The 62,729-nt window shown below is 45.6% G+C and overlaps 4 protein-coding genes, 1 long non-coding RNA gene and 1 pseudogene across 8 annotated transcripts; 3 read left to right on the forward strand and 3 right to left on the reverse strand.

Annotated features, from left to right (window-relative positions):
* Window positions 1–2,496: 2,496 nt before the first annotated feature.
* On the reverse strand, window positions 2,497–4,232 carry LOC120713032. The gene is made up of 4 exons (XR_005691157.1): window positions 3,806–4,232; window positions 3,493–3,688; window positions 2,874–2,975; window positions 2,497–2,730 (listed from the first exon to the last, which is right to left on the reverse strand). It is a non-coding gene; the product is annotated as an uncharacterized LOC120713032 (long non-coding RNA).
* A 2,569-nt stretch (window positions 4,233–6,801) lies between these two features.
* LOC120713560 lies at window positions 6,802–10,584 on the forward strand (annotated as a pseudogene).
* A 591-nt stretch (window positions 10,585–11,175) lies between these two features.
* Window positions 11,176–14,603, reverse strand: LOC120713033 (probable protein S-acyltransferase 7). 3 transcript variants are annotated; one of them, XM_039998996.1, is made up of 6 exons: window positions 14,119–14,603; window positions 13,206–13,388; window positions 12,622–12,918; window positions 12,216–12,333; window positions 12,100–12,143; window positions 11,176–11,995 (listed from the first exon to the last, which is right to left on the reverse strand). In XM_039998996.1, the coding sequence occupies exons 1-6, from the start codon at window positions 14,212–14,214 to the stop codon at window positions 11,552–11,554; spliced, it is 1,182 nt and encodes a 393-aa protein (XP_039854930.1). In that variant the 5' UTR covers window positions 14,215–14,603; the 3' UTR covers window positions 11,176–11,551. The 3 variants fall into 3 exon arrangements, with proteins under 3 accessions (XP_039854930.1, XP_039854931.1, XP_039854929.1); XM_039998997.1 differs by having other exon boundaries at window positions 12,100–12,333; window positions 13,206–13,274; window positions 13,373–13,388; window positions 14,119–14,290; XM_039998995.1 differs by having other exon boundaries at window positions 12,100–12,333; window positions 14,119–14,601.
* A 4,921-nt stretch (window positions 14,604–19,524) lies between these two features.
* On the forward strand, window positions 19,525–20,448 carry LOC120639270. Its single transcript, XM_039915244.1, has one exon. The coding sequence runs from the start codon at window positions 19,666–19,668 to the stop codon at window positions 20,236–20,238; it is 573 nt and encodes a 190-aa protein (XP_039771178.1). The 5' UTR covers window positions 19,525–19,665; the 3' UTR covers window positions 20,239–20,448.
* Window positions 20,449–21,160: 712 nt separating this feature from the next.
* On the forward strand, window positions 21,161–27,309 carry LOC120713034 (E3 ubiquitin-protein ligase RFI2-like). 2 transcript variants are annotated; one of them, XM_039999000.1, is made up of 7 exons: window positions 21,194–21,491; window positions 22,858–23,021; window positions 23,487–23,545; window positions 25,001–25,026; window positions 25,102–25,278; window positions 25,396–25,468; window positions 26,457–27,309. In XM_039999000.1, exons 1-7 carry the CDS (start codon window positions 21,332–21,334, stop codon window positions 26,971–26,973), a joined length of 1,176 nt encoding a protein of 391 aa, XP_039854934.1. In that variant the 5' UTR covers window positions 21,194–21,331; the 3' UTR covers window positions 26,974–27,309. The 2 variants fall into 2 exon arrangements, with proteins under 2 accessions (XP_039854933.1, XP_039854934.1); XM_039998999.1 differs by having other exon boundaries at window positions 21,161–21,491; window positions 25,102–25,468.
* A 31,276-nt stretch (window positions 27,310–58,585) lies between these two features.
* Window positions 58,586–61,785, reverse strand: LOC120713035 (14-3-3-like protein GF14-C). Its single transcript, XM_039999001.1, has 6 exons — window positions 61,662–61,785; window positions 60,254–60,669; window positions 60,060–60,138; window positions 59,776–59,898; window positions 59,037–59,156; window positions 58,586–58,952 (listed from the first exon to the last, which is right to left on the reverse strand). The coding sequence occupies exons 2-6, from the start codon at window positions 60,580–60,582 to the stop codon at window positions 58,896–58,898; spliced, it is 708 nt and encodes a 235-aa protein (XP_039854935.1). The 5' UTR covers window positions 60,583–60,669; window positions 61,662–61,785; the 3' UTR covers window positions 58,586–58,895.
* Between the last annotated feature and the right edge of the window lie 944 nt (window positions 61,786–62,729).

Genomic DNA, 62,729 nt, shown 5'->3' on the forward strand with positions numbered 1-62,729 from the left:
TTTCAGACCGCCGACTAATAAATTTATATGCGCATCTGGCTTAGGACAGTGTGCTAAGAGAATACAGGGATGTATACTGATTCAGACGGAGCGTCACTATGTCCGGTTTGGGCCTCTCGTGTTATAAGCACTGAGTTTGCAGTAGGGACTACAAGCGGGCGAGGGAGGGAGAGTTTCCCAAGTCTCTATGGGCGAATGTGTGGAAGTGTGAGCGTGTAGTCAAAGAAAGTGTGTAGAGCATGGGTGTTGAACGTGAACCCTTACTCACCACTAGTAGGGTGCACGTGCGACATCGCATGTGTCTGAAGAATAATATTGCAAAAAAAATTATATTAAATTTTAGTTGCAACTTGCAACGAGCATTTTTGAGAAACTATATATGATGAAAACAAACAATGAGGTCTCAATTGTGGTAAAAACAAAAAAAAATATTTGAAATATAAAAAATATATAATTATAAAAATAGGTAAATAGTGTGTATATGATAGTGTATAATGGTGTGTATAAGATAGTGTATAATGGTATGTATAAGTATATGTTCAAAATATGATAACAATACGAACATGACTGCTTTTCTAATAATGTATTGCATTCTATTCGTTGCAAATGAACTGAATAACGCTCCAAATAGCTCTCGCCGAGTAGGAGGCGAAGTTGCGTTCTTCCCTGGGGCCTCGACAGGCGATGTCTGGCCTGCCGCATACTTTCCCACTGCTAGCTGGACATGCCTACCCTGTCCGCACCGCTCACCCTATATTAGCGTCACTACATGCTTCCTACATTGTCGAACGTTGTCACGTCGATGCATGCTGCTCAACGGCCGACGTCAATAGTTATAAGCAACCGGCACCGGGCCATCATGTGCAACGATGCAAATGTAATCAACCATGGTCATGTGCATGTTTATATGCACACGACCAAACAAGACCATCATCATCATCTCCTCTGCAAATCTGCAAATCTGCCTGGCGCAATGCCTTTGTACCTACATACAAGCTCAATACTCATTGATGTCATGCCTATGCAGTAGACATGACTTTTTTTAGCAAAACAATTATGATGTTCGATGTATTCCATTATATTCATATTTTAGAAATCTTGTGATCTTCACTATCTTTGATCCGTAAAATCTATCATCTTTTATTTTAACTACAAAATACAAAATATAATACTTGCCTTATTTATTTGGTAATTTCTCAATTATATCTTGTTGACATCACTCTTGCACAATAATTAATTTCTAATTCCCATTCACTTCCTAATCTATACTATAAGGATCCATGACAATTAAAACATTTCTCACCAAATTTAGCTCTCATACCCACCTCACAAATCACCTTTTTGAGGCCCACGTGTAAGGTGAAAAGTTTGACAGGGGAGGATGGCGGGCCGAAATCGTCGCGCATCCCTATTGAGTCGCGACGTCGCGCACCCCTCCACCGTTTTTTTTCACCACGGGGTTCTCTACCCACCCCCTGCGTACCCGCGATGCTATTGGCGGAGCTTCAATTCTTGCCTTCCGTGATTGCAGCGTCGAGTTCTTCCTTTGATCCCTCCCCTCCCACCACGGCGTTGCTCCCCTTCCTTTCCCTCCTCCCTGCCACCCTGCCTCGCTGCGCCGGCCCTCCTCGCTCCTCCCTCCCCACCGCACACCCCTCCTCCCTCCCCTGCTCGGTCCCCTGCGCGGAGGCGATGGCGAGGCGACGACGGCCATGGCGTGGCGGAGACGCGGTGCGTGGCGGCCCATGGCGAGGCCGTTCCCCTGCTCCGCGCCACCCCTCTCCTGCTCCGGGCGGTGCGGGGTCCGCGGATCTGGGCGGCGGGGGAGGACCGGCGGCGAGCAGGGCCCCCTTCTCGGCGAGGCTTCGACATCCGTGACGGCCTCCCCATCACCGGCGGTAGAAGAGGGGCGCCCCTCCCCTGCTCCGGGCGGTGCGGGTTCCGCAGATCCGGGCGGCGGGGAGGACCGGCGGCGAGCAGGGCCCCCTTCTCGGCGTATCGCTGCGCGGCCTCCTCCGGCGAGGCTTCGGCGTCCGCGACGGCCTCCCCATCACCGGCAGTAGAAGAGGGGTCTTCAAGAATATATATTCTCCCAGTGCTAGTATCATAAAAATATAAATCAAAACTGGCACGTTGTGTAACCCTTGTTCACTGCAGTAGAGTATCAGAAAACCTAATCTACCATATAGAGAATAAATTTGCCATTTTACCATGTACCAATAAATGTCCATATATGTTAAGATTATATTATATGAACAGACATTACATAAATTTGAACAGAGTTTGAATTATTTATTACATGGAAGCACTGGTTTATTATCTTATAGTAAGTAAATTCACTTGAGAACTTTTAAAGTTCAGAAATTATGGTAAATATAAACAGAACCAACAAGTAACTCGACTAATCCAAACTTACATATTGTGGTCCAGCAGCTTGAAAGTATTTAGCAATGTGATAAATGCTGAACTCAACCAATAAAAATTTCCAGTGTTATGTTAGTCTCCAACCCCTGATATTTAAGGGTGATTCATCATTTAAATGGAGTAATGCTAGACAACTCACCTTAGCCTATTAAATGGAGAAGGGATGGAATGCCTTGGCAGCCTGATCATCCATCAGACCAAATCGGGGAGGCAAACACAAAACTTTTCTGTACAAAATATGCCTAAAGATGAGATTACAAGGTTATCTAAACACCAGGCCAAGATTATGCCATTCCAGCTTGTCTCCTGTTAATCGTAGATAACATGTTAAAAGGAAAATAACTATCATACGAAATTAAAAAAATGAATTGCGAAGGTTCACTTCAGAACCACTGAAGTATAAGCTTGGTGACATAAATCAGCAAGGTCAAAGATGGACCAGATTTTACCTATTATCTGCAGGTTTTAATAATTGTTGAACGGATATATAGCTGATCTGCTCAGTAAGAACTCATCAAGTCTTAGCCTCCTCGGGTCCATTGTCCTTCAGCCTGAAAGATATGAGAGGCATCACTCCATGAAATATATATAGGTATGACAAATATATCTTAATGACCACACCAAATGAAAATATCTGTTTTGAAGCTATATAGTAATTAAATGTGAAAGCTGAGCTCACAGTGGCCCCATTTTTCAGATTTTCATATAACTCTATGTCCACACAAGAAATTGTCAAGATTAATTAATAAATAGAAACTTCTAATAACAAAATGACCTAAGAGCAACATGAACCTACAATATATGATTAACTGCATTAGATTCGTATATTTCACAGCTACGTGTGGTAGATTGAAATAATACAAATATTTTTAGCCAGCTGAATCGCAATATTTGTTAATCAGAAATTCACAACTTAAGATAGTGGCCCCAAACCTAGCACTCGTGGTTGAGCTAATAAGGGCCTAGAATATTGAAGGGCAAAGGCACGGCAACAAATCAGATAGTACAGTCAATAAACATAAGATGAACTTCATCATACATAAATTCTTGCCATTAAATCAAAATTACCTGAATGCAGAAGTTTGTGCCGCCAACAATACAGGGAGGCCACGCCCATCCAGTTTTTCCTGTATAAATCTGTGACCAGAGGTGAAGACGTGAGCCATCCCTCAAAATCAAACATAACGGAACATGCAGAGTAGAGGGGGAATCAACGGGATGGGCCATCTCCAATTTCTATCAAGGGCAGATGGCGGCATGATAACTGCACGATTACACACAACATCATCAGAAGGTTAAAAAGTTAGGATCAGAGCACGTCTCGGCGTTCAGCAGGAAAGAAATCGGGGAGGAAGAAACAGATTACGAAGCGGAGGCTTACCCCAGTTCCTGCAGTGCCGTGCCGCCTTCCTGGCCTCCGACGCCGAGCTCTGCATCACCGCATCCGCCGGCCTATATATTCACATTATGATGAATCCACCAAATGGGAGAATTGCTGTTACTTGCAACTGATAGCATGTGTTCGTCAAAACGTCATGAATGTACTCCATGACCTGAAGCATATGACATTGGTACATATATACCCATACACATGTACTAAATGGCCTGAAGCATATGACATTGTTACATATATACTCATACAAATGACCTCATGATCGAACTAAAACCTGAATGCAAAGGAGGTGTGTTCACGATATGCTTACGCACAGGAAATCTGGGATTCGTAATGCAACGTGCCGCAGCCACACGCTAGCAATTGGCAGGTTCCACTTCCTCGCTTCCCTAATTGACAGGTTTGAAGTTCTAATTGATAGAGGTCCTTGCGACCAGCCTTGGCGAGCCGGACCTCCGAGCGCCGTGGCCGATGGCCCCTCTTCTACCGCCGGTGATGGGGAGGCCGTCGCGGATGCCGAAGCCTCATCAAGAAGGGTGCCCTGCTCGCCGCCGGTCCTCCCCAGCCGCCCAGATCCGCGGACCCCGCACCGCCCGGAGCAGGAGAGGGGTGGCTGTGACACCCCGGCCCAGTGCTTAATAGGATTAATAGGATACTCATACCAATAATTTGCAACTTCTTTTCCGGAAGCCGGTCTCCAAAGAACTCCGAGGTTAAGTGTGCTTGGCCCAGAGAAATTTGGGGATGGGTGACCGACCGGGAAGTTCTTCCGGGTGCGCACGAGTGAGGACAAAGTGTGCAGAAAAGACTGGTGTTGGTCTGTGAGGACATTCTATGTCCTAGAAAGCAGCCAGATGTAAACGGGTCCGGCCTCGGGGAGGCGGGACGTTACAGAATGGTATCAGAGCCGACTTCTTTTCCGGAAGCCGGTCTCCAAAGAACTCCGAGGTTAAGCGTGCTTGGCCCGGAGAAATTTGGGGATGGGTGACCGACCGGGAAGTTCTTCCCGGGTGCGCACGAGTGAGCACAAAGTGTGCAGAAAAGACTAGTGTCGTGCGCACAAAGTGTGCAGAAAAGACTAGTGTTGGTCTGTGAGGACAGTCTATGTTGCGCACGAGTGAGGACAAAGTGTGTAGAAAAGACTAGTGTTGGTCTGTGAGGACAGTCTATGCCCTAGAAAGCAGCCAGATGTAAGCGGGCCCGGCCTTGGGGAGGCGGGACGTTACAGTGGCGCGGAGCAGGGGAGCGGCCTCGCCATCTCCGCCGTGCCATGGCCGCCGCCGCCGCCTCGCCATCGCCTCCGCGCAGGGGACCGAGCAGGGGAGGGAGGAGGGGTGTGCGGTGGGGAGGGAGGAGCGAGGAGGGCCAGCGCAGCGAGGCAGGGTGGCAGGGAGGAGGGAAAGGAAAGGGAGCAATGCCGCGGTGGGAGGGGAGGGATCAAAGGAAGAACTCGACGCTGCAATCACGGAAGGCAAGAATTGAAGCTCCGCCAATAGCATCGCGGGTACGCAGGGGGTGGGTAGAGAACCCCGTGGTGGAAAAAACGGCGGAGTGGTGTGCGACGTCGCGACTCAACGGGGATGCACGACGATTTCGGTCTGCCATCCTCCCCTGTCAAACTTTTCACCTTACACGTGGGCCTCAAAAAGGTGATTTGTGAGGTGGGTATGGGGGCTAAACTTGGTGAGAAATGTTTTAATTGTCATGGATCCTTATAGTATAGATAAAAAGAAAAAACATATTAAATCTAATGGGAAGACAGACATGAGAATCCAATCCAATCCATGTTGTCTCTGTATATGTTTTCCATGCAATAAAATAAAAGATAAATATATGCTTCATATATTGTCTTCTAAACTTCTTGGATTAGAAATACGGAAATGCTAGCGCCCGGACATCCGATGGATCGGACGCTCCGTCGCTCCCCCGTAACATAAAAAAGTAGCATATGTAACATATGAAAAAAAATATTACAATGAAAGTCACCGCTTGCAACATTCAAAAATCAAATACATCTTTGCAACCGAATGGAGGAAAAAATTTCCGCCACAATATTTGCACCATGTTTCTTGCAACATTCATCAATAGCAAAGAGGAGAAAGACTGCAACATTCAAAAATCACAATTGCAACATCTTCAAAGAATAATTGCAACATCACTATCTACCATGAGGTATCTATTGCAACATAAAAAAAAACCTCTACTGCAACGTTACAGGACACCGACTGCAACATGACCACCTGTGGCATCTGCAGCGCCTCCGCCCCGCTGCTAGCCGCGCCACCGGCGAGCTCCGCCCCTAAGCGCTGGGAGCTCTGCCTCTAGCCGTCGCGTCGCCGATGGCCCATGCTGCCGCCGCCGCCCAGCCGCGTGAGCTCCGCTGCCGCCCGCGTCTTCTCCGTCGGCCGGTGCGGGGAAGCCATGGGGAGCGGCAGCCCGCGACCGGCCGTGCTGCCAGCGAGCTCCGCCGCTGCGCGCGTCCGGCCGCGCGAGCTCCGCCGCCGCCACGCTTGGCTGCGCGAGCCCCAAGGAAGAGGACATTGGGGTGGGAGAGAGCGCCGACGGCGGCCATGGAGCTGCAGGGTGTAGGGGAGGAAGATGCCGGAGAGGCGAGAGGCGGCGGCCGCTGCCCAGCTATCCTCCGCTGCTGCCGCCGCCGTCCTTGTCTGCCGCAGCGCCCGCGTCGGCCTGCAGAGGCACAGGAAGAAGGCCAGCCGGCATGAGAGTTGAACTGCTGCGGCGGCACGCGCCAGGCCGTCGGGCATCACCGTGGCATCCTCCGTGAGAAACGTGCCTCCACCGTCCGCCGAGAAGCGGAGAGCTGGAGACGAGCAGTGATAAAGAAAAATGAAACGTCAAACGTGCGGAGCAGGAATCTGCACGTGGCCTCCGAAGCGTCCGACGCCCGAGTCCAAGCATTACCGTTACAAATAAGAACATTTAGAGTTTAGCCAAATCAAACTCTGAAATAACGTGAGAACCCAATGGACAAGAGCACTATCATGAACATGGTGGCAGTAAGTGGAGGTCGGGTCGACGAGCAATTTCAACTAGTATCAAAGAGCTCCTTGAGGCTAGAGTTGTGGCATCTGCCATTGCTGGAGCCATCCGAAAAACTATGTAAATACTCCCTTTGCTCATTAAGTGCCGTTGTACTCTCACGTTAACCCATTATTCTAAGAAAAAGTATGTGGATTGGTGCATACAAATTGTATTATTAGATTTTTGTTAAAAAACACATACTATGAAAACCAATTATTTTTGCAAACTTTGGAAACTCCAATCAAGACCACAGAATCTTCATTCGAAGGCTATGGACAGAGATGGGTAGTTTTAGCACTTAAACCCCCCACACTCATCCCATCCTAATTCCACCTTTTGCAAATCACCCCAAATCAACTCACGCACCCCCTAGCCCTGCTAATGGGTTGGAACCCGCACCATACCCAACTCTACCCAAAATTAACATATTTAGATACCCAACCCCACCCAACCCAATTAGTTAATTTCTCAACTCTAACCAACCCGCCCCATTATAAACGGGTAACCCATAAAAACCCATGGGTTCTACTATGCAGAGGAATTTAGTGGTTCTACACTTAATGTGGGGACCACATATATGTCTAGCCACACTACTTTGTACAGAGTATCTGTCAGTCATATTGACTCATCTCTAAAAATTTCAGTCAATTTCGATAAAATTTTATAGTGTGAATGCGAGATTTTAATTCTAGGGTCCGGCTCTTGATGTGGAGCCCACATGTAGTTCTAGCCACGCTGTTTTGCACAGAGTAGCTGCCAGTCGTACTGAGTCATCTCCAACAAATTTCAGTCAATTTCGATAAAATTTTATAGTGTGAACGCGAGGTTTTAATTCCAGGGTCCGGCTCTTCATGTGGGGCTCACAGGTAGTTCTAGCCACACTGCTTTGCACAAAATAGCTGCCAGTCGTACTGAGTCATCTCCAACAAAATTCAGTCAATTTCGATAAAATTTTCTGATATAAACACGTGGTTTTAATTTCAAAGTCCAGCTCTCACGTGGGACCCACATTTATATATAGTTATATTATTTTGTAAAAAATATTTATTTTAACCCGCCTCAACCCGCATTTATATAGAATCCGCCCCGACCCACCCCATTAACTAATACAAACTATTTTAATTCATCCAAACACACTCCATTTCAAAACCCACCCCATAAAACCTATTTCAACCCGACCATTAGCAGTCCTACGCAGCCCCACCCCGCTCGTCGAGTCGCCGCCAGACGTCTCCGGCGTTCGTAGCCGTGGTCTCCGGCGTTCGTAGTGCTCCACCGCCAAGGGTCCCCCGGCGTCTATTCGGCTGGCCACGCCACGCCGCCGCCCACTCGCAGCTTCCGTCCTTGCGTGACGCCGCCGTCCGCCATCCTTGCATCAGGCCGCCGAGGTGCATTCGTGCCCTGGAGGCCGCGCTGCCATGGAGTCCTGATTATACTAGTTTTGGTTTGTTGGCTACCAATACAAGTGGTCCAAGATTATACTAGTTTTAGTTTGTTGGCTAAACATGCTGCATGATCGTCCTCGAATTCGTGGCGGTACTACAAGCACTTTCCCTACGCGCCGTCGCCGCACCTCCTGGGTAAGCTGCGCGCCTACGAGGCCCGCCACCGGAGGTGCGCCCCCGGCACACCGCTGTACGCTAGGTCCGTCGAGCAGCTTTGGTCCGGCCGCATTGCCAACGAGGCCGGCGAGGAGTCGTGCAGGTGCAGCTACATCGTGTGGCTCCCATTCGACGGCCTCGGCAACCGCATGCTCTCCATGGTCAGCGGCTTCCTCTACGCGCTCCTCACCGGCGGCGGGCGTGGTGGCGATTCGTGGGAAGGCGGCGGCGACTTGAATCGACGCGGGCGGACGGGACGGGCTACTCGACAAGGGGGTGGGGCTGCGTGAGTTGATTTGGGGTGATTTGCAAAAGGTGGGATTAGGATGGGATGAATAGGGTTTAAGTGTTAAACTACCTATCTCTGCCCATAGCCATCGGATGAAGATCCTGTGGTCTTGATTGGAGTTTCCAAAGTTTGCACAAAATAGTTGGTTTTCATATCATACACTGCCTTTATTTACAGCTGCGTATGCTATAAAAAATTGATGCGTATATGATGACTTGCATTTGGAGCTAAAAATATACAGGAAAGAAAAAAGGTCATGGCGTATTCACTTGCTTTGGAATACCAATCAAAGTGCTAAAATGTAACAAAATCAAATTGACGAGATCCAAGAGGGATCGGAGGAACAAATTACCATAAATATTAGTCCAAAACACCCTTACACCAAACTAAAAAATAAACTATCATTGCCATTATGAAAAATTAAATCTTAAATATCCTTTAGCTATGTATAAGTTACAAACATATACTCTTAACAAAAAACTAAAGCCAACAACAGTAATTCAATCGAAATAGAAAAATAGGAATAAGTATACACATAATAATATTATTAAAGCTCAACAAAACTAATTGTTACTATGGTAGGCTAGATTTGAATTGTTTTTACGAACACTAAAGCATAGTTTACGATAACGAAAAGGATGATATATGGTAAGAATAGTATAAATTTTTGAAAAATAGTAATGATACAAAGACATAACTTTTTGAATTTTCAAAACTAGCCGCGCAAATGAGCGGGTCACACGCCTAGTTTGTTTTTATTTAGGGCTTAGATCTAAAAATGAATTTAGTTTACAGATCGGATTTCGGAGGGGGTTTCGAATGATTTATCCAAACAAGCCCCTGTGTGAGCAATATTTGCTCTGCTTCAATGACCGACATGAATTGCAGTAACCATTGGAAAGTGCTTCCTTCGTTCAGTGTGAGCAGTAGCTGCTTTGTCTATTATTAATCTGTGAGCAGTAGCTGCTTTGTCTATTATTAATCTGTTTGCTCTATGAAGCTATCTGTTAAATTTGTTGTTCAGAATAGATGCTGCCATCTTTATGGAATCCTCTGTTTCTGGAATTGCAATCAGGTTATTCCTTCCTTCTTCAATTTGCAGTCTGACAATCAGTTTTTGTACTTATGTTTTTTGTGCTGTGATTTGACTGTCCAACTGACTGACGCTCTTTGATTAAAAAAAAAACTGACTGATGTTGTCATTTTTTTCCCTCGATGCAGACATGAAGCGGTTGATCGGTAGGAGGTTCTCTGACCCGTCCGTACAGGCCGATATGGAGCTATGACCGTTCAAGGTCGTGGCTAACCCCGGCGACAAACCGATGATCGTGATCACCGACAAGGGCCAGGAGAAGCAGCTTTCCGCCGAGGAGATCACCTCGATGGTGCTGACCAAGATGAAGGAGATCGCCGAGGCCCACACCGGCGCCACCGTCAGGAACGCCGTGATCACCGTGCCTGCCCATTTCAACGACTCCCAGAGGCAGGCCACCAGAGACGCCGGAGCCATCGCCGGCCTCAACGTGCTGCGCATCGTCAACGAGCCCACCGCCGCGGCCATCTCGTACGGGCTCAACAAGAAGGCCATCGGCACCAGCGAGGAGAAGAACGTGCTCATCTTCGACCTCGGCGCCGGCACCCTCGATGTGTCGCTGCTGACCATCGACGAGGCGGGCGTCGTGGAGGTCAGGGCCACCGCCGGCGACACCCACCTCGGCGGGGTGGACTTCGACGACCGCATGGTCCGCCACTACACCCAGGAGTTCAGGCGCAGGTTCGGCAAGGACATCAGCGGCGACCTGCAGGCGCTGCGGCGCCTGAGGCCAGGGAGCTAGCGAGGCCAGGGAAGGGCGAATTCTCTGGAGCAAACTCTAGTAGCGCCGGCGGGGCACCCGCCGCCGCCTGCGTCGGCACCGATCACCGCTGGTTCTGCCTGCCCAGTTCCGCGCGCGCAATAGCGGCGGCAAGTGGCCGGCGTCCATGGCATCCCGTCGCACGGTGTGCAAGTCCGACGTGGCGCCGCGGTGGATGCAGAAGGCCGTGGCGCGGTGAAGTTGGACGAGCGGGCGGACGGGGCGGCGCCGCGGTGGCCGCCTGCTGGTGTCAGCCTGTCAGATACTCAGGTTTCTTGGAAGGAGGGGTGTGTGGCCGCCGGGCGTGCCCCGTGCTGATATGCTGCGATGAGGTGTGAGGTGATGCATAGCTTGCCGTGGCGACAAAGGTTCGTCGGAGCTTCAGGTTGACGAGAACGCGGCGGCGTCCTACGTGGAGCCGCCGTGGTGAGTGCAGATGTCGAACGGGGGGCGCGGCGACAGTGAGGTGGGCGCCAGAACCTCAGGTTCAGCGGCATGGCATGCTCTGTTTCTTCTGCTTCAAGGTAAAGTGACTTAGCCATTGCAGCAACTTCATCCGTAAGCAAATGCACAGGGTATCGAATCTCGGGAACTATTTGATTGGCAAACAGAAGTGCAGGAAATCTGATAGCCATGTTGATGTTACAAATTACAGCTTCAACAAAATCAGAAGCAACACATGGACCAAGAGTAGTAGAGTACATAGAACTAGCAGTACAAAATCATCCAAACCAAGTGCGGATTCATCATTCCTTCCTATGTCGTTAATGAACATTTATTACTTCTAAATGAAGTCTTGGCTGGAAATTTCAGCCAAAATGAACTAACCAATGCCTGTCAAGTTCATTCTACCATTTTGTCCTACTTCTTTTTCATTTTTCCAAACTTTTGCTGCCTAAGCTGAGGGATTGACAGAATGTTGGAGAGGGGCTTATGGTAACGAAACTTTCTATGGGCCATCATTTGTGCGTCGCTCAATCTTTTTCCTCTCACTCAGCTCACGTTCCATGCCAAACTCTTCTGCAAATGCCTCTATGTCAGATGAAATCTCAGAGCAGCCTTTTCGACCAACAAAATGCGGGGGTTCAGTGCCACATCTCTCCAGACCCATAGCACTGCTGATCTGGCTGTGCAAGTCTTCCAAGTCCTCTGCAGCCACAGCTTGCCTTTTCGTGCCCATCTCAAGGTCCACACTCATCTTGGGCGGACTTAGAACCCGTCCCATACTGAGGGATGATGTGAAGGTTGCAGAATCCTCCTTAACTTTTGCTCTGAAATTGTTTTTTGAGCTGGGGATCCTTGAAAACAAGATGTCGATGAAATTCTGGGCTACTCCAAGGTTGTAAGGATTTGTTTTCCGGTCGTAACGGTATCGGAAGTTCTCGTAAGTAGTCTGCAAAAAGTGTTTTCATGAGATTTCAATATGCCAGCTTGATCAATGCTCATAAACGGCAAAGCAGATTAACTGTTACTCCAGTTACTCAAGAATAGGCTAACCTGATTTGTAGAAATCAAATAGAGGTGGAATGAAGTCAATCCTCCTACAAACCACACAGCAATAAATGTGTATAGAATGAGAAGGCCGGAGATAGGAGACTTCCAAAGGGCCCTACCAATTTTACATTCATGCATGTCCATAATTCTCTTGATATTGACCCAGCAGAATGCAAACACATATATGCAGAGTAGGGTAGTTGAAGACACAAACATGAAGAAGAATCGATAGTTCCTCTGCAAGAAAACAGAATTCAAGGCATGATTAGTCACACCCACAGTTAAAATTAAATTAATATCAGACCTATATCCTGCACAACATTAAAAGAAAACGTTTAACTGCATATATCTCATTCCCTGTTAGACTGGCGAGGGAACTGCTGCCTCAGCAATCTAAAATGGTCTTATATTGTTATCCAAAAAAGTACCTCTACTATATGACCATAAGAATGATTACTTATCACTTCATTTCTTTCACCAGACAACATTATCCGATCCATTTTGTTGACACAACATTATACTTACCTTTCCAATGCACTGACCTACCCATGGACAGTGGTGATCAAAACGTTCTACACAGTTGTTGCAGATTGAGCAATGGGAGCACCTTGGTGGACGATACAGCATACAGGTATGGCAATATTTGACCTTGACCGAAACACCATTGACAAGAACATCCCTTGTAAGTGGTAAACCTGTTGAACCATGTTGACCGCCAGGCCAATCTGGGGATTCACCGATGTCTTCAGGCTCTGGGGGGTGAGCGTTTCGAGGAACAATTCCAGGATCACGCCCAGATGTGAGAAGTAGAACAAGAAGAATCTGAAAAACAAGAACAGTATGCCAGTCATCTTGTCAACCTATTACCAAGTTGCAGACACTACAATCATTCTATTCCAATATCTATATGAGTAATGGCTATGACCATTCTCCTTGATGCAACTACGGTATAACTTAACATGGTAGAAGCAATGCCGAAGATCACTCTCCGTAAAAGATGGCTACAAATTTCCAATGCATAATTTCAAATTAGAAAATCAGAAATATTGAAGAGAGAAAAATATAGATTGGTGTGTAACAAAGTGAGTGTTGATGGCGCCTAAACTTACATATGCCGTAAAGATGACAGCTACAGATGCCACCCAACCTCCAATTTGGCTCTGGAACTCATGACCAAGCTGTGGACAAACGGCGGCAGCAAAGAATATGACTGGGGTTACAATCAAACATACTGTGAGCACGAGTGACCTCACATCTGGCCCAAAGATAAGTCTACCTCCAAGGAAAAACAACTGCAACAACGCACAAAAGAAGAAAAAGAGCATGAGCTTCATTCCGACACATGTTAAGAAGGTAGCACTTTGAAAGTAAAGAATACGGGTTTCTAAAATTAGATCTATCCTTTCAACTATTAAGTTAGTAGCCAGTGCATTTCAACCCATGATAAAGTTGTACATAATAGATTACAGAACAAACTAAGACCATGCTGATGAGCTCTAGAATCTCTTTCTGCAAATAACCAACTTGCAATAGATGTATAATCCATCAAAATTGCAAAATGGACATCCTGCCTCAACTAAAACTTAGATTACATTTTTTATAACTACTCTCAAATTTCAGTTTATCTCTCACTCAGTCTATTTGTGTGGCGTAGCAAATCAAATGTCACTGTCTTTGATGTGCTCCCACACTAGCTGCTTCAGTGAGGATAACAGCACGTTAAAACAGGAACCACTTCTGATACGCCGAAGGGACAATAAAAACACATCAGCAAACACTAATACCACTGGACTAGAATGTTTTCTGTAGCTTTTGGACGCTTACTGCCACTACAATTATTCCAAAAAATAATATCAAGATTTCAACAGCCTAATGTCTCCATATACTAACGCTGGTCAACAGAGAAAGAATTTCCCCCCAAATTCCTTGATCTTACTAAAATCAACATTTGAAAGTAGCCCATGGCCCATCTTAAGGAAAATCGCAGAATCATAAACCAAGCAAAGAGCAAGAAACCCTCACGTTGCTTCCTTTCCACGCCTGGTACACCCGCCGCGGCGGCGCGTCGACCTCCATGATCCGCCGGTTGGAATCCGAGAGCTGCGCCTTCCCCTGCATCCTCCCTTCCACAGCTCGACCCTCCGGCACAGACTCCACAAGGCAAGCTCCCTTTCACGCAAGTAGTTCCATTGCGCTCATGAGCCCCACGAAGAACAAAGATTCCAGAGCCAGCCACTCCGCCGCCCGCAAGAACACGGAGGGCAGGTGGTTCTCGCGGATCCCGGCACGTGAAGCTCGCAGAGTTGGATCAAACGGCGAGGGACGGCGACTCCGCACCTTGAGCGAGTAGGCTCGGCGGCGGCGAGAGGGGAGCTAGGAGGGGATTACTGGGTGGGAGCGGAGAGGATCGATCGGGGGTGAATGGGTGATGCCTCCTTTGGGATCCCGGCGGGGCTCGCTGAGAAGAAAGGAATAATTTTGGAGCTCTGAACAGTCTGAACTGGAGACTGAAGTGTTAAGTGTCACTTTCGTTATTAACCCCTAAGAACCAATTTATTTCAAACAAAGGCCCCTTTCCCTATTTAGGAAAAAGTTACTCCGGTGTACAATTCAAATAAATTCAATTCATTTTCCATCAAACATTGACATATTTTGTCTCCCTAAAAACAAGGGTCTATTGCAATACTGCCCTTGTTTTGAGCTGTAATTGCACATTTGCCCCTATTTTTTTAACTTTGCATGTTTGCCCTTGTTTTTTGAATCTGAAGGTTCCACTTGCCTTGTTATGTGAAGGAGAGTTAACGGTGTTAAGTGCAAGCTGAAAAGACAAAAATGCCCTCAACATTGTTCCGTGAAGGAGAGAAGGGGGGCTTTTAAATAAAAGAAGGAAAGAACAGGGGCCATTGGGCAATTTTGCCCTTCTTCCTCCTCTCTCCCGTGCAACAGAGGAGGGGGGCAGGGCGCCGGCGGCGGCCCTCGCCGGCGGCCCAGGGCGCGGCGGCGGCCGGGGCTAGGGGGGAAATGGATAGGGGGCCACGGGGAATCGATCCCCTCCCTTAATTTGGGTGGAGGCGGCCTGTAGGAGCTGGTGCGATGGCGGCGGGCAGAGGTGAGCGGCGGCGGCCATGGTGGCGGCGCTGCAAGGTTGGGGACGGGGCTAGCGGCGGCGGACGAGCTTGAGGAGGTGGAGGGGGTTCTACCCTTGCCCTCACCTCAGGCGGAGAGGCAGCGAGGTGGCCTGCCCACGGCAGCGAGCGGCGGCTGGCACTGGCGGGCGTGGCGGCGGCGCTGCGGGGCTGAGCAGAGGTGCTGGCGGCAGTGGGCGAGCTCGTGGAGGTGCGGAGGTGCGGTGGAGGCCTACTTATAGGCCGGGGCGAGGTGGGAGGAGGGGAGCGCGGTAGTGGTGGCTGGCCGGTGAGCTCGGCCGCATTAATGTCGTGGGGGCGCGGCGGTGGCCTCCGCCTCGCCGAGCGGCGTCGTGCTGGTGGTGGCGAATGGCGCGGCGGAGGCGGGCAGGGAGCGCGCGCGGCGCCTCGGGCCCGTGCGGCGGAGGCGGGCGGAGACTGGCGCGGAGGCAGGCGGGCGGGGACTCGCGCGTAGGCGAGCCGCTCAGAGAGGGGAGTAATGTGTTTGGGATAAGGGGTAGTATAGTCTTTTCCCTTTTTTTTCTTTTTTGTGAAATTTTTTTGGAACAATTATTGAGGTCCAGCTCACGGTGTTGACAAACAGGGGCAAACGGTGCCTTCAATTTTGAAAACCAGGGGCAAACATGCAAAGTTAAAAAAAACAAGGGCAAACGTGTAATTACATCTCAAAACAAGGGCAGCTATGCAATTGTCCCTAAAAACAATCAACATCTTACTAATGAATATACTAGGGGGAACAAAACACTAGATAAATATTTTTTTGAAAAATGTAACACTAGATCAATAATAAGAGACTAAAATAGAGATTGTCATCTGTCGCTTTTGTCATCATGCATGTTTTTTCTTAGAGCCGATTCATCCCTGCAGGCATGCAACAAAAGATAAAGGTGAAAGGCTGCAAACTTGCTTGCCATCATGAAGACATGAGCTCAGAGCAGCATAAAAAAAAATTAAAGATTTGAGAGGAAAGACAGTTAAGAAGCTTTGGTAACGGTGAAGGGTGTGCCCTGTGCATTTGACACCATCATCCAGTTTTTTCAGTTTAAAGGGATAAATAGGAAGGTTGCCACAGTTTTGTAGAAGGAAGGAGCCAAGCTTTGGTTGACAAGCCCAACACCAATAGACAATGGTACCAAACAGTTCTTCAGATGGAATCGACCTCAGGAGACTTCTTTGTCTTATTCAGTTTATTAGTCTGGTCCCATTGCTAATGAAATACTCCATACTCTGTGTTGGGGCGATATATGATATTTACTCTGTTCGCTGCAACCAGTCAACATTATTTTTTTCTTACACTAAACCAGCACCAACCACCAGCCAGCCAGCAGTATTTTTCTCTCACAACAAATTAGCACCAGCCACAGCATAGCGAACAGAGTGATTGAACATTTGGTGGCGGTGGCAGTGGCACTCAGAGCCTATTTTATACTTGAACTTCCCGTTCCTCGCATTTACAATTTTCTTTAATTTAAACACCCTTTAATTATCCTTGCAAAAAAGAAAACCCCCTTTAATTCAAACTCATGAAGTATGAATGAAACTAAAAACACTCAAAGGAAGAAGAAAAAGGAAAAAAACAGAAGAGTCAAAAGTGTCATCAATCCAAACTCCAAAGTGCTCTCCTCTTTCTCGCAACAAGTGCCGTGTTTATCGGCTAGTGGACTTGTGTGGTTCTATAAAGTACTGCTCGATGGAAAGGACAAAAGAAGAATTTCTGTCGATCCATGATGCCCTTCCAAATCTTTGCCACTTGTTTTTCTTGGGTGGACAAGGGTCCCGTTTGGTTCAACGCTATGCTATGGTAAAATTTTCTATGCATGAAGCAGTAAATGAAGTCAATTTGTAAATTTTTTTAGGAATGGGTGTAACTTTTCGCGACGAATCTAATGACGGTAATTAATAGATAATTGGCTACAGTGATGCTACAGTACTATTCTCTAATCGCGCGGTCAAATGCCTCATTAGATTCTTCAGGGTTCCTAGCGCGGGATTCTGAAGTTAGTTTTGTAAACTGACTTTGTTTGACACTATAATTAGCGATCAAAGTGTCACTATTCACTAGCTCAGCGCAAACCAAACGGGGCCAAATTAAGGTTTTGCAAATGCAACGGGCTGTTGCAATTTGCTCAAGCAATCGAGTAAAAGGGGCCTGCTACTTGCCTAACCTTTTATCTCTTTTTCCCCCACAAGAATTAAATAAACAGGTCTGAGGACCTTCGAAACAATTGTACAATTATTGTTTTTTCTAGTAAAAAGGAATGCTCAATGTATAAATCTACTATTTGCGAGATAAGAAAAAAGTAGATCGTTCTGTTCTTGCGAAAAGAAAGAAGAAGAAGAAGAATTACAACTTAGTAAATGGGGTTTGCAACCACTCTTTCCATCCTTTTCACCTTTTGAAAAGAAAGTATCAGATCTCAAGCTACGAACCTACACAATTCAGAACTCTTTGTTGATTGAGCACAGATCGACAAGTAACTCATGTTCCTTTTTACGTGTGTCGATCTCTCCATTCCTTTCCTTTCCTTTTGCTCTGCAATGGATCCAAATGGAGGATATACATGCACAAGCCCGTTTTTGGGGGCGTGCAAGCCGTGCGACCGCACAGGATCCTCAAATTGGAAGGACCTCCAAAATATTAGGTATACATTAAGTATAATTATGTAGATGCTTTAATTTAGTTGATTATTGGTTCAATTTGTGACAAAACGTGGCTCAAATTACCCCTGAAAGATGAATCATCATAGGTGTATCGCTTGCCACTTCCTTTCACACGACACATCGCACTTGTCGGCTGCTGTCGCTTGATATTCGTGATCCTGCACTAAAGTCTCGTTTGATTTTTTAAGTAGCTGTCACATCAAATATTCAGATATCAATTCGAATGTTCAGATGCCAACTTAATATAAAACTAATTGCATAAGTTGCAATTAGAGCTCTAGACGAATCTATTAGGTATAATTAATGTACGATTAGTGGATGGTTACTATAGCAATTAGTTGTCAAATTATCGACTAATTGGACTTAATAGATTCGTATCGTGATTAAGTCACGAATTATAAAATTAGTTTTGTAATAAGTCTATGTTTAATATTTTTTATTGGTGTTTAAACATGCGATGTGACATAACTTATACTTAAACTAAAAAAAGTAAACGAGGTCTAAGTCACTGGCTCCGGTCCATTGTTTCGCATAGGGCCTCCAGATTTGCCGGTACAGCCCTGTACATGCACATCACTAAGTTAATCCAAGCTGGATTGTCTTCTCGCAAACTGCAGCAGCTAGTAATGAAGGATGGGCAGTAAAAATGTAGAGATCTGACCTAGGACAAATCAATTAAATCTAAATGGACTTATATTTGTGACCTCAGGAAGTAGTAGTAAAACGAGGTATGTGATTGTTGCAAAAGTAAAATACACCGGTGGTCCTCGAACTTGTTCGACTTTATAAGTTGCATCCGAAAACTTGCCAAGCAGTTCCCACGCATCATTGCAGCACACACAGCTTTCTTAGCTTGATTGCAAGCATAGGTCCACAAGCAACTAACACCTCACCCTTTTCTACGATCGACAACGTAGGCAACTGGAGGATAGGATACATGGCCAAGTTAATCCAAAGCCCAAACTAAGCCTTTGTTGCTAATGGAGTTGACGATGCACAATAATTGACCAACCACTCTAATACGACTCCGTGCGCCGCATACAATGCAAATACGCGTGGCGACCCAACCAAAGCGAAGCAGCTGAAAAGAGATAGCAAGCTACAGTAGAAACACACACAAATAAAGCTGGTGTTAGGCATGGGAGGTATAAGCAGCTAGCATGGTAGAGATCGAGACGTAACACAGATGGTCGTCAGCATGAACCAACTCATGTACATGACGCTAAGCTGCAGCAAAGGCATCGATCGATCCAATCCAAGCGTGCGTCGTCTGGAGAGCATTGCACGACACGAACGATTCAGACATTCAGTGATTCAGGTTCCTGTTCTGGTATCTCTGAATCACACGCCACTTTGCTCGGTTTGCCTAACAGACGACTACTCTACTCTGATGGAGAGTTCGTTGGAGACACATACCTGCTCCTGCTTTTGCATGTATCTAAGTTCGTAGCCATTTTGTCTTGCTATTTGGAGCCTAGCTCTTTTGCTTCATTATCAGTATAATCTCCAAGGCTTTTCTTAGTACCCTAATGTAATAGCTCCCTGTCTTTTTCCATCTTCCATATCTATAAAAAGGAGACCACATTTTGAGCACCAAGAATATAATTCGGACAAGGCACACGCATGTCTCTGCAGTGGCAGTCTGATCTCCTACAGATCAAACTCATCGATCGGTGACTTCTTCCTGATTTTCACCACTCTCTGATCTTCTCTATCTGCGTTTCACCAATCCTCATCAGTTCACCGACCGAGACCAGCTGCCATGAAGAGCACTGGCAAGGCGGCTGATTTCCTGAGGAAGGCGGTGGGCGCGCTGCGGGGGAAGGCCGCCGTGCTCCGCGCCCGCCTCCTCTTCCTCGCCTCGCTCCGCCGCAGGACGGCCGTGGTCGCCGGGATATCCCGCCACATCCGCGCGCTCACGCCGCGCCAGGGCCAAGGCCGGGACAAGGCGGCGGCGGCGCAGTGCCAAGCCACGGCCGCCGTCGCGGACGACGAGAACGTCGTCGGCCTCCCCGTCCCCGAGCTGGCTCGCCTGTTCGAACAAGTAGCCGACGAGGACGGCGACGGCGGGTACGCCGAGTGGGCGCTCACGCTGCGCTCGCTGTTCGACGACGACGAGGACAGCGAGCGCCGTGCGGCCGCGGCACCCGCCGTGGACGGGCTCGACGACGTCGGCCAGGAGGAGGAGCCGTCGGTGATCGACGTCATCAGGAGCCGCTTGGAGGGCGACGGCCGGGAGTTCAGGATCGAGGACGAGATCGACCGCGCCGCCGACATGTACATCGCCAGGGTCCGCCGCCGGATCGTGAACGCGGAGACGGCCGGAGATTGCTGAAGCCAGTGGCAGTGGCATCCAGTAGTAGTAGTTCGTTAATTTTCACATGCATGCCTGAGATTTGACCAAGCACATGTACCAGGTTTTCAGTTTGGTTCCTCCTTTTCAGTTGACCTTTGCACTGGAGTAGCTAAATTAGCCGATTCGGCTGAAAGCTGACTGTTGTATAAAAGGGATTAATATTTTGTATGTATAGTACGTTGATGTAAACCTATGTGGTTCCAAGCGAGTATATTAAGAAATACCATACATGGTTGATTCAAATACTTATTTAAAAATAATAGAGGATAGAATTACAATGGATCGTGATATAGATGTAAGAGGTGATCCTAAAGAATCAAATTCGGTAAGACTCTTTGTAAACTTGTCCGTTGAAGAAATAGACTGCATGCATGATAGTTTAATTAATATAGGTGTTTTATAAAAAAATATATTTGGTGCACGTCGTAACACAATAGTGACATTTTATAAGTCTTTTGGCTCAAAAAATATACGATCCTGTTTGATTTTGCTTAGCTTATAATCTAAAGGTGGCCGAGAGAAGTGAAGTTTTTCTCGCTTTACTAGAGAAGGAAAAATAATCGAGGTGTTTGGTGGGATTATTGCTTATTCCCACCAATAAGACGATTATAATCGGAAATAAATAGGGCTTATGTTGATGATACGTGATAATAGAATATAAGCCTTCTCGCTGATTGAATAAGTTCCGTTTATGTATTGTATCTCCAGCGAAAATCTAAAAATAAAACTATCTCTAAAAAAAGTGTCTTCAATAAATAGAACCACACCATTTACACGAATGTCACGCTTAGCATACCCAAATAAGTGACATTTTACATGTTAAATTAAACGGCATAAAAGCCAAATAATCATCAACCATTTTTCTTAATTACCATTTTGCCATCATCAACACCCCTCCTTCCATTCCGTTCGGACACACCGTCCTCGTTTCTCTCTGCCCCCCTACCTTCTTCTCTCCTCCCTCATCTTTCTCTCTCCTCTCCCCTCCCCTCCCGTGCGAGCTCACGCCCCCACCTCACGAGCGCCTCCGTCGCGAGAGAGGCAGCAGGCGGTGCGCCTGGGGGAGGCGTCGATGGATCTGGAGAGGTCGCCGCCGGCGTCGCCGGCGGAGGCGGCCGGTGGCGGAGGCGGGGGCGGGGGCGCGGCGTGCTCCATCTGCCTGGATCTGGTGCTCGCCCTCGGCGGGGGCCGCTCCGTCGCCAAACTGCAATGCGGCCACGAGTTCCACCTAGGTCAGATTCCCTCGCGCCCCTGCTGCGCTGCGGTTTTTGCTCAACCGGATCTGACTGGGATGGTCGCGTTGGTTGGGATACTGCTGATACGGCCGTAGTTTGGCTTAAAAGAGGAATCTTGGCGGGTAGATTTCCAGAATTTCATAGGGTATCACGGTGTGGTTCAGACTTCAGACTTGAATTATGAGATATGCGCATGCACATGCATGTCCGAATGATGAATTCATGACGAGTCCGGTGAGGATGGAGGGGGATTGGGGCGGGGAGTACTAATGCTGGCCTTTCAGAATTGGGGCCCCAGGTCTGAACGGGGGAATTGGTAATTTTAAGCTGGAATTTAGCAGTAATTGCAATAAAGTTCAGGCAACCCCAGGGTTGCCGTAGTTTTCATAAAAAAATAGCAGTAATTTGGGTTTGTTCTCTAGATGTTGCCTTGCGGATTGAGGCGACTTAGCTTAGTTGTTAGGTCTACAGCGGCTTCTGCCCAGTGATAACGTGAAATGTTCGTTGGACAGTTTGTGTTGCAAATATGCCAGCTTCAGGACTTGCTGTTCCAATTCAGTTCATGCCTTTATCATGTTGAGTGCGTCTGGTAAAAATGGTCAAATGGGGCCCTCATTTAATTACCCGGTCACATTTGCTTGTTTGAGATGATGCTTCGATCACCATTATGGCGCTTCACCTTGTTTTTCCATGCATTTGAAACTCCTCTGGTGGCGGTTCTAATCACTACTGGTCATCGAGTCTTTTGCTACTTTCTGATCTGTTGACAGTGTATTCTTTATGTTTCTATTATGTTTTTTTTTTCAATCGACTTCGGCTGTTTCAAAAACTGAATGGTGCTCAGTGATACTTAACATTTTACAGTTTGTGGGTTGGTTCCCTATGCAAATCATTTGATATAAAATTTATATTGTGAAATAAATTCTGAATTTATTATAAACTTTGGTCAAATAATAAAATAACATATTTAGTTCAGGGATTAGAAATCGTAGATTTTAGTTCTCAGTTAAGAAATTATAGGCGCCCAATTCAAGATTTTCTCAGTTTCTTTAACTGGTCGATTAATCGTGTAGTTTAACCAAGATAAGGTATACATAGATAGCACATTGCTACATTTGTAACTGAATGAACCTAATCATCTTCACAATATCAACCACTTCAAATAATGCCTTCGCATTTTGTTGAAAACCTAAATTTAGTTGAATACTGGCATACTGCCAGCATAATTTTATTTTTGCATTAGTTCTATCTCCAAAAATGTTTCTGCCCCTTCATTCCTCTGTGTGCATGTGAATGCATACACCAAATTACATTATGATATCTTACTCAGATAGCTGAACTAAATAAGTTTTTTTTTTGCTAGACTGTATTGGATCTGCATTTAATGCAAAAGGAGCAATGCAATGCCCTAACTGTCGGAAGATTGAGAAAGGTCGCTGGCTTTATGCAAGCGGACACCGCCCTTCTGCCGATATTGATATGGGTGGCTGGCCGACTAGTGACAACTATGATATCACCTCTGACCTTGTAAGTGCTCATCTGAGAGCATTTAGGCCATACAAGTGTTAACATGATTACTTGTTACTTTTGCATCATGAAAAGTCATATATTTTAGTTTGTAATTTGTATATTATAGGCACTAGAGTAAATGTTACCATGCTTCTGTAGTACAATGTTATGGTGGCTTTGGGGCATAGTTTGGCTGTGCAAAATCAACATTTGACTGTAAATTTCCATATAATACTTTATTATTTGTTACAAAATCATAATCATTAGCAAGTGCTTTTAAATATGAACCTAATGGTATCAATTTTGTGTTACATAACTCATATATTAAGGAACTTGGGCAGCCAAACTACACCTTATAAAATGAACGGAAGGAGTATTGAATATGCTATAGAAGATGCAGTTTTCAGTTTTAGTACATCATCTTTGTCAGACATCATTTGACCTCTCTACTATTTCTCATTATCATGTTGGATCTACTCACAGCCATTTGGATTTCAGTGGTGCCCCTTTAGTGGATTCACCCAGCTAGCTTCTGTGTTTGAGTAAGTACTTCTCTTTACCTTGGCTTGGATGGGTTTTGCATCATGCTCTTATTGATTGAGAAGTGAGTATGAGGATTGTGCTCTTCCTTTTAAACCTTAGTACCTATTTTGTCATATGGCATGTCAATTGATATTTAAAAGCACTTGCTCTTAGCTATCAGAAAGCAGCTATGAAAACTGAAAAGCCAAAAAAATGCAAAATGAATTCAATTTCAAACCTATGGCATACTTTCTGAAAGGTATAACCCTTAATTCCTTTGATGCTGCCATCGATAGTTCATGATGACGATTAATGCATTATGTTATCCATATGACATGTCCCATGTCCCTTAGTACCATTTGGAGTTTCCATACACTAAGCATAACATTTATGAATACATTCCATGGTTGGGGCCTTTATATTTGTAAGAGTAAAACTAGACCAACCTATTAGGAACATGCCCTGTTCCGCTAGGCGCTCGCCTAGGCGCGATTCCGCGCGCCTAATCGCGAGTCGAGGGTCAGCGCCTCGCATATGGGGGTAGGCGGACCCATAGGCGTCGGCAGCTCGTCAGCGGCGCCGACGGGGGTGGAGGAGCGTCCGGCGGAGGTCGCCGGTGGGGGAGGAGGAGCTGCGGGCGGCGGCGGGCGCTCACACGGCCACACGGGCTTGTGCGGGCGGCGGCGGGCGTCCGGCGGAGGTCGCCGGTGGGGGAGGAGGAGCTGCGGGCGGCGGCGGGCGCAGGCGGCGGCGGGCGCGGGCGCAGGTGCAGGCGGCGGCGGGCGCGTGCGGGACGGAGAGAGAGGCAGACGCGAGAGGCAGAGATGCGAGCGGCGGCGGGCGTATGCAGTGCGAGAGGCAGAGAGGATGCGGTAGAGAGGGATTAGGGTTTAGTTGGGCCTTTAAATGGGCCTTCAAATGGGCCTTTTTTCTTTCTCCTTTTTTATGACCATTCATCTCTTTTTTTTCTTTTCTTTTAAGTATTTATACACGTATTATTCATCGCCTAGAAAAACGCCTAGCAACGCCTAGGCGCGATTACTCCCGACTAGGCGCTAGGCTAAGGGTCGGCGCCTAGAACCCGCCTAGCGCCTAGCGGAACCATGGGAACATGGCAGCTTCGTATTAAGAAGAAATATGCACCCAAATTTGCCTCAAGAGGACTTGAAATTACGCTGTCTAGGCATATTTGGGCTTTCATTTGTGATGAGTATATATATGCTTTTAGATTCCAGTGAGGCGGTAGCTAAGTCCTATGTTGACTATCAGGATATTTTGTCCGCCCTGCTTTGTGTATTTCCATTCCATTTGTAATGTAATTTGTTTAGGCACTTAGCAGTTAATACTGGATTACTATGTTTTGCTGAAACACTTCATGTTTATTTCCTGGTGATATCATATATGGAACCTCAAGGTTCTTAAAAAACTGTTTCATTTATTCAAGTTCTTAATTTAACTTATATTTTCTTTTGTAGGGAGCGTGAAGCTGAGCCAACTTCTTGTAAGCATTCAACTTAAACTTCAACTCCTTAAGCTTCTTTCTTTTTTACTGCATTGATATTTCCCTTTTATGAAGATCACACAATTGGAGATCACTCAAGTTCTGCAAGCAGTTCACTTGTTTGCCCATATCTTTCCCTGCGTGGTTTTCTTCATCCTGTGCATGTACCTTCTACTTCTAATTCTGGTGCTGAAAGCACTTCATTTCATCGGCATTCAACTGGTTTGGAAGGCCATGCAACTCCAGATTTGAGTAATGCTCAAGTTTTCCATGCTACTGAGTCAAGAAATCATGACAGTGAGCACAGGCATTTGAGTAATCTTCCTGTATCAGGAAGTCCTGATCATTCTATGACTCCATTTGGTATAGGACTACCAAGATATGACACCAGCGGCCAACAGAGATCCAGATCATATGCACGTCATCATCCCCTAATCCATAGGTATGCCAAGTTCATGAATCTGATTCTAAATAGGTTTGTATCATTCAAATATTGGATCCCTATATTCAGGCCGAAGCTAGAAGTTTTTGTTATTTGAGTAGTTGGGATTTTAGTACATGATGCAATCTATATATTCGAAAAGAGAGATTTGTTACTTCTTATGGTGGGATTATACTCCCTCTGTCCCAGATTAGCTACATTTAGACCTTTTCAAAGTCAAACGTTTTCAATTTTGACTACAAATACCAAAATAATCATGGAGGCTAATAACATAAAAATTATGTTAATAAATTTATCGTGAAACCAACTATTATAACATATAACCTTTTCTGTTTGAAATAATTTATTTTTAGTGATATTGTTGGTCAAAGTTGAGAAAGTTTGACTTTGAAAAAAACCTAAGCGTAGCTATATTCTGGGATGGTGGGAGTAGTAGAATTATTGAAATATGTTTTTATAAGGAATTACCGAAATATGTTGTAGTCAGCTGACCCCAACAACTAGATGCAACTCTGCCCCTGCCCATATTTAACTTTCTACATAGACCCCATTTTATGCCCAAAAGTACATATACTCCACCTCAAATAGGTGGTGCCTAATAACTGTGCCTATTTATTGCTGCAATCAGGTCGCTTGCCTCGCACAATTGGCCTTGTAGTGCAGTTTGGTCATTATACATGGGTAATTGGCACTGCTGTAATTAGTTTTCAGTTTGTGGGTGTTGGTGTGCATTTGCACTCTTCATTGTACCATATGCTTTCTTCTTAATGGAATGACACATAGCGTATGACGAAAAAAAACTGCTGCAACCTAATTATCCTGAAGTTCAGTTGCAAGCGCTGAAACCTGAAATTTTGATCTGTTTGATGGTTCCATTGGCTAGTTCGAAAGCTCACTGAAATATTTTAGTGCTACAAATCTTTGTTGATTTTCTTCCGCTTTGTTAAGTACATAATTCCATATCTCTTACAATGTTTAAATACTACAGGCCAACACCTCGCGGTGGAAACAATTTGGTGGCACCCTTAGGGTCAGTTCCAGCTGTTGTGACAGAGACTAGAGGCCATGGTCATGGTGCAAGAGGCCATATGTACCAACAGTCAATGCACTCCTCTATGCAGAGCAGCCCATTCCCTCCTACCACTAGAAGGGTTAGGCCAAGGGCCTTGACAATTACATCTTTCATTGCGGCAGCATCCTCAGCTGAGGTTGGAGGGCCACATGGATTTTCAGCCCCTGGAGCTGTGAACAGGAGCATTCCTGATGCTGAGGGCATCACTAGACCCATCGACCGACCATATCCATGGGGGCGTGAGGGCTTTGCGCCCTTCCCTTGGATCCCTGCTGAAGGTGAGTCTCACTGGTGGGGCACCTTCAATCCTATGCAGAACCCGGCACATGCAAGTTTTACCAGAAGGCCTGCTGGTGAGCGGATGACGCAGAATCACCCAGAGAACGGCTATCAGCCTGTGCCTCCTCCCCAGAGGATGCCGCCGTTCTTGTGATTAGTGAAGGCTATTCTTCAATTATTATGTATAAAATTTATTTGATTCTAGACTTGAGAGAACAGGGGGAAGAAGATCAGCTGCGCTGCACTGTCAAAACTGGTCGGTTGAAGGATCTCTATGATGTTTATGCCGCTGGTATTTTAGCGTTTTCGGTCCAGCAGCACTCAGGCTTTGTTGAGCGCTGTAGTTCGTCCTAACTGATGTGTTGTTGCATTGAGCAGAATTATTTGAAAACATGAGTTAAACTGCATCTTTGGTCGCCATGAGTGAAAAACACCGAGTGCAGCTATGAATACAAGAGAGTGGGGTATTCGTTTGTGCAGTTCATCACAAGTAAATTGCGCATTTCTGAATGATCCATGGCCTACAGAAGATGCTGAAATTTTGTCGATTTGCAGTGGCAGGGAACACACGAATTCCTTGGAATATTTGATATTTAGGAGCACGATGCTGAGACACCTGCAGTCTTTCCTCATTTTGAACGTTAACGAGAATGTGTCTGGACAGATGCTTGTCATACAACAGTCACAACAGTCGTGCTGCGATTGTGATGGACCACGTATCCATCTTTCTTTTTGTAGCAATTTGTGCATGGCGACTGATCAATAGGTGTTCACTCCGATAAATTTATTTGTCCAATGCTAACTTGACTGACAAAACAACAAAATTCTATACATGCTCTCGTCACACTAGGGCCAACACATCAGCATTATCCAGGAATCCTGAACCTTTGTTAACTTGCTTTGTCCGTCCGACCGAGCATTCTACTAGGCAAGTTGTCTCCTCTTCGACATGTGATTTACTGTATAAATTGCCTGCCAATGCAAACGTCTGATCACTCGCTCATCTGCCAACCCGCTCACTGCTGGTAATTAACAATGGAGCCTTCACGAAGGAACAGTAATCTCTCTGCAACCACTGCCGTCATGCTCCTACTCGTGACTCGTCATTGTGGCCGCAGGCATGTTAATTCAAACCGCGTGGTTCTTTAATTATTTTATCTGTCAGCAAGCCAATCAACTACTCCCTCTATTACAAACTGTATGCTGTTTATGTTTCTAGATTAAAAGTGTTTGCTACGCACCTAGATATACTATATGTCTAGATGCATAGTAAAAACTATGAATCTAGAACAATCAAAACGACCTATATTTTGGAATGGCGGATCTAACTTCTCACTCTATCTCTATATATAATCTATGTGCGTGTTGATGCATTATTCAGAGATGGGGTCGGTTGGGGCAACACCCGGCGCTTGCAGCTACATGAGCCGCACCTATCCAGGGTGGTGCATCAACGACCACTCTTGTGACAGTATCTGCAGGCCGAAAGCCAGAATAATATTGGCGGTGCGTGCGACGGCGACACCACTCGCCTCTGCTACTGTGAGACGTGTTAGTCCTGATCTGATCCGGATTGCTGCTGCTGTTGCTGGGCTTTTTAATTAGGGCTCCAATCCGATCAAACAATGATCCCTGCTTGGTCTCCCTACATGTAATAATATATATGATGATGTCTGCCCGATGTCGTAATATGGGTAGCCTACACTTGTGTTGTGACAAATAAAATTGCTGGACTCGTGGATCAGTTTAAAAGAATAAATCTGGTTCCTTCTTGAGCATGTTGTTGGTGCCGGTTCACAGCCAACACACGAACGCGTATGATCGCGCAGCGCGAGGAGGGGCTCGATGCAGCGCCTCTTGCGTAGGGCGGTCAGACCGGTTCGCCGGGGTTGACTAGCGAATCCAACGAACGCTCGTCCGGGAGGGATCCTGTCAGGGCAGGCACACGTAGAGTTGTTGTAGGATCGACAGGCCACCTAGAACGCCTTCAGACGTCGAAGAAGGAAGAACAACATGTTGAGGTTGGAAAAGCTAGAGTAAATAGAAAAGGTAAAGACGATAAAAAGTAGATTGATTTGATAGATTCGATTGTGTTGTATTCCTCAATCAGCCGTGACCCTTTATATTTATATGGTGGGATGAACTTGCCCCGCAAGAAATTCTATTACAGATCTTAAATTTATAAAAATTACTAGTTGTACTCGAACTCTACTTGGATCGGTCAGATCGGTCGGACCCACCGGTCAGACCGGTCGGTCGTGCCAGATTGGTTACAGACACTTCGACCGGTCAGACCGCTTGAGCACCGGTCAGACCGCTTGAGCACCGGTCAGACCGGTCTCTTCCGGTTATTGCCAATTTTAGTCGTCAACATATGCCTCCTGTTTTTTTTATTTGGCAAAATTTGGGTGCCAAAGAACACTCATTTGTACCAAAGGGCGATGATCAATAATACATCGATTATTTTTTTGTGCTAAGGGCGATAAAAATTATCGGCCATGACTTGATTCTTTTCAAGTTGATGATAAAACAATTTGTTTGGGTCTCCAAACTTTCTTTATGGCTACGGGTTTGTTGGCTGAGTCAAGTATCCCAAAATCCAGCACAAATAAAACCAGAAGTTCTAGTTTATAAAACCGGAAGTTTTGGTTCCCGCAACAACGCAACAAGGAGTGCTGCTTCGGATGCATGTTTAGTGCTTAAGTATCTGGCGTAACATGTTTCCGCGTCAACAATTTGATACTTAGCCTAAATAATTTAGGAGCATGATGCTGGAGACACCTGCAGGCTTTCCTAATTTTAACGTTAACGAGAATGCGTTTGGACAGCCTTGTATGCTTTGTCATGCAACAATCGTGCTGCGATTGTGATGGGCCATATATCCATCTTCCTTTTGTAGCATTTGTGCTTTGCGAGTGATCAATAGATGTTCACTCTGGCAACTGCAATGGAGTAGTGGAGGTGGAGGAGCAGCTGGAGTGCGGTGGCGCCACCGTGGCCTGCTAACTGCGGCGGCGCAGTGAATTTTTTTATTTTTATATTATTTTTATATCAATTTATTAAAAATGTGTACTGATTTTTTTTTGCAAATTTGTCACCCAGCCGCCGGTTCATCCGGCGGAAGCGAGATATCGCTGGATGGACCGGCGGTAGGTTGTGTGGGCCACGGCCTGACAACATATCGCCGGTTGAATCGGCGGTAGGAGGCCGGGTCGATGGGCCGTGGTGGGCCGGAAACCTACCACCGGTTGAAACGGCGGTAGCTGCCACTTACCGCCGGCTCATCCGGCGGTAGGTACCTACCGCCGAACCAACCGGCGGTAAGCACCCCCTATTAATGCCCCGGCCGGCTCCTCGAGCGCCGCTGCCTGCGCGCTCGCTCCCCCGCGCCGCCGCCCGCCCGCGTCGCGCCTCGTCCCCAGCTGCAGCGCGGCGGCGTGCGCCCAGCCCCCGCGCGCCGGGGTTTGGCCGGCTGGGGCGGCTCGCCGGCGCTCCCCCGGCCGCCGCACCGAGGCAGCGCTCGCCACCTTGGGTCGCAGGTAAATTTTAAAATTTAGTTTTATTAATAATAGTTGGTAGATTAGCACTAGGAATATTAGTGATTTGGATATAGTTTTAGGTGTAGAAATAGTTTTAATAAATATTAATGATTTGAATATAATTTATTTTAATATAAAATCGTAGAACATAAAATTGAAAATATTAGTTTACATATAAATATTATTTTACATATAAATATTAATGAGTTCAAATAGACATATTAGTCTCATAGAAATATTATTAGTTGATATTATATTACATCGAAAACCTACGAATATATGTCAGTAATAGAAATTCTAGAGAAACAATTAAGATAGATGTAAAAATAGCAGAAATATTTATTAGCGTTGATTAAATTCTAAGGACGAGTAATTATTGTCGTAAATGTTGGCAGTCATGTCAGATGATTTGTATTTTCAAGTGTTCTATGGGTCAGGAGAAATTAGATATGGTCCTGAAGGGGTAGATTTGTCAGAGTTTAGCTCGATCACAAAAAATACCCTGAGCTAGAGAGAGGACTTGGATTTCAATATCCAATTAGCTATTTAAAGCTTTTGCCCTTAATCGAGATGAACATGAGATCTCTGTCATGTCAGTGGTCAGTCGAAGTGAACCAGTGTTTTGGGAGCTATTGCCGATTGAAGGGACGCAAAACTGGAGGAATTATGTCAATATAAGTAGTAGCCGATGCTTACCGATTGTGCTATTTGTTCAAGCATTCGAGAAGATTAGTTTTAGTACTGAAGCGGGTGGGGATCATGAAAGGCAGGGATATATAGTACCGGAAGATACCGAGACGATGCATGAACCTCATGAAGAAGGTGGTGAACTCGAGATTGTAGAAGATTATTACTCCTGGGATTGGACTGACATCCAACATCCAAATAGAGGAATCCATTTGAAATCCAACTAAAATAAGCATCCATCCAACTCAATCCTAATAATTAGTCTGCAACATCCAATCCAATCCAACCCAACTCTACTTAATCCAAATCCATCCATATAATCCAATATCAAGCATGTGGGTTTGTCAAACTTCAGTCTTCATAGTTCATACGGTGTGACGGGCTTGTGATGGGCTGAGGCCGGCCCAACTGCTCAAAGGCCCAAAAAACGAATCGTTATCTTCTTCCTTGGTTTATCCAGAGTTCACGGACGAACAAGCACAACTCCATCCTCCATGGCGCAGCACATCGCAGGTGACTCTGGGGCCGGGGGGTGGGGGAGGGTTCGTCGCCGGCCAGGTATGGCGGCCGGGAGAGCTCCTCACGGCGGCAAGGGAGCGAGGCTCGGCGGCCGGGTGAGTTCCCCACGGCGGCAAGGAGAGCGACGCGCGGTGGCCGTGATAGCTCCGCGCGGCGGCCAGGAGCTCCGCGTGGCGGCCGGGAGCGACGCGCGGCCGCCGGGATTGCTCCGCGCGGCGGCCAAGAGCGACGCGCGGCGGTCAGGATAGCTCCATGCAGCGGCCAGGAGAGCTCCGCGCGGCACCCGGGAGCGACACGCGATGGCCACAAGAGCTCCGCACGGCGATGGGAGAGGGATGCATGGCGTCTCGGAGAGCTCTGCACAGCGGCGGAGGAGCGACGCGCGGGCGGCACAATGGCGGGGGAGAGAGACATATGCGTACATGGTAGTCTGCTCAATCCAATAGGATTTGGATTATTCTCTCTCTTCTCTATCCAATAGAATTCAATCCTAATAGATCTAAAGCAAATGGATATCCATATCCAAGTGGATCCAAATCCAGTTGAATCCAAGAGCAAAAGTCCAATTGGATTTGGATCTAATCCAATCCATTGCCAGGAGATGATACACATGCTGCACACGAACCTCGTCAAGCAACTGGTCAGGCTGATGAAGGAGAAAACATTCCAGAGATAGTTGAAGAGTTTCAGAGAGAGGGTGAGCAACAGCACATTGCAATGAATGATGACTTCTCGGATGATGATCATGATGATGATGATGATTATCATGTCCCACACAACTGGTCCGGGTATGATTTTTCAAAATTAAGTGTAAATGAAGGTGAAGCGGTCCCTTGGGAGTACAGGCAAAATGAGGTATGCATCGGTTCGGTGTATGGTAACAGTGACAATATGAAGGAAGTTATAAAACGTTGGTCGACTTTCTCTTTGCAAAGACAGTTCAAAGTTGTCAAGAGCAGTCCGAGAACATATGACTTGTGTTGTGTGAGAAGCGAATGCCCTTTCAGGGTGTACGCTTCTATGGGCAAGTGGCAGGATTTCTGGGAGGTCAGAAAAGTTGTGGAGCACACATGTCTACTTGAGCAACTAGAACCACATCACCGGAACCTCAGTGCAGGTTTTATAGCTAACTACATGTACCCTTTGATCGTGGACAATCCTAGTTATGAATCTAAGTCAATTATTTGTGCTGTTGAGGAGAAGTTTAAATAAAATTAGCTACAACAAAACTTACAGAGCGAAGCAGAAAGCGCTGGAGATGAGGTGGGGGACGTATGAAGCTTCGTATCACAATATTCGCACTGTTGCACATGATATGCCTTAGAAATCCTGGTAGCTACCACGACTTGAAAACGTATCCATGTGCCCAGAAGCCTGGAAAGCAGGTACTCCAACGGTCGTTCTTGGCCTTAGGCGCTTGCATTGAGGCGTTTCCGCACTGCCGGCGAGTCATTTGCATAGATAGGACATTTTTGACAGGCAGGTATAAAGACACAATCCTCACAGCTGTTGCAGCTGATGGCAACAGGCAATTGTTGCCTTTGGCAATTGGCTTCGTGGAGAAAGAATCAGGGGATACTTGGTATTGGTTTTTGCAGAGGGTGAAGCAGATGATTGTCAAAGATGTAGAGAATGTGTGTTTGATTCATGATCAGCACAAGGGTATATTACAAGCAATCGATGACATACAGAATGGTTCTACTGAGCGTCGTAGGACTGCACTTTGGCCGGACTTAAAGAGTAGGTAGTGCATGAGGCATATGGGGGCAAACTTTCTTAGCCAATTCAAGAACAAAACCCTTATGAAGCTATTCAAGCGGTTATGCAGCCAGAATCAGGAAAGGAAATTCAACTTCCTATGGAAAAAGTTGGATGAGTTGACAAAAAAGCAAACGGCGGAGCTAGCGAAGAGACCTGTCAATACAGAGGAGGACGACCAGGTCTCACTTGAAGACGTGGGCTTGGACGGTCCGAATGTCAGGCGCAAAAGGAGAAGGGCAATTAAGACATTCTCGGAGTGGATTGAGCACGAACCAAAAGAGAAATGAGCTTTACTATTTGATGAAGGAGGTGCTAGGTACGGTTTAATGACTACGAACCTAGCCGAGGTATATAATTGGGTGCTGTGTCGTGTAAGATTATTGCCATTTGTTGGGATCGTCGAGTTCTTCTTGTATCGCACTTGCGAATACTTTAGAGACCGTTACGCTGTGGCACAGAAGGATATGGTCGATAATCGCAAAGTTTACGGATACAAGATTACAGAGTATATGGAGGCAGCTTTTAAAAAGGCTCGTTTACACCGGGTGACTCTAGTTGGCTCTATGGAACGTCGGTACGAGGTGATGTGTAGGGACAAAGCCCGAATGGGGGGCCGGCGTGAGAAGCATGTGCATGAGTGTGTTCTCCGTCCCGATGCTTGTATTTTCTATGTCATAAGCCAAAGCTGCTGTACCTGCCATGCACACATGTCATTGCTGCCTGTTTTGAAGCTGGTGGACTACAACCTCATATGTATGTCTCAAATTACTTCATGAAGGAAACCATTTGGATGACTTGGAGGCACGAGATTTATGAGTTCTGTATCCTGGGAGACTTCATAACTGATCCTGGACACAATGCAACTTACATTCCGGATCCAGATCCAGAAATGTTTCAAGGGGTGGGCTGACGCAAGAAGAAACACATTCGGAATAACATGGATCGATCGGAGGTTGGTCGAGACGTGCGCCTCTGCTCGAAGTGCCATGAGACGGGTCATACGTACAAGGATTGTACGGCATTGAGTTATGGTGGCTGCACAGATGGAGCGGGCCCATCAGAAGCTGCTCCAAATCCGGCAACGCAGCCAATGGGTCGTCGTGGCCGCCATCCGAACAACGATGGCCTTGTGTGATCGATGATGATTGTCATCTGTGTGATTCGCTATTGAATCATGTCTGATGTTAAATTATGTAATGTTAATATCTACTATGTCATAAACTGATTTTGTCTTGGCGTACAAATATTTGTTGTAATGTGTGGCGCAATTGTATGTTCAACTTTGTTGCTGTAATTGGAAATTGAAGTTATATGATATGTAATTTGTTGTGCATCATTTATTAGTTTATTACGTTACACTTCATTTAGTATTTTATTTAGTATTTGTTGTATTATTTAATGTTATTATGCTTAGTATTGTTATTTATGTTCTGAATTTTTTTCTAATAAATCCTATTATGCTGGTATGGCGCACGAGGAAGGAGCCACCCCTGAGTTGTTTGATGCTCTCATCGACAAGCGCCACCGGTCGTACATGTCTGCGGTCCGTGGCATAAGCTTAGGGACGTTTCGAGCTCGTGTGCAGTGGCGGAGCTAGGATTAATTCCTAGGGGGGGGGGGGCAATTTGCCTTGCGACAATCAACATGTACACAAATGTGTGTGCTACTGGTTCCTTTTATATAAGTTGTGCCCTATAAGTGCTCCAGTTTATCATTTGCATTGAAAAAATAGGATAACATCAAAATTTTGCTGCATCAATTTTGCATCAAAATCTAAGCAACCTGCCCTTTTGCAAACAAATCCACTCACAGCACGTCGGCACCAACAAAAAGAAACTGCAAATGGATAGTGCCACTCCGATCATATATAGTGCTAAACAGGTAATCAGCCAATTGATCAGCCTGTAATCGCCTGCAAATCTTTGCGGCAATGGGGGGCCATGGCCCAGGTTGTCCGAGCTATAGCTCCGCCAGTGCTCGTGTGCCTATGTCGACGATGCCGATACACCGTCGATGGGTTCCTAGGTACGGGTTACATTTGTCACATATTTTCATTGTTTCCGTAACCGTTTGTTCTAACTTGATGTTTCATTTTCGCGATGCAGGCTACGCGCTTCGGGTCTTCTCCCGATTGCGCGACTTGTGGAGGGAGATATGGCCGACCCTGCACGTCGACCTAGGGACAGGACTCCACGGTTTCAGCTTGACATGTCCCTCCTCGTGGCACTTCTCGACCGTTGGCGTCCGGAGACGCACACGTTTCACCTCCCGGTCGGTGAGATGACCCCTACTCTTCAGGACGTGGCGATGCTTCTAGGCTTGCCGTGTGCTGGACGAGCCATGGGTGTAGAGGACGTGGGACTCTCTGGCGAGACGACCTTTTGGCTCGGTTCGCCGGGGTTCAGCGCAACGAACTAGCGTTGCCGTACCGGCCCTTGCCTGCGAACTACGGACACGGATCGACAAAGAGGTGGCTCATACAGTTCAGTGTGAGTACCTAAATGTTGAATCTTTTCGTATTTATGTTCCTACGTATTTGCATTGACGACTTGCACCATTTTGAAGGCGGACTACATGAGGGCAGACGCAGACGAATTTACAGTTGCCAGGCACTTGGAGGCCTACTTACTGTGGCTGTTCGGCTAGGTCATGTTCTGCAGCTCCCAGGGTGACTCGTGCCCCAAACAGCTCATTCCTTTGGAGAGGTCGATAGCTGATGCTCCACTTCACGAGGTCCCACAATTCAGCTGGGCTTCTGCCGTTTTGGCTACGACTTACAGGGGGCCTTTGCACGGGCGTGACGAAGGTCTCAGCAGAGGAGCCCATCTTTGTTGGGTGTCCTCTACTGTTACAGCTCTGATCATACGAGCACTTCCCCGTCGGTAGGCCAGAGATGGACTTCGAGCCGTATGTCCACCTGTCCCCAGACCACGATGACGTCGACAGACCTACGATGGGTTCATTGTGGTGCCTCAGGAGGGTACATTATATTGTTTGTTTTACTTATTGTTACATGCCTTCAGAACTGTACGATTTAGCGGTTAACATTTTTTTCGTTATGCAGCCTTCTTGGGTCGGCGTGCAGACGAGGAAGTCGTACCATGACTTCGTGGGACAGTTTGACGCTCTTGTGGACTCGGACGTGAGGTAGACTCCATACACTGCAGCCGACATTTACACCCTAGGCACCGAGCGGTCTTTCTTCCTTATGCCTGCGAGACCACGAGTACTGGATGACGAGGAAGCCGATCCTTTACGACATCCACATCGAGAAGTACCACGTGAACCGGGTCATGAGGCAGTTTGGTCTCTACCAGCAGACCCCTGTCCCGATTGTGCACTCCGTGGAGGCCCACGTCCACAGGTATCGAATATATAGTTCTGTTAACAATTCATTTTTATAACCTATCATTTAGCATTGATTTGCTCAATCTTTGTATTATAGGTGGACACGTCAGGGCCAGCCACCAGGCTCGCGGTGGGCCGACAAGGTCCGTCCTTACGTCGACTCCTGGGCCGCGGCCCTCGACGACGTCGTTTTCGAGGATCGGCCGCACAACGACGAGGTGTTCGCGGACTACCTACGGTGGTACCTGCCGAGAACGCGCACACATGTCGTGCACGTTCCACCAGATGCTCGGATCGAGGCTGTAAGGGTGTCTGAGACGTACCCCGTAGTTCAAGACTAGAACTTCGCCATAGCGGCACGTTTCTCTGATTGATTTTGCATTCTACAAAATTGATTGCATATGATGTTACTACTTTCTCGGTTCAGTACGATGTCATACGAGCGATTGAGTCCGAGGTTTCGTCGAGCATGGGCTAGTACCATGACATGACACCCGCGCAGCACCAGAGCACGCTGCAGAAAATCGTCGACATGTGCAAGCGGTTTCGGCGAGCCGTGACTTGTCGTGAGGACGACACCTTGCTCCCACTTCGCAGTTCGGGGCCGGTGCCTGGGGCCGGTCCATCGTCGCGATGGTCTGCACCAGCGGCACAGTCAGGTCCACCGCCACCGCCACCCGTCACAATGGCGACAACTTCGGCTTCTGTAGCTCGGCCCACGTACGTGCTGCGGCCGGCACATTTGTACTCGACAGGTAAATCATACTCTAACCTCATGTCACTTACAATACCGCATCATGTAAAACATTATTCATCAACTTGTACTTCTTATTCGTGTAGTGCCCGGCTCGTCGTCATTTTCGCCGATAGATTCGTACGGCGCCGGATCTTCTTCCATTCGTCGTCCAATACACGATTTAGGTACATCTAAGATGAGTTGTTAATTTGCGATAACAAGTACATACTTAATTGAACATTAATGGATGGAGGTTTGTGAATCAGAGTACCGGCAGGTGGGAGGGACAGAGGACGATGAGGAGATTCAGGACATGGACGACCTCGCGCAGATGGAGTGGGTGAACACGTTCTTCTCTTCTGCACCGATGCAGGAGATCGTCGGCACTTCACAGCTGGGGGGCGCCCCACCCACAATGCAGGACTACACTTAGGTGGAGCAGACGCCTGTTCCTGAGCAGGGTCGTCGGTCCACTCACGAGACCATCCCGTCGGAGCCACTGACGTACTCACAGCACCACACTAGGGCGGCCCAGGCTACAGAGCGACGTGGTAGGAGGAGAGGGGGCAAGCGCGGACGCATTTAGTGTACAGGTTGTAGCTTGTTAATTATTTTGTTCCATCAGACTATGTTATGTAGGCCTGTGCAGACTATGATGGGATGTGTCCATTACGTGCCATTATGATGAGTAGGCCGGTGCAGTGCTTTGGGCGATGGGATGTGTCCGTGCAGTGACATTATGACGATTAGGCCGGTGCCGTGCAGTGTTCCGGGCGATGGGATGTGTCGGGACAGTGAAATAATCACGAGTAGGTCGATGCAGTGGCAATACGACTATTAGGTTCGTGCGATAGTACGCTCGATGGGATACGACATTGCACTGACAGTACGACGACTAGGCTGCATGTAATACAACTATGACCGGTACCTGTTGATCCGAGGCCGCGGTGTCATGACCGCCTATATATATCTTCAGTGCCAGACGCATTGCTACTCGCTTCGGTAGCAGCATCTTGCTTAGGTAGTTATGTCTGGGGGGTCGTCTAGTGGTAAGGGTTTCGGTGGTGGGAGAGGAAAGGGGTTACGGAAGGGACCACATATTGTGTGGGTGGGTCCTGTTGGTCCTGAGATTTATCCAGAACCAGTGTTTGAGTTTCCAGTACAGAGCAAAAGTGAGTTCACTACCACAAAACCTCTGAGAGGATACGATAACCACAAAGAGGAATGGCCAAAATGCATGCATGGTGAGGACTGTGTAGTGCAGATGATGACCGAGGGAGAGGATGGAGGCCGTCGTTTCTTCAAATGCCCGCGAGCCTGGGTAACTTTAACTAATCTTCGTTTGTAACATGTGTCGCATCTCGTTCGTATTACTTACCCCAGGTTACATGTTTCAGTCTTTCGCAGATGAGGATGGTTGCGGGTTCGTTAGGTGGGTCGATCCAGCGTCTATTCATCCACATCAAGAATACATTGAGTACCTGCAGAATCGTATCTTCGATCTAGAAATGAATATAAGCAGCGGCAACAATGAAGAGGAGGAAGATGAGAACAAAGGTCCCAGCCCACCGAAGTATCCATGCACTATTTCATATTGCAACTGCCCGTGTCACAACAACAATCCGCCAGCACCGCCATCACCTCCTGCTACGGGAGCATACTATGGAGACGGTTCGACACAATTTGCTAATTGGGAGCAGTATTATGAGGTAGATATCGTGTTCACTCGATGTTGTGTTAGTATTTGTTGTTTGTTAGAATTACCTAAAGCATGTTAGATTAAGTCCAGGACCTCGTTACCGTTGTGTTCAAGAGGTCGTCACATGCCATTTCATGTGTTGTGTGCGTTGAAATATGTAAAACCGTACTTTATTTGTGTTTAATATGTGAAGGTTGCATTGGATTCGAATATGAATGTGTTGAACGTTGTGGCCGACATAGGATGCATACAGTTGTCATTTCCCGCTGCACAGCTGCGTCGGGCTCATTTATTCGTGCATTGGATTCGACTATGAAGTGAAGTGACATAAGGTCACGTTCAAAGGACGCTCATTGATTGCTTTGCCTGTCCTGGCGTGCAAGTGCAGTACTGTGCCGCAGTGAACGGACATAGCTTTTAGTGTCCTGACGTATAGCAGTGAGAGGTCGTGTCGATATTTAAAGTGGTACCAGTGAGCGCTGTGGAGCGTGCAAGTGCTGAAGTCATGAGCAGTGAGACGTCGTGTCATTGTTTAAAGTAGGAGGAGTGAGCGGTGTTGAGCGTGCGAGGGCAGAAGTCAGGAGCAATGAGAGGTTGTGTCCGTGTTTAAAGTGGTAGCAGTGAGCGTTGTGCAGCGTGCGAGTACTGAAGGCAGGAGCAGTGATAGATCCTGTCGTTGTTTAATGTGGAAGGAGTGAGCGGTGCGGAACGTGCGAGAGCAGAAGTCAGGATCAGTGAGAGGTCATGTCCGTGTTTGAAGTGCGAGCAGTGAGCGCTGTGGAGCGTGCGAGTGCAGGAGTGTGGACGACTGTGGAGCAGTGAGAGGTAATATCTGTGTTTAAAGTGCTTGGACGATGCAGGCAACCCTGCGTGTATAAAAAGCGACCATGTGGTTGCCAAGAGCACAGACTTGCAATTCATGTTCCCCATATTTTTAGTTAGCCCAAACAAACAGCTATGAGCTCCTCATTCTCCCAGGCAGCTTTCCGTCGGGAAATGGAGGCTAATTTAGGACCCTCTTCTAACGATCCCAATAGATGTATTACAGATTGCAAGGTATGGCCGAAAGGTGTAGAGCCACCCGATTGCTATTGCCACATGCGTTGTGTTCCGAACATATCTCGTGATTACGAGACTTTTGGCCAGATGTATTGGTGTTGCTAGAATATCGAGGAAGTCCAAAAAAGATGTGCAACATCACAGGTATAGATTAATTTGTAAATATGTTTTATTATTTTTAATAATCTTGAATCGTTTCTTGTTTACGAAAGTACGCTGGTGATGACACGCATACTCATTGGTGTCATTTCCATGAGTGGATTGACACGTGGATCACTCGTCGTGATCAGCAATATATAGAGTGGTTGAAGAAGGTGGATGAAGATGTATGCAAATGCGAGCGTGCGAAAGCAGACAGGGCGGGACATAATAAGGGTACTGCCCGTGAATGATTGATATTATACTGCTCCATCTGAATAAATAATGTAGCTGCCCGGCCAATATGTTGCGTGTTTATTTTCGGCAGCCTCTTCCGCCTGCCTATGTAATGTTGTTTGTTGGAATTACCTAAGGCATGTTAGGTTTAGTCTTGGACCTCGTTACCGTAGCTTGCAACAGGTCCTAACATGCCATGTCATGTGTTGTGTGCGTTGAATTGTGTGGAGCACTATTTTATTTGTGTTCAATGTATGAAGGGTGATTGTTTTGTTTGTTTTTATTGTGTGTAGTGGCCGACATACGCTCATGGAGTTGTCATCACGTCGGTCTCAAAAGTTTACTTGTAGACCAATACTTCTGAAAAATCTAGTTGTAGCTCATATTTTATGAAACGGGTACTTGTAGTAGAAAGTACACAATGTAGATTAATTAGACATTGAAATTACAAAAACAATTGCACTGGCATGTACATGGAACACGCTAACGTCGTGTTCCATCTAGACCTAACATGCCTTAGGGAATATGAAATTCGGACATTAAATGATAGTGATCTACTGAGTGCACCGATGATACTTCCCCTTCCTAATAGCCTCGGGCCCCGCCTCTTTCGCACGGCTGGCCCTCTCTCGCTTCCTCTCTCTATCAGCTTCATGCTCCTCCGCCTGCCGACGTTCCACATCTGCAAACCTCTTCTGGATCTCTTCTTTATCTTTCTTGCGCTTCTCCTCTATTTTTCCTCTTGCAGCATTCGCTGCCACCTTTCCACAGCCCACCTTGCTTCACGCTCAACGTGTTCCATAGCTTCGGTCGATTGCTCCGTGTCCAGCCACTGTATGAAATCACAAAGAGGTGGTAGACTCTATTTCCAAGCTGAGTTAGATTTAACTAACTGTACTCCGAAGGCGCAAACTAGATAGTGCGAGGTGATACCTTCGGTTTGTCCTTCCCGTAGCGCTTTGGCGGATCGTACTCGTAGTTGTCACACATGAAGAACCTCCTGCCGAAGTCATTGCCCAAAATTTTGGACTCCATCAGCTTGCACAACGAACCGCAGAAGCACATTGGAACCTGTACTTCTTGAGACACAGGTTCTCTAATCTTGTTCCACGGAATGTAGGTAGAACCAGAGGAAGACATGGTGGTAGTGCGGGGATGTCTAGTGATTTCGTATGAGATGGGGTGATGTCCCTATTTATAGATGGAGGTATTTGGTCTATAGGCATGGTTCACGCAACCTGAAAAGCGCACAACTGTCAATTGACGTACCATCACATCCACACACAGTGAACGAGTAGGGGTGCAGAAGAATCCGATGCAAGGTGACAGGACATCGAAATCGTAATTGGAACTCATGAAAATATCTCATGAAAATATATTTTCACATTCTATTTGAGTTAAATCTAATTTGTAGTAGTTTACAAAAAGTATTTTCATAAGCTCTGCTTGCTCTACTATTTTTTTTGAAATATATCTACGCGTACATCGTCCAGGCAATGAAAACTTATCATACTAGTACTCTTAAAAATGCATTAAATTCGGTCAACTACCTGCACAATCAGTCACCATAACCAATAAAATTTCTGGACAATTTTTAGTTACACCGACGGACCGTCCGTCCCATAGGATCCGACCATCCGCCTTTTAAGATGTTCGGACCTCGAAATCATAATTGGAGCTCATGACAATATCTTATGAAAACATATTTTCACATTCTCCTAGAGTTAAATCTAATTTGAATTAGTTTTCAAAAAAGTATTTCCATAACCTCTGCTATCTCTATTGTTTTTTGAAATATCTCTAAGCGTAAAGAAAATAATTACAGTACAGAGAGTCTATAAAATAATTAAACAAATAATTACAGCCCAGAGAGCATGCAAAATAATTAAAAAAATATGGGAGGACCTACCGCCGTTTGAAACGACGATAGGTTACTGTATACTACAATACAGGTCTACGGTCCGGCTACAGCACGGCTATAGCCGGCTGTAGCTCGGCGGTAGCGCCTTCCGCCAGTTCATCCGGTGGTTGGTAGCTACCGCCGGATGAACCGGCGGTATGTTAGATGGGCCCAGTAGGTTGCTACCGCCGGATGAACCGGCGGCAGGATGATATTTTTCAAAAAAAATCGGCATATATTTTTGAGAAATCGGAAAAAAATAATATAAAAATAAAAAAATTCCGGCGCAGTGGAGTGGATCGAGGGGCTGAGTGGAGTTACCGGGAAGTCATAATAGGTATGGAGATAGGAGTGGGCTTTTAGGCCTGTTGGGCTGCTCCTCCGTCATGATGTCTCCTGGGCTGTGTGCTTGTTGTGCTCGCGATCGGCTCGAGCTAGCTTATTATAATAAACGAGCTAAAATCTTAGCTCAGCTGAATAAAAATTCTAATGAGCCGACCTAAGCTGAGCTGAACTAGCCACGAGCTAAGTGAGCTAACGAACTAGTACGAGTTTTTGGTTCAGCCCTACTCATGGTCATGGCCAGTATATAGATGGTGGCCATCCTGTGATGGTCGTCAGGTATCATAAATTAATTTGACGCGTCTAAAAATAATTTTTGTAGAAGTATACATATATAGTTTCTTATAAAAAAAATTATGTTTTGTTGTGGCGGAAGCTGCTGGCTTGTGCTCAAATCTTGGACTTGATAATGATGTTCATTCATATTAAGATCTGTCAGCTTAGTCACTTGGAGATGCTTGTATGATAGAGTTTGCATATATGCATTCGTATATACTCCTCTTAACATGTATTTTCTTATGCTCGTTTCGTTTGGTATAAAAATACTATATATGCTCTTGTAAGTAAGTATGCAATCATATAATTTAAATCTATACATACTCTCGTAAGTAATAAGTACGTAATCATACACCAAAAGGATTATTTAGGAATCCCGTACCTTTAATAACTTTGCTTTCTCCGTCAGTGTTGAGCATGGTAGGCAAGTTTTGTCCTCTTCAACATGTGATTCCTACTATATAAATTGCCTACCAAACTTCTCCTCGATCACTCGCTCATCTGCTATACATCCGCTCAGTTAGCGCATTCATCAATTCCTCGATCTTCAACGTACACGAAGAAAGAAAAACAAGCAATAGTAATTAGCAATATAATGGAGCCTTCACGAAGGAACAATACTAATCTCTCTGCAACCACTGCCGTGATCCTCCTACTCGCCATTGTGGCCGTAGCAGGTGTGTTAATTCAAGCCACGCGGTTCTTTAATTAATTTATCTGTCAAGCTTGTTGCTCTGTACATAATCTATCTGCATGTTCATGCATGCATTATTCAGAGATGGGGTCGGCTGGGGCAACGCGCGCCGCTTGCAGCCACCTGAGCGGCATCTATGTAGGGTTCTGCCTTGGCGACCACTCTTGTGAAAGTATATGCAAGAGTGAAAGCCAGGATAATATTGGCGGTGCGTGCGACGGCTCCCCACCTAAATGCTTCTGTCAGACGCAATGTCCGCCCTGATCTGATGAAGATTGCTGCTGCTGCTGCTGCTCTGTTTTTTTTTTTTAAAAAATAGTGCTCCGATCCGATCAAACAATGATCCCCGCTCGGTCGCCATACACATGTAACAGTATTATACTTGTGTCGTGACAAATAAAATCGTTGACTCGTGGATCAATTTAAATTTGGTTCCTTCTTGAGCAGTTGAATGGAGTAGTCATCCTAAAACCCAGCACGTTGCCGTGGGGGTCAACAAGCAGCAAGCATATGTCATTTGAAATGTCATGGGAGTACGAATGAATCTTTTTGATTCAAGTCTTCAGCGAAGCCTTCAGCATTTTTTTTATATAACTTGACTAACTTTTTATTTTTCTATAACTTGACTAGCATATCATTAAGAAGAGGAAGAGTTTATACAGCGTGAAGCAAAAATGAACTCAACCCTAGTAGAACACAAAACACAATTAGGACACATCAAATTAAGCATGCATAAGGAAACCAAACCTATTATGCCGGTGTTTGTACTGGAAGTCCAACAAAAAAATCTCTAAGACAGATTTCCAGCAATAGAATCTCTAAGACTGTATTTATAACATGATGGTAAACAAACCATTCTAAATTTGATACTAAGTCAAACTTTTTAATAACTTCAATGAAATTTATTTGTTATAACAAAAAGTATCAACATTTATCAACCGAATACCTTTGAATTTAATGACCCCCCCCCCCCCCCCCCCCCCCGGGCTCAGCTGAGGTTGGAGGGCCCCCAAAAATTTTTTCAGCCCCTGGAGCTGTGAACAGGAGCATTCCTGATGCTGAGGGCATCACTAAACCGTACCCATCGACTGACCATATCCGTAGGGGCGAGAGGGATTTGCGCCGTTCCCTTGGATCCCTGCTGAAGGCGAGTTTCACTGGTGGGGCACCTTCAATCCTATGCAGAACCCGGCACATGCAAGTTTTACCATAAGGCCCGCTGGTGAGCGGATGCCGCAGAATCACCCAGAGAACGGCTATCAGCCTGTGCCTCCTCCCCAGAGGATGCCGCCGTTCTTGTGATTAGTGAAGGCTATTCTGCAATTGCTGTGTATAAATTTATTTGATTCTAGACTTCAGAAAACAGCGGGTAGAACTGTAGAAGATCAGCTGCGCTTCAGTGTCGAAACTGGTCGGTTAAAGGACCTGTACCGCTGGTATTAGGATTTTCGGTCCAGCGGTACTCAGGCTTTGTCGAGTGCTGCAGTTTGTCCTAACTGATGTGTTGTTGCATTGAGCAGAATTATTTGAAAACATGAGCGAAACTGCATCTTTGGTCGCCATGAGTGAAAAACACCGAGTGCAGCTATGAATACATTTGTGCAGTTCATCACAAATAAATCGTGTGCTATTTATGAATGATCTGTAGCCTTTGAAGATGCGGAATTTTTGTTGACTAGCATTTTGTCCGTACGTTGTTACGGATAATATAAATTTTACCCATAAATATATGGGCCTAATAATTTTTCGGTGGAAACTCCATGTACAACATGTACTGTGACCGTGTGAGGTATCAATTGTCCGATTTTCGATTATATTGGGATTCGTATTGATTTGTTCGTATTCCTATTAGGATTCCGATTGATTTATTTGGATTCCGATTGATGGACCATGGGCCCACCTGTCAATAACATAGGCGGACTAAACCAACGTACTAAACCAAAAATTTAGATGGAAACCTTACTCGCTTTAGTAATCTGGTAAGGTTTTCACTCAATTTTTTTGTTTGGTATGTTGGTTTGTTCCGCTTATATTATTGACAGGTGGGTCTTAGTCCATCCCGTATGCGAGTCGGACTAACCTCATCCGTCCACGATTCGATCACATAGATCCCTATAAATTAAAACACACGGACACTAATACTTATCTACTATTTATACAAACTTTGTCTATAGCAACGTATGGGCATAATTGCTAGTAGGTATAGATTTACAGTGGCAGGGAACATACGGATTGATTGGAATATTTGTGTGTACGACCAAAATTGACACGTTTTAGTGATAACCAGGAGTTTCGGATTTAGAAACCAAAAGATCCGGTTTTGGAAACTAGAAGATCTAGTTTTAGAGAATCCGAGTAGAGTCCAATTTGTCACAATTGGTAATCTAGTTCAACTTGTACTCGGGGCAAGATCTCCCCACTACGTGCCAACTTTAGTACCAGATAAAAAGTCTTATAGTGATGTACATGCTTATGCTTGTTTGATATATATAAAACTATTGTTTGGTATAAAAAACTATAGATACTCTCCTAAGTAAGTATGCAATCATAGACGTAACTAACATATATATGTGCTATTATAGCCAATTGAACCTAGGTGGAAGCAGCACATACTCACCGTATTGTATAAAATATTTTTTCCCAATGGAGTAAGAAATCCGTATCTAGACTTGCTTTCTCCGTCCGAGCATTCTAGGCCAGTCCGATCGTCCATTCGGTATCTAGTTTTTGGAGCAAAATTATGCAGCCAGTACAAATTTGTTCTATCCTCTTAAACATGTGATTTATATAAATTGGCTGCCAAACTTCTCCTCGACCATACACTCGTCTGCCATCGCTGCTCGCTGCTAAACACATTCCTCCTCAACATATACGAACCAAAAAAAAAAACAAGCAACAGTATTTAACAAGGGAGCCTTCACGAAGGAATAATGATCTCTCTGCAACCACTGCCGTCCTCCTCGTCATCATCATGGCCGCCGGTATGTTCAGATCGCGTGGTTCTTTAATTTATCTAGCTACTAATTAACGATCGAGCTTCTTTAATTTGCCTATATGTGCGTGTTCATGCATGCAGAGATGGGGTCGGTTGGGGCAAAACGTGCCGCTTGCAGCCACCCGAGCGGCAGATTTTCTGGGGTGTGCTTCGACGACCAATCTTGTGAATTTGTATGCAAGGTTGGAAGCGAGGGTAACACTGGCGGCGCGTGCGACGACTTCCCCGCTCGCTGCTACTGTCAGACGCGATGCCCGTCCTGACCTGATCAAGATTGCAGCACTTCAGGGCTCCGATCGGATCCAACAAATGGTTCCCTGCTCGGCCCCCATACATGTAATTTCTAGTAATATATAAGAAAGTCCGCCCCCCCATACATGTAATTTTTTGCCACTATTTGAGGGGGTGCAATTAACCCCTCTCACATTCACCCCCCTCACAGAGTGGCACATCATTTTCCTATGAGTAGCATACTTGTGTTGTGACAAACTAAATAAAATTGTTGGACTCGTGGAGTAATTTAAATAAATAAATTTAGTTCCTTCTTGAATTGAATCGAGTAGTCATCCCAAGAATTGAATTTTAAAGGTCATGGAAGTATGACTGAATATTTTGGATTCAAGTCTTCCGCAAAGCCTTTAGCATTTTTTTATAACTTTCCTAACTTCTTTCTGTTTCCTATGTCTTGATTGAGCATATCATTAAGAAGAGGAAGTGTTTATAAAGCATCACTACTACAAAAATGATATGTAGTAACATCCCGATTTTTTTCAGGATCGGGTCAAAATGTAATCTGTTGCTACAAATGAAGCAGGATTACCGTAGCAACCGACCCAACTTTGAAAATGACATTTGCAGTGGCGGATCACCCCCTTACCCACCCCTAAAAATGACCACTGAAAATGCATGTCTAGGGGCAGGTCATCCCTCACTCGCCCCTAAAAAAGGGCGCCACTACAAATGCCATTTTTAGGTGACCCGCCCCTGAAAATGACATTTGTAGGGGCAGGTCACCCCCTCGCCCACCTCTAAAAATAATTTTTGAATTTATTCTGAAATTTTATTTAATTAAAAAATAGCAAATCACGTAAAAAAGTGAAATTTGTATCATAAGCCTATTGTGATTTATAGAACTAGAGAAAAATATTAAAATCATATTTTCAGTGATATACTGATTATGAGTGTGACCACAAAGTGAATCTTAAATTGTATGAGATAGTAGTGTATGTGAGCTATACATTATGGTTTCACACTCTTAACCATTATATACGCTAAAATACTGTTTTGATATTTTTTAAGTTCCACATATCACAATAGGCTTATGGTAAAAATTTCACCTTTTTATGTGTTTTGCTATATGTTTTTATTTAAACAAAATTTCGAATAATAAAAGATCATTTGTAGGGGGGCTTCAAATGGAGGCTGGGAGCAGGCTGTGGGGATCTACATGCTGTGCAAAGCTACGAAGGCTAGGAGCAGGTTGTGGCGATCTGTGTGCTGGGCAAAGCTGTGAGGTTATTGGCTGGAGCAAGTTGAGCGAGGATCACCGGGCCCACCCCCATCAGGCCCCGCTTTCTTTGTTCCTTATCTCTTCCTTCTCCCCATCTTCTCTCCTCCTCTCTCCCTTTGTAATCTTTGCCGCCCCCTTCCCACTGTCGCACCGACATCCCTGCTGCTCTCCGCAAGCAGCCCTGTTGCGCGCAGCGGCCCGCCTCGTGTTTGTACAACAAAAGAACATTACATGTTGCCAGCATGTGTTAGTATCATCTTGGGTTGGTGTTGACTTTGCAAGTGTGGCTGGAGCAGTCTGATGGTACTAAAAAAGGAGCTAAAAAGTTTACAGGAAGAGTCAACACATGTTGCACAATGTTACACAAGGAACTGTAAATATATAAGGAGCATACCAGCACGGTCAAAGAACATATCACTGCATGCATGTAGGATACTGAAATTTCAGCAGATTTATATCTCAAATGCTTTTATAGAACCACAGCTACGCATAGTATGTTTCTAGATATTAACACATCATTTTTCCTGTTATAAACCAATGAACACTATAGAGTAGTGCCTAAGATCCCACAATGCGATGTGGTACAGACAACAGATGTAATTACAACTTGGCCTTCTTCGCGAATAGAAATATTAATTTTCCATGTTATCACGCTAAGCAACTACCAAGCTGTGTAGCACAAAGATGCTATCACAATGCATTCCTTGTGCAAGGAAACAAATTAACAATTACCTTTGAGCTTGTTGGATGTTTCCTCATCAATCTCATCCGAATCCAAAATATCGCTCACACGACACATTGTATATCCTTTACTTGGCCTCCTCCTCAGTTCTCTCCACAGCACCAAACAGCAAATTATCCAAGATTAATTCTGGTCCCCCGAAGAATCCAAATCCCAAGCCTATGTAGATATTTGATAGAATCATAGGAGTGACAATTACCTCCAAACGACCTGGGCCAGGGTTTGGATGCAGCAATCGATCATCTACTGCTTGGTGGCACTCTCGCCATGGGCTTGTCCATGAAGATGAGCTAGTGCTCGTAGTCGCACCAGGCGAACAACGATGTCATCTCCGTCGGCACTGGGTCACTGCCCTCCCTCGACCGCAGCAGCGAGTAGGAGTCTGGCCGCCACTCCATGCAGCAGACGGACCCAACGTCGCTACGTTGCAGCGGGGCGCGGATGGAGGAAAAGGACCGGAGGCGCCAAGACGGGAGAAGCGATGATGCGCATTGCGGGGGTTAGGGTTTGGTGCTGTGGGAGGGTGTTTTTGCAAAATGGCTCGTTGGGGGATTTTTGTAAAAATAACAGTATCGTTGAATTTTTCCTTCTTCATGTTGAATTAAATTTTAATACGAGGACCTACATGAAAAATATAAGAACGTGGTCCCTATTCGATTTGTATGTGCTGTACTGAGTTGCAATTCTTATAAAAGTGGAGGATGTTTTTGCAAAATATATAGAGCGCGTGTGTAGCGACACATGTACACTTTTTTGCGGCGGATGCGGGCAGAGGAGCAAAAGGGCACATGAAAGTTTTGCCAGAAGGCCTGCTGCTGAGTGGATGCCGCAGAATTAATCATCCAGAGAACGGCTTATCAGCCTGCCTCCACCCCAGAGGATGTTGCAGTTCTTGTGACTAATAAGGCTATTCTGCAATTGTTGTGTGTAAAATTTATTTGATTCTAGACTTGAGAGAAAAGGGGAAGAAGATCAGCTGCACTGCACTGTTGAAACTGGTCGATCAGTTAGACACCTATGATACTCGTAAGTAAGTATGCAATCATATACTTTAAATATAGATGTGCTTTCGTAAGTAGTTATGCAATATAGACTTAATTAACGTATATAGTTGCTAGTGTAGCCAATTGAACCTAGCTGAAAGCAACACATACAATTGAACCTAGGAAATCTGGTACATTTACTTACAGAGACTTGCTTTCTCCGTCGGAGCTAGGATTCTATAGGCAAGTCCGATATCCACCACGATAGTTATGGAGAAAAAGCAGCTAGCTAGTGCAAATTTGTCCTCTTGGACATGTGATTTATATAAATTGCCAGCCAAACTTCTCCTCGACCATGCACTCGTCTGCTCGCTGCTAATTAAACACATTCCTCTTCAACGTATACGAACCAAGAGAAACAAGCAAATAATAGTAATTAACAATGGCGTCTTCACGAGGGGATACGAAAATCTCTGCATCAACTGCCGTCATCCTGCTACTCGTCATTGTGGCCGCCGGTATGTCGTCAGTTCAAGCCGCGTGGTTCTTTAGTTAATTTATCTGTCAAGCTGACAATCAACGACCTAGATTATTCTTGCTCTGTACATAATTTAATTTACGTGCGTGTTCTTGCATTATTCAGAGATGGGGTCGGTTGGGGCAAAACGCGCCGCTTGCAGCCACCTGAGCGGCGTCTATCCAGACTGGTGCATCAACGACAGCTCTTGTGAGGAAGTATGCAAGGTTGAAAGCCATGATAATATTGGTGGTGCTTGTGACGACTTCCCAGCTCGCTGCTACTGTCAGACGCAGTGTCCGCCCTGATCTCATCAAGATTGCTGCTCCTGCTGCTGCTGCCATGCTTTTCAATTAGGGCTCCGATCCGATCAAACAATATGTGTGATCCCCGCTCGGTCTCCGTACGTACGTAAAAATATTATGATGATAACGTCTGCCCGGCATTGTACTTATATGGGTAGCATACACTTGTGTTGTGATAAATAAAATTGTTGGACTCGTGGATCAATTTAAAAGAACAAATTTGGTTCCTTCTTGAGCATCTGAACCGACGAGTAGTCATCCCAAAACCCACAGCATGTAAGCAGCAAGCATGTCATTTTAAAAATCATGGAAGTACGAATGAATCTTTTTGATTTAAGTCTTCAACAAAGCCTTTAGCTTTCATTTTTTCGATAACTTGCCTAACTTACTTTCTTTTTCTGTAACTTGCCTAATAAGTAATAAGCATGTCATTGAGAAGAGGTATACCCGCTCCTAACCGTGAGCACGACCGATATATTAGTTTTCACTCTGCAGAGGTTGCACACATTACCCACAAGTCGTGTTACCCATCACACGATGCTAATCATGCACACTCACCACACTTCTGAGGTATGACTGCATGGGTAAAGGCCTTTACAAAGACTCCCAAACTAGTAGTAGCTTGTTAAGATTTCAGCCGCTAGCCGAGTGACCCTCCCCCAAAACGAGTGTATCCCATAGGCGTAACAAACCCTTTAGCAGGCTGAGTACCCCTCTTGAACCTAGTATGCCCCTCTTGTACCTTTCGATAAGCTACTAACAAGCTAGAAAAATCTAATTAATCAGTCAAGATCAAAGCCATATCAATTTTCATAAACCACCCGTAACAATTGTTCAGCAACTAAGCAAGCTACTTAAAAGATTTTATAAAAGTAACTCGGCTATTCAAGGACAAGGGTGGACAATAAGGATATAGGGACCAATCAATTTAATGCATGCATGCATATAATAAATAAAAGTTATTAGAACAAAATATGATAAAAAAATATACTTATCTTCCTCAGTCACTTGCTGATGTTCAGTTTCTTCAAACTCTTGCTCTTGGAAGTTCTGGAACGGCTGCTCATCTACGCGTCACGAACAAGCCAAGCAACAAAAGTACATACAAGCAAATAATTAAAATAAATTAAAACAGTTCACCAATAATTGAAAAATAGAGATAAAAGGCTTAATAACTTTTTATGCGTTATAGTGATCAAAATGGTACTAAGAACGCTTAAAACGGACTTAAAACGCTAAAGATGTGCTAAAATGGCTCTGCAAGGGGCTTATTTGAGAGAAAACTAACAAAAAGAGCTAAATAGAAAGAAATCGAGGGCTAAAATATAATTTTATATAAAAACCTATGGTCAACGATGATAAACATCAAAGCAGGACTCCAGGTTCTATTTTGGAACAGATTAGGGGGTTTCTTTAAAGAAAACAGATTGACAATGAATTATTTTTTAATAGATTAGTACGGTGGGTTGATTGGGGTTTTCATAAAACTAACACGGCTGACAGAGGGGGGATGTGTTTGACTGGATTGGATGTGATGCTGGTCGTCAATTTCAGATCGGATGGCTGAGGGCGCTTGGGCGGCCTGGCGGGGGCGAGACGCCGGTGCATGGCGGCGCTGCCATGCCTTCGATGGGGTTCACCGGAGCGCACCCGAAACATTGCTCTGTGCACTAAAAGTTACACTGCAGGGCGTGGAAGCAAGGCGCGTGTAACACCACAGGTGTTAATCACCTATAATTAAACTAATCACGGCCTTTAGTTCCATAAATCACGCAACAAATCATCAAACGAAAAACTTTGCTTCTCAGCCTGGGCCGGACCAGTCTGACCGGTAGGGGCGACCGGTCTGACCGGTTGAGCTGGGTTGAACCATTTTGAGGGGCCCCACAACATTTAAACCACACACTCTCTCTCTCCCTCACCAACTCACTTCTCCCCACCGTGCCCAGCTCGAGCTCGAGCTCTCTCCCTCTCATTTCCTCACTCAAACCCTAATCCCCAAATCCTTCCTCTCTATTGGATTCCAAGGCCGGGGAAGGATCAAATCAGCGTGGGGGATCATCTTCTCCTTGATTCCATCCTTGGGGAGCAGGAGATTCGAGTTCTTCGTGCAAGAAGGAGCTCACTCAAGGTGTTAAGGCTTGTGTGGGTCGATCTCTCATGTTAGATGCTTTTAGGCGATTTCCTCTGGTCAAACACGTCCAAATGCAGCCCTGAACTAGTTCCTAGGAGAGTTTTGGTTTTGGTGGGCGATTTTCACCACGCTAAGAGTTCTAGCTTTTGGTCTGGGTAGGACCGGTCTGACCGGTCGGAGGGACCGGTCTGACCGGTAGGGGTCCGGACAGCCTGGCCATTGGTTCGGATACTCCGGGTTTGTAGTGGTTTAGGCATTCCGGGTTTAAGCTCGGAAACTCCGGACTTGGGAGTCCGGATAATCCGAGTAGGTGTCCGGATACTCCGGATTTTTGGTCTTGAGTCGCACACAGGCTAGACCGGTCTGACCGGTTTGGTATACCGGTCTGACCGATGTGGTAGTGGCTGAGCGGGGTTAGTAAGGGATAGTTAGTGCAAATAAATGAAAAATAATTCGGGTATCGATTACTTATAATTTTTGAAAATCATGCCTGCATTCCTCATGTCATATGCATGTGCACACGTGTAGCAGCTGCGGCAGAGGAGGTGGTGTACGAGGTGGTTGCGGAGCCACCGGAGCCGCTAGAGCAGGCCCAGCAGGAGGAGAGGCGTGAGGCCCCGGCCCAAGGCCAAGTTCACCCCAGTTCTGAGCAGCAGACGCAAGGCAAGCCCCGGTGCACATCCTATTATTTTAAAATTATGACATATATATATGTATCTATTACTTGTGCATTATGTTTAGGAGTTGTTTGGACCCTAGTTGCATGATCCCTAGGTTTTCTTGAGTTATACTAGCATGTATAGGATGATAGAAATGCTATGCTTAATAAGTTCACGATAGAAGTCGAGTGACTTCTTGTCACTCGCGAGATATAGGATATTTAGAAGTCGAGTAATTTCCGGTTACTCGCGAGATATAAGTTATCTATATTTATATTACAGTCCCTGAGTTATTGAATGTGATATGGAAATATGAGACCGGACGGGGGGTGATGATGATGTATAGGTATGACAGAGCCCCGTCTTAGTCGGTTAAGAACCGGTCGTTGTCGGCAGTGCTGATCGGGGATCGAATTGTACTAATCACATGCCGGGAATAGGAGGTAGTCGAAACCGGTAAGCCGAGTACTGCCTTGTTTCGAAAGTACATAACTTCTACCCAACCTTAGGGCGAGTCGAGTGGCCGCGGAGAATTGGGATCCATATGTTTACTTTTGGTGGTCTCTCGTATGGCTCGGCTGACTATATGCAGGTGGGGCGGTTCTGTAGTTCGAGATGGGGAGGGGAAGGGTTAGTGCGTGTGGTCCGACGGGGCATACGCGTGCCGTGTTGGTTAGGTCTACCTTGCAAGGTTAAATCGAATCGATTCGCCATGTCTCGCGGATATGAGGGCCTTGATCTCTTTGCTGCATCGTAGCAAAATGTTAGAATGTAAGTTATTTATGTATATATATATAATCTTGAACACATTGAGTTATTTGGATTGCACCACCATGTTTGCTATAGTTGAGTCCTGCAAATATTAGATTAGAGTTAATTCATACATAATCTGTGGCTAAAATAATGAAAGTAAGGAATTACTTTAGTTGCTTTTCTGCAAAATAACCACCAGCCAAATGTCTAGATATGTGGGTTAAGTTATACCCACTGGTCGGGTAAGCATTGCTGAGTCTTAGTATACTCAGGGTTTGTTGCCACAATCATTTCAGGCCATCCGGATGTTGACTTCTGCCCCTGCTGTGTCAAGTTCATCCGCCGAGATGCAGAGGGGTGGGAAGTGGTGAAGCGAGACCCCTAGGCTAGGGAGTTGTCAGGTTGCACCCTTGAGGGCTGTGTGTGCAACCCCTCTGTTTTGCGAGGACCGGTCTGACCGGTCAGTGTGACCGGTCTGACCGGTGGTGTGGATCAGACAGTGGCAACTGGTCTGACCGGTTGAAGGAACCGGTCTGACCGGTTGGGTGCAGGCAGGATAGGGTGGAGTAAAGTTTAGGTGTAGAGTTTTGTTCCTTTGAATCCTTGGCCACCCTTGTAATGTTTTGTAAAAATTATTTCGTTTATGTAGTCTTTATGTATATTTGGAACTCAGCTTGTAAAAATAAGTGTTTCGTATTGTTTTCATTCCTGTATTTTCAAGTTTTATGTCATGCTTGTACCATCTGTGCCACCTTCGCGTGGGACTACCGGTGTTGTTTCGATCGGACCGTGGGTTGAGAAAGGATCGCCAAATTAAGCCGTTAAGCTAATGCGCCTGATGTGTTCAAATGACGGCCATTATGCTTAATTAGAGTTTTAATTTGGCGGTTCTGTCACAGCGCGGTGAGGGGATGCCAATTAGGGGGGCTTTAGGGCCTTGGGGACGCGCTGGCGGGGCCGTCGACGGGATAGCGCGGCGTCAACGCTTCGATGAGCGTGGAGACACGGTTAGGCGTGAAAACATGGAGAAAAGGAGGGGAAACGGAAGGGGAGCTCATCACGAAGCTAGCGAAGGGTTTTGCGAGCGTAGAATGAGCTCGATGCGGTGGATCGACGGTGGCGCGTTGAGCTCGAAGCTTGGCGACGGTGCTGGTGCGGGCCTAGGGCATGAGTGAGCACTGCACGGGACAAAAGGTAGCATGGGGCGAGGGGTGCAACATGGCTGTAGGGAAAAAGAGTTCAAGTTGCGATCAAGCCGCCTTCAGCGGCCGTGCCGAGACGGCCTTGAGAGGGGGCGAGTCCTAGCCAAGCTTGGCGTGAGGTACGAGGAGGAGCTGACAGTCGGGCCCTGCCCGTTAGTGGAAGAAAGGGAGGAGAATTGAAGAGGGCAGTGCGGACTGGGCTGGCTAAAGCAGCCAACATAGAAATGGAGGAAAGGGTCGGGCTGGAAAGAAAGGGAAAGAAAGAATGGGCCTAGAGCAAAGGAAAAGGGACGGAGTGAGGGAGGGAAGGGAAATGAGCCGGCGGGGAAGAAAGTGGCCGGCGGCCTAGGTAGAGAAGGAAAAGAAGAAAAAGAGAAGGAAAAATAGGAAAAAGATTTTTCTTTGCCTAGAAAACAAAAGAAAAACCTAGAAAATAGAATTAAATCTGGAAAATTTGAAAAAACTAGAAGGGTTTCGGATCTCAAACACAATCAAACAAAAATAAAACATGCAACAGTATGAACGCAACAATTCAAGTTGAAGCCTATGACATATTGCAAAATTAGTCTTTTTGGAACCTGAAAATTATAGAACTAATCTAGACACTTCTAAAAGAAAATTTTAGGTGTTACATATATCCATCTTCCTTTTGTGGCATTTGTGTTTTGCGAGTGGTAGGTGTTCACTCCGGTAAATTTGTTGTGGCGGAGGCTGCTAGCTTGGGTTCAAATCTTTGACTTGGTGTTCACCTCAAAATCTACCAGCCCAATCTCTTGGATGTGCTTTTGTATGGTAGAGTTTGCGTAGGTGCATTCATACTTCTGTGATAAATCTATATATAAAATATATATGTGCCTATGCTCATTTGGCATAAAATACAATATGCGCTCTCGTAAGTATGCAATAAGATAATTTAAATATATGTACTCTCGTAAGTAACTATGCAATCAGGACCCCTGGAGGAATATTGAGGAATCCTGTACCTTCATTAACTTTGCTTTGCCCGTCCGATCGAGCATTCTACTGGGCAAGTTTTGTCCTCTTCGACATGTGATCTACTATATAAATTGCTCGCTCATGAAAATTTCTCCTCGATCACTCTCGCTCATCTGCCAATCCGCTCACTGCTAGTGCTAGCACATTCATCAATTCCGACGAACCAAGAAAAACAAGCAACGAAAATAGTAATTAACAATGGAGCCGTCACGAAGAAGGAACACTAATCTCTCTGCAACGACCACTGCCGTCATCCTTCTACTACTGGTCCTTGTCGCAGCAGGTACGTGTATGTCAAATCGTGTGGTTCTTTGTTAATTGTAATTTATCTTGCTAGCTAGCTAATTAATCCTCTGACCCTATTGTGCGTGTTCATGATGCATGCAGAGATGGGGTCGGTTGGGGCAAAACGTGCCGCTTGCAGCCACCTGAGCGGCAGATTTTCTGGACTGTGCATCCTCGACGAGCAATGCGAAATTAATTGCAAGATCGAAAGCGAGGATAACATTGGCGGCGCGTGCGACGGTTTCCCATCTCGCTGCTACTGTCAGACGCAGTGCCCGCCCTGATCGATCTGATCAAGATTATTGCAGCAGCTGTTGCTGCCCTTTTTTAGGGCTCCGCTCCGATCCAGCAAATCATCCCTTCTCGGCCTCTGTACAATAATTATAATAAAGTCTGCCGGTTGTGTACCTACGGGTAGCTTACATGCATGCTGTGACAAACTAAATAAAATTGTTGGACTCGTGTGGATAAAAAAAATAAATGAATTTGGTTTCTTCTTGAGCAGCTCAATCGAGCAGTCATCCCAAAACCCAGCATGTTGCCGTGGCATCAACAAGCAGCAAGCTTGTCATTTTTGAAGGTCATAGAGAAGTAGGACTGAATCTTTTTTATTCAAGTCTTCAAAAAAAGCCTTTTGCTTTTTTTTTATGACGTGCCTAACTTCTTTTTTTTCTTATATAACTTGCTTGATCATATTATTAATTAAGAAGAGGAAGAGTTTATAAAGTGTGAAGTGAATATGACCTCGAACCAAGTAGAACACAAAACACAATTAGGATACAACAATAAGCACGAATAAGAAGCCAAACCTGCTATACCGCTGGTGTTTGTACTAATAAGTATATAATATTAGAATTTAACGGCATTGTGCTTCCGGTGATAGGCGACATTCTCGTCGACAGACGTGACTGTGGTGAATTCGTCAATCTCGAAGATTTGTCAGCTCAGTCTCCGAAGATACTCATAGGGGTGGGATTTCCGTATGTGTTCATAGGGGTGAGTATGCGTGCGTTATGAGTGTTAAGTTGTATTGTATAATCTAGAAAAAAGATATAACATGAAACATGTGTAACCAACCCATGTACCTGTTATCTAGTTAGGCCAGTCTCAACAGCAAACGTTTTATGCGCATTAATTTATATATCATATCATCAATTTTGCTAATGTGAAGATTATTATGATGAGAGAGAAGGGGTGAGTTTCATCATATGGGAGAGATGAATTTCATCCTCACGACACTCCGTAGGCCCGGTTATTATCTACACCGAGGCCTTAATAACAATGCAATAAAACTGTGTATTGAGACTGCCCATAATAATATGAATTAGCCCATGTTATTAGCCAAAGACCTATACAACTAATGCAAAGGCACTAAAACTTGGCTACTTTGCCGATAAAAAATAACTTGTTGACTACTTTGAGCAATTTTGTTGGGTGATAAAATTAGGCATGGAAAAGACAGCCCTTATATTTTCACCTTAATTCATTTTGGCTACTTTGATCAGCTTCGAGTTGTACATGTGCTAGAATTTGACAAGCAAAACATTTGACGTTTGTTTAACTTGGCTACTAGGTGTGGTATAGCTTTAGGAGCAAACCAAATAGCTCGATGTGGCTATAAAGTGTACAGCTCATGCGAGTAAACCAACAGGCTTTATATTTCCCATATTTGCGAGTTGAATTGGCCCATGATACTGACGTGCAAACCAGCACGACAATGACCAAAACGTGATACTGACACATTATTGCAAATGCTAAACGAGCACCGAACGATTGAAAGAAGGAACGCAAAACAGAACACAATGGCAACTACTTGCCACAGCAAAAACGTGAGAAGACGACTTCAATAGCATCAGTCCAAATGGACCCAGTGCCAACTAATGCAATGGGACTAATCCGACCACTACCAGCCTAGTAGTACATGAAATGGAGCAGAGGTGAGAGGGGAAGGACGAAGGAGGCTTGAAGCTCGGAATCAGGGAATCCATGGAGGGGCGCAGCACAGGGCATCCAACACAGGCTTGAAAAACATGCCAAACCATCCATCAAGGTTTACCAGGCTACTGACCCTCACCAGCGTCCCCCTTCGGGGCTTCTTTGCCCTCCTCGGCACCATCCTCCTGCCACCAAGAATTTCATATTATATACCTCCAGATATATAGGGTATCAATCATTCGTTCAGACAGGGTAAGTTTGACAACGTCCGTGAGGTCGGAGGTCCAGAGGGTCAAGTTGTCTCTCAGGAGCTGCATGATCAAGGTGCTATCTTTGTATGACTCCTCTCCAAGGGTGTCCAACTCTGAGATTGCCTCATCAAATGCCTGCAAAGAACATTAGGTCAGGGATAAAATTCACATGTGCACCAAGCACTCATGTTCCACACGTCATGCATTTCTTACACGTACAAATAGTTGCAGCTCTCTCCTAATTCCATCAAGAATATCAGTCTTAATCAGAGGCAAATATCATTCTTTGATCTCAATAGGTCATCATATCAAAGTAACAACAAAAATAATGAAGAATTACTACTACTGCCTTTTACTGCTTCCTAGATTAGTACAGGTAGCAAACAAGGGGCAAATGCACATCATACCAAAGTATGGAGAATCAGGCATTGTACCCAACATAAATATGTCACGAGAGGCAAGATACTCTAAGTCTAAACTGAAACTGAAAGAAATCACAATCGAACTGAAACTAAACCGTAAAGCCCCTACACATTATTCATCATGACAAATACTCATCCAGCTGTTCTGATGTGATGAGCAAGCAACTTAAGGGTCTAACGGTGAATGAAAACGTAAAATGAACCATATCTGAGCTTCAGAAGACATAACGTGTGCAACTATGCACATTTTCTTCCAGCCCAGATTCAAACAAATGACACAAGATAACTCAGAAACCTTCTACAGCAAATAGAAAGATACATTTGATACCTACCTGCTTTGCAAGGTTGCAAGCTTTGTCTGGAGAGTTCAGAATCTCATAATAGAACACTGAGAAGTTAAGTGCGAGTCCAAGCCTGATGGGATGGGTAGGAGCCAATTCAGCCAATGCAATATCCTATACAGTTGCAGAATAAGACACAATGAGAAGATGTCAGTCCAGTAGTCAGCCAGAGAAAAGCAATGGTCACTCAAAAATGAGGGAACAATATATCTACTACCATAAAAAATAACAATCAAACACAAGGAGGGGTTATGGAAGTGACAACATGGACCAACCTGAGCTGCCTTATAAGCCACCATTGTGCTCTCCGCAGATTCCTTCCTCTCGGTGCCAGTCTTAAACTCAGCAAGGTACCTTTTACAAAAATTAGAAAATGCACAGTTAGAGTAGTTGTTACAAACTATATGGATTCAATTCAACTACAAAAAACAACGCAGCAGCATTCCACTTCCTAACCTGTGATAATCACCTGTGATAATCACCCTTCATCTTGAGGTAAAACACCTTTGACTCTGCAGCAGTGGAGGAAGGCACAAGGTGCGAGTCAAGCAGCTTCAGGATACCATCACAGATATTGCTCAATTCAGCCTCAATCTTGCCACGGTATTCCTTGATCTGAGCAACATGTTCCTCGTTCTTACGGGACTCCTCCTTCTGCTCAATGGAGGAGACAATGCGCCATGAGGCACGGCGAGCCCCAATGACATTCTTGTAGGCAACAGATAGGAGGTTACGCTCCTCAACGGTGAGCTCTTCTACATCCATGGTCTTAGCCACCTTCTCCATGTACTCAACCATCTCCTCATACCGTTCTGCCTATTCAGCCAACTTGGCCATGTAAACATTCTCCTCCCGCGACATGTTGATCAAGAACTTGGGTTATTACTGCAATAACAAAAAAGAAACACTGATGAGTCAATTTCAAAAGCCAGTTGAAACTATCATCAACAAAATGACAGCACGCAGAAGGGCAATGCATAGCTAACTGAGATCAGCACAGACTTCCAGTTCATTCACAATAGCTAACAACAAGAAACATGTGCACGACACCAACAGAATTTGTGAGCAAACAGCCAGAACATTGTCAATTTCCCACAAAAATTAGTGTAAATTATAACACATTAGAGTTGGCGGGGCCTAAATTTCACAAAACTAAATCAAACCACAAAATGTGGGCTAACATCGTTCCTCCAAAATTTTTATCTCCATCAATATGAACCAAGGCAACATTAAATATTGTAATCTGACACTACTTACATTACAGCATAACAAATCACTGAAATAGGCAATTATACTTCTGCAAGAGGCTAACCCAAACAAATCTACTACCCGCAGAAACGTATTACTCCGTTCTCCCGCAGCAGATTAACAAGTTCCCCAATCATCGATTCATCGTGCAGCAATAGGGCGCGCTCAACTTAGATCCAGGAATCAGAGGACAGGCTTACATGTGCACCAGATCCCCGGAATATGCACGGCCAAATCGACCGCATCAACGTGCTCGCCTGCCCTTTACTGGTCCATACGTGATCCCCAATCACCCCCAAATACTAGCGACAATGCAAAAAAAAAGCTAAAAACAAAAACAAAAAAAAATCCTCAATTCTCGCACGACAATGCCAGCCAAATCGAGCGGATCTACGCGCCCCACGCGCTCGGGGTCTCAGATCCCGAGGACCGGAGCCGGGCGAGAACGCCCAGCAGCGCCCGCGACAAAGCAGATCTGGGCGCGTCTCCTAACGGCGCCCGGAAAAATTCAAACGAAAAAACAGGGGGAACGACCCGTCACTGCTCGCATCCCTCCCGCAACAGTGCAGCGGGATCAAACCGGGGGAACATGAGCGTTAAAGCAAAATCGAGTTGAGGAGAGCTCTAACCCTAACGTTTCGGGGGTGCGGTGATGTGGCGCACGGGCGCGGGACGTCTCGATGCGCTGGGACTTGGGGAGTGGACGGGGACGCCCTCCGACTTGGGGGGTTGGGGGGAGGTCGAAGGAATCGCGGGGCTGTGGTCAACGGGCCAGTGAGATGTGGACGCGTCGGCTTCGAGGGCCCACCCGCAGCCTCACGGGTGGGAAACATCAGCAGATGGCATGTACAAGGACGGATTTTAAATTCAAAGTCTCATATATCAAATGATTCTCCAAATGTAGTCGATATTGTTTTGGCGAAAGACTTCGTCCAGTCACAAATAAGGGTCGCTCTGGATAACAATATAAATGGTCATCAAAATATTGTTTTGATAAATAGGAATATTAATAAGCATTCCAGGTGTAGGAGGGATAGATACAACATAAGCAGTACAATTATAACTTATAACATTTTGAAACTACTTTTGAAGAAAAATATGGCCATATCATTTTTCAAAAGTTCTAATCTCTTTGGAATATTCATAGTGAATATGATGTGCTAACTGCACGCGCCCCCGAAGCTTATTTTGTGACAGTGAGAACTATGTGGCAGTTGCTTGAAAATTCATTCATCAGGAAATTCAGTGAACCCATAAGCTTCGGATCTTAGCTGAGATAAAATGGCTCTGCGTTCCTTTGTTCTGTTGGCAAACTGGCATCCCCAGTCCTTTTCCTTTTTGACTTTGTATGAATGTCATGGGCTTTCTTAAAAGCCGGGTAATGCCTGTTTTGAAAAAAAAACAGTCAGATTGTTTTTCCTCAAACAAGCGAACATCCAATCTAAAATCGTCAATGCAGTGTAAAGGCACTTGCACAAAGCCACGAATGGTACAGTACGTGCCACGAGTCAGCAGCAGTATTGAACTGAATCACACATTGTATTTCCATCTGGCAGTGCAAGATGAAGCACACAAGCTAGTTATTCACTTACTCTGATTGACACTTAATCAAACGGAAAACTTGGGATCGTCATCCCGATCAGGACACCACTATATCCAACTTCATAAAAGAAAGACTCTAAAAAAAACTTCATAAA

Source organism: Panicum virgatum, chromosome 6K, assembly GCF_016808335.1.
Source record: "Panicum virgatum strain AP13 chromosome 6K, P.virgatum_v5, whole genome shotgun sequence".
Taxonomy (NCBI): Eukaryota; Viridiplantae; Streptophyta; class Magnoliopsida; order Poales; family Poaceae; genus Panicum; species Panicum virgatum.

What these genes read in the sequence shown, in the direction of transcription:
- LOC120713033 (XM_039998995.1), bottom strand. Translation starts at nt 14,214, where the DNA reads ATGCAGGGGAAGGCGCAGCTCTCGGATTCCAACCGGCGGATCATGGAG. An exon ending in CTGTCATCTTTACGGCATAT is followed by an intron (nt 12,919 to 13,205) that starts GTAAGTTTAGGC and finishes CTTGTTTTTCAG; the next exon opens with ATTCTTCTTGTTCTACTTCT. An exon ending in ATTTGATTTCTACAAATCAG is followed by an intron (nt 11,996 to 12,099) that starts GTTAGCCTATTC and finishes CACTTTTTGCAG; the next exon opens with ACTACTTACGAGAACTTCCG.
- LOC120639270 (XM_039915244.1), top strand. Translation starts at nt 19,666, where the DNA reads ATGAAGAGCACTGGCAAGGCGGCTGATTTCCTGAGGAAGGCGGTGGGC.
- LOC120713034 (XM_039998999.1), top strand. Translation starts at nt 21,332, where the DNA reads ATGGATCTGGAGAGGTCGCCGCCGGCGTCGCCGGCGGAGGCGGCCGGT. An exon ending in TGAAGCTGAGCCAACTTCTT is followed by an intron (nt 25,027 to 25,101) that starts GTAAGCATTCAA and finishes CCTTTTATGAAG; the next exon opens with ATCACACAATTGGAGATCAC. An exon ending in CATCATCCCCTAATCCATAG is followed by an intron (nt 25,469 to 26,456) that starts GTATGCCAAGTT and finishes TAAATACTACAG; the next exon opens with GCCAACACCTCGCGGTGGAA.
- LOC120713035 (XM_039999001.1), bottom strand. Translation starts at nt 60,582, where the DNA reads ATGGTTGAGTACATGGAGAAGGTGGCTAAGACCATGGATGTAGAAGAG. An exon ending in ATGAAGGGTGATTATCACAG is followed by an intron (nt 60,139 to 60,253) that starts GTGATTATCACA and finishes TTTTTGTAAAAG; the next exon opens with GTACCTTGCTGAGTTTAAGA. An exon ending in GGACCTCCGACCTCACGGAC is followed by an intron (nt 58,953 to 59,036) that starts GTTGTCAAACTT and finishes TGGTGGCAGGAG; the next exon opens with GATGGTGCCGAGGAGGGCAA.